The sequence below is a fragment of the Sprattus sprattus genome (assembly GCF_963457725.1).
Source record: "Sprattus sprattus genome assembly, chromosome: 3".
NCBI lineage: Eukaryota > Metazoa > Chordata > Actinopteri > Clupeiformes > Clupeidae > Sprattus > Sprattus sprattus.
Window position 1 is genome coordinate 38,653,001 of NC_137922.1, and position 72,089 is coordinate 38,725,089.

General features: G+C 38.4%; 3 protein-coding genes across 3 annotated transcripts; 1 reads left to right on the forward strand and 2 right to left on the reverse strand.

Annotated features, from left to right (window-relative positions):
* Window positions 1-7,511: 7,511 nt before the first annotated feature.
* LOC308361872 (ferritin, heavy subunit) lies at window positions 7,512-9,771 on the reverse strand. The gene is made up of 5 exons (XM_080834346.1): window positions 9,745-9,771; window positions 9,027-9,130; window positions 8,776-8,922; window positions 8,319-8,444; window positions 7,512-8,156 (listed from the first exon to the last, which is right to left on the reverse strand). Exons 2-5 carry the CDS (start codon window positions 9,126-9,128, stop codon window positions 8,007-8,009), a joined length of 525 nt encoding a protein of 174 aa, XP_080690472.1. The 5' UTR covers window positions 9,129-9,130; window positions 9,745-9,771; the 3' UTR covers window positions 7,512-8,006.
* Window positions 9,772-15,378: 5,607 nt separating this feature from the next.
* Window positions 15,379-49,753, forward strand: LOC308362754 (receptor-type tyrosine-protein phosphatase eta-like; the record flags this gene model as incomplete). The annotated part of the gene is made up of 20 exons (XM_080835481.1): window positions 15,379-15,454; window positions 18,391-18,654; window positions 19,649-19,912; window positions 21,805-22,068; window positions 41,342-41,605; window positions 42,730-42,990; window positions 44,508-44,771; window positions 45,106-45,354; window positions 45,833-46,063; window positions 46,223-46,471; window positions 46,689-46,782; window positions 46,905-46,967; window positions 47,220-47,301; window positions 47,447-47,537; window positions 47,651-47,721; window positions 47,919-48,056; window positions 48,182-48,304; window positions 48,403-48,563; window positions 48,995-49,130; window positions 49,613-49,753. 20 exons carry the CDS (start codon window positions 15,379-15,381, stop codon window positions 49,751-49,753), a joined length of 3,486 nt encoding a protein of 1,161 aa, XP_080691607.1.
* A 1,348-nt stretch (window positions 49,754-51,101) lies between these two features.
* LOC308361942 (putative nuclease HARBI1) lies at window positions 51,102-52,720 on the reverse strand (the record flags this gene model as incomplete). Its single annotated transcript, XM_080834428.1, has 2 exons — window positions 51,102-51,574; window positions 52,018-52,720. 2 exons carry the CDS (start codon window positions 52,718-52,720, stop codon window positions 51,102-51,104), a joined length of 1,176 nt encoding a protein of 391 aa, XP_080690554.1.
* Between the last annotated feature and the right edge of the window lie 19,369 nt (window positions 52,721-72,089).

Sequence of the window (72,089 nt, forward strand, 5' to 3'; positions counted from 1 at the left end):
GTAGTTACTGTTGCTAGGTCGACAAAACTCTCAGGACTCAACCCAAAAGCATGGCGAGGACAGGGGCAAGCGCTACATCTGTCAGTGTGAGTGATTCTAATATCTAATAATAAGTAATATCTCTGTGATGTCCTCCGGATCAAGGCAAAATCGACTGCAATATGCAGTGGAAGGATATATCCAAAAGATTAAGATCAACAACGAAGGTGACACAACAATAATTGAAGCAAAAGCATACAGGTCTCAATCAAAAACTTAGTGGAGCAAGATAGCTGCTACTACTATGTCCCACATGCTGCACCTTTAAGTCAGGTAGTCCTAAAATAGACTAAATTTGGCCTCTGGTTTCCCATTTCCTGTTTCCCTATGTTTATTGGGTGTGTTTGTTTCCTTTACAGAGACATAATTGTGTATGAAAACTGTTTTGTTTTTGGAGTGCACACACTGAACAGACAGCTGGATGACAGTGTGGAACAATTTGCTGAATTTCACAAAAAGTATATTGAATTATAAATACGGACCACTCCATTAAAATCTCTGTTCCTAGAGCCTCAGTCATCAGGATCAGTTGATCAATGTCATAGTGTAGCCAGAGAGCCGTGACAGTACTGACCTCAGTAGGCCTGCTACGTAGGGCTGCGTCACTCGGCTCCTGTGATTCCTGTGAGTGATTGCTCTCGGCTGCTTTATGTGGGCTTGCGCAATCCACTTCTCTGACACACTAGCAGACAAACGGACACAGCTCCGACACCACTCTGCTCAGATACTCAAAGCAGCCCCCGGGGACAGTTACTTCACCTGACCTGAGTGGGTGAGGCTAGAAACACATACACGTATTCAAACAAAACTCAGTGTGCATCTGAGAGGTCCTTGGACAAACACGGCCCTGGATGTTTTGGTGCCTCACACAACCTCATTTCTATGCACCAGATTATTGTAAATATTGTTTCTTTATTCCGCTACTCAAATATTATTCTGCACTTGTACAATATCAACTTACAGTTTTAATATGAGGTCATGGTACAGACTAAACTCCTTTTAGGCAGGTAGGTTGTAGTACATTTGCTTTTAGCGTGTAACTCTATGTCTGCCTACAGATAACATGAACACATACCATTGTGAATTGTTTTTGTGAAATTTTAGGAAACTAGGCAACAATATGTTACAAACCGCCACTGCTGAAACAGATGGACAAAAGGACAAGTTACACAGATTCAACACTGGTCCCTATTGACTGTGAGCCCATAGCACATAAACTGTATGTGCCAAAGGTAGGAATTCTACAATTAACACTTCCTGAGTCATTGTGTATCCTGGATATTTGCCCAAGAGCTGTTTCAAACTGAAGACAATGTTTAAGACTTTGAACAAGTTTAGTGCATTCCCTACATTCCATTAGCGGGTGCCAGAAAACACCTAAGAAAAACACCTGAGAAACACACTTTGACAACAAACTCACAAAACTAGAATGGCCATCTACTGAAGCAAAATAGGCACTGAACGAAAGTCCCAGGATGGTATAAAAGGCATGGGAATCTGTAAAGCAAGAGATGTGGATGACATCAGAATACTGTGGGAATAAAAGCATGACTTTTGTGTCAGTGGGATAAATGTGCTGAGAGAGTCCTGGAGAACCCAACAATCTAGAACACTGTAAACCGTTCACGGATATTTACTCAGTTACTCAGTCTATAAGTATATGTTAACTAAGTTACTCAATAGCACTTTAGGAACATACTGTGGAATTTCATTGAAGCTTGTTCAAGATTGACAGTAAAAGTTGCACCAATGTATTACGATGTTGCACATCAGACTATTGTGTTACGATGTTTCATATCAGTCAAACTGAGTCTTCTGTGGAACTAGTTCACCATTTACGCACACACACACGCACACGCACACACACACACACACACACACACACACACACACACGCACAAGCACAAGCACACACACACACTCTCTATAGAGGGAAACTAAGTAAGTAATATCTAAAGATCACCACACCTTTGGATTTAAAACTGTCATCAAACTAATTGGCTCTTGTGCCCCAGCATTTGGCTAATGTAGGCCAGTCATTAGTGCACTAGAAGAAAATGTTGCTGGGTAAGCTGATCAAAGCTGGAGCTGCACTAAGCTCTCCTATTCCTTCAGACATACCCTGGCTTCTGGGTGACTAGGACATATCAGAGGTTACTCTGAGGGTGCATGATGTCTCCAAATAAGAAATTAAAGAAAGGTGCTTCCAATTAATTACAAGCAGTAGAATTAGTTTATGAACTGATACATGAAAATCACAAAATGACATATCTGAGGTAGAGTGACTGTAAAGTGAGTGCTTTGTCATTTATGTCAAGTGTGGTTCTTATACACTAGGCTCCACTAAATATAGATTTTTTTTTTTTAAATCAAAATCACAAAAATACATCCAGTTCCACTTGTGGTAATTAGTCATTTGATTTGTAGATTCTTGAATGATTTTCCAAAGCATTTAACTTTGCTTAAAAATACAATTTATAATAAAAATGTATATTTTATAAAAATTGAATCAGCATTTGTGAAAAGATTATTTTTTATTTAGATATTTGCTTGTGGATACAGGCTGGGAGAGCTGACTTGAGGACTGAAGAACTGACATTTGGTCAGTAGTTTCACACACAAGGTCCACCTGGACTTTCTGTTTCTTGCAAAGTAAAGAATTGGTGAATGATGAATGTCAGATGAGATGTAAGAAGATGGCTTGGTAGTATCACCAGGCTCTGGACAGTGATTGTTAAGAGTGCTTTAACAAGGAATAAACTGTTGCGCTTCTTCTACTGTTCAAAACACTGACATTTGTGGGGAAAAACTTGTAGCTTGTCAGACCTGTTATATTGACTGTTATTTTCTATGTGATTTTGAACCTGTAAAAAATAAGCTGTTTTGCTCATTTAGATTTCAATGGCAGGGTAATGTTATTTTTGTCAAGATCAATATAGCCCATCTCGCGTCAATTTTTCTGTCCAAATATGCGTTACGTGATACATTTACCAATCTAAATATGTCTAATAGAAAATATTTGCAACTTTGGAGCTAGGTACTAAAAGGAAAAATGTATAGGTCAGCCTACATCTTTGCTGAAATGGTAAATGTTTTCAGTAGACATTCTGGCTGCAGTCTGGAGTAGAAATGTTTTCAGATGGAACCATGGGTTTTCTCAGTAGGCTTCTTTCACTCTTTCACTCCCCAATAAGATGGCCTAGGCTTTTACTTGAACATCATACCAGGCATCTCAGGTCATTATGGTATTTGACATTAATTAGATTAAATTCTATCTTTCACATGGCTTTTTAAAAACTAGACTTATTCTGGGAGCAAATTGTAGGCCATTTAGTGCAGTCGACGAGTGAAAGCCCGTAAAACTGACCATTTGATCAATGGGAGAGAGTAGGATATGTCTAGCATAGGATACTAAGAATTCAGAGATGTACATGCGTATGCAGTTAGTGGAGACTTTTCCCAGACATATTAAGGTGTCCAGTAACTGTCAGCTACTGGTCATTTTAACATATTCACACAAATAATTCGGAATGATTTGAAAATGACAGAAACAAATTTACCAGTGACAGATGAAAACTCATACCCTCTGCTCTACAGTCCACCAGACACGGTGAAGAGAGTGAGTGTGTATTTAGTCCAAGGGGAGAGAGATGAGACAGTACTGCATCACTGTGGTCCTTCCATCTGAATTAGTGTTGTCTGTTCCATTGATGTACCTCAGTATAAGCATAACTTGTGTTGTTCACTTTGGTTCACTCCCGCTCAAGATGGAATCTGCATGGTCTTATTGTTAATATAAAGACACAGTGTCTTCTGCCTTGGCATTCACAGATGGCCAGGGTACGGCATCAGGGACAGAATATGGCCTTAAAGGGATAGTTGACATGAATCTATATGGCATCCCCCATCACCAGTGTCATGCAATCACGCTGATTTACCGACCGCAGCGTCCTTTGAGCAGAGTTCTCGTCCAGTTTTGGTCAAACCGAAAGTAGTCCGGCAGGTTTGCTAGACCCAGCAAAATAAAACCTTTCTCTTCCCAAAACATTATGTGTTCAAAAGAGTGATATATTTGCATCCCAAAAACATGGTAGTGGAAAAAGTCACACCTCGTTATCACTTGGCCCTATTTTCAGTACGCTCGATACTGCAACCACACAGCTAGAGTCTACCTGTTTGATTCGCGAAAGTTGATTCGCTAAAGTTTGATTCACCAAAGTTGCCTGAGAGAAACGTCCGTCACAGGAAAACGATGAAAACTGAGACAACATTTGATAAAATTGACATAAAGCATAGTTTTCCTGTGACGGACGTTTCTCGAATCAACTTTCGAGAATCAAACAGGTAGACTCTAGCTGTTTAAGTAACTTATCCTTAGCCGCTTTTGATACAGTGGACCATAATATCCTGTTTCGGCGCCTCCAGGAGGTGGGAATTACAGGCACTGCCCTGGACTTCTTTTATTCCTATCTCACAGGACGGCAGGAATATGTTGCCCTTGGCAATATCACCTCCAGCATTAGGTGCGTTACCTCCGGTGTCCCCCAGGGGTCAGTCCTGGGGCCCCTGCTTTTCTTAATTTACATGCTACACTGGGAAACATACTTCGAGGTCATAACATCCCATTTCACTCCTATGCAGATGACACACAAATCTACATCCGAACTTCACCCGACAAACAACAGGCACTATCACAGACTACCAAATGCCTGGATGACCTCCAGCACTGGATGAGCAACAACTCACTACAGCTAAATGGTGGCAAGTCTGAAGCCATTCTTATTGGCACGCCCCACCAAATTAAAAAGGCCGGTATCACCCAAATCACCATAAATGGCCACCCCACCCCTCTCTCCTCACTCGTCACAAACCTTGGTGTCAAGCTGGACTCTTCATTGTCCTTTGATGCACATATCAAATCCATCTGCCAAACTTCATTCTACCACCTAAGAAACATCTCAAGGCTGAGACCCTCTCTTCCCAAACATGCTGCATAAAAGCTGGTGCACGCATTCATCAGCTCCCGTCTTGACTACTGCAACTCTCTGCTGGCAGGTCTTCCAGTAAAAACCATCCAGAGGCTGCAGTATGTTCAAAACAGTGCTGCCCGGGTTCTCACCAAGATAAGGAGATCCGAACACATCACCCAGTCCTCCACTCCCTCCACTGGCTTCCAATCAACCAGAGAATACACTTCAAAGTCCTACTTCTAGTTCACAAGGCCATAAATACCACCGGTCCGGCCTATCTCCAGGATCTCCTCACCCCTCATCTCACACCAAGGACTCTTAGGTCTGGACAAGCAAACCTTCTTGCAGTTCCCCGGACAAATATGTCCAGAATGGGAGATGGGGCCTTCTCCTCGCTGGGGCCACAACTCTGGAACAAGCTCCCGGAAAACATTAGGGCTTTGGACTCCATCACTACTTTTAAATCCCACCTCAAAACGCATCTTTTTATATCTGCCTTCTCCTAAAGTACTGGTTTCTGTTTTTCTTTTATTTCTTTTCTGTATTGTTTTGAATGCACTGTTTTAAATTGCTATTGTGACCCTGTTAAGCACCTTGAGACATCTTTGAATGTGAAAGTGTGCTATACAAATAAAATGCATTATTATTATTATTTATCCTCATATCCGGGTGTTCCCAGCCCTCGGCTACTCTGCCAGCCCCCCGCATTGCATGGCAAACTGTTCATGAGATGCAGCAGCTGGCAGAGAGCAAGGACATAGGCACACAGACAATTCAATGCACACACAACATGAACACATTAAACACATACAGGCCATTACACTAATGTGCATGTCTTAAATTAAAGCTCTAAAATATAACTAAATAAACAGCAGAGGGCAACAGTGAGTTGAGGTATGGGGCTTCAAGAAGTTGTCTGAGGCTGCTGAAAAAGCGAGCCTGTGGTTATGGGTGAGATGCTCACAGTACAGTGCATGCATGTGACTGCAAGATAGTTGGCTACTGAGAGAAGTCCCCAACCAATAACATGAGGAATTAAACATCTTTTTCTGTGTATAACTAAAATAAAGCAGTGATCAGTTCATGACTGTCTTAAAGCAGTTTGAGAGGCCACTTGCATGGTCAGTACTTGAATTCTTTCAGCCCTGATTTGAAAGCCGTTTTCTTATTTGTTATGTTATGCAGTTATGTAGATGATTAATGTGTACATGAAGATGTTACTGGTTAGTTCATACATAGTCAAAGATTATTATAAAACCCTGGGTTGACTCAAGGTGTAGTATGCAGCAAAGCAAGGTGTATGCAGCAAACAGCATGACAAAAACATCAGGACAGAGGGCAAAGAGGGCCTTTATACAGTAAATTGAAACAGTCTGAACTCTTATTTACTATATTCCAAAACGCATAAACAAAAACTACCTCAACAGCACACCTGTGGTGAGATCAGTAGTTGGGGACATCTACACACCATGGAAAATGCCAAGTGGTCTAGCCTCTGTGTGGGTATGTGCTAATTTGAGGGGTAAAGCATACCAAATTACAGTTAGCTTAGTCAATATGAGGTAACCATGCGTCTAACACTAGTATGCATCTAGCATGAGTCTTGGCAAAAACAAAATAGGACAGCACCACTGCATTACCACAGATGAACTAATTCACTGGATTTTTTTTTTGCTGACCCAGGCATACAATTTCCACCCAGAATCTAAATTCTGCATGAATGACAACTTTGGCACCAACCACTTCATGTCACATGCGTGTCTTTATGTCAGATTGTATAGTCCAGGCAGGCAACTAAGCAATGAGTCAGCACAGTGTGGTTTAAGAGTCCCATCCTTATCTGTTGGGTGCCAGACATGCAATTATAAAAACAGTCTGTACATTGCAGGGAGTGAACGTATAGAGTAGAACAGAGTTGAGACAGCATCCTATGTATGGTGCTGAAAATGAAATTTAAACTCCATTAAACTCTTATCCCATTCAGCTATACTGTAAATGCACACACTGTGCAAAGACTGTAGTTTGGAAAAAGTCCACTTTACACTTTTACTAATTCATTCACAATAATTAAAATATACTGTAAATTACATTATATTATGTTGAGTTGTATATAAACCATAACAGTTCTAAAACCAAAATAAGAGAAACAAGGCCGACTACATGGTCATGACTTATCAGATGAATACAGAGTTGTCAGCAAAAAATAGAAGCATATACTACGTATTGCCATTCGAATCTCCTCTAAACAGTAGTATGCTAAGATTTTCTTTTTTTTTCAGAGCAGGCGTCTTTGTAAAAAAAAAAAAAAAAAAAGCAATTAAAAACAATCTACCTTAATACAAAAGTCAATTCTACCTAAAGTATTTAATCCTCACATTCAGTTATTAATCCTCACAAGCACAGGGCATAACATCACTAGTATTAAAATGATTCAAGCACAGCAGATTTTCTCTGCCAATCATAAAGAAATGCAAATAGACATTTTGTTTCACTGTACTTTATTCTTGTAAATCATTGTCATGTTCCAAAGGGCAATAGAAATAGGATGTACAGAGTTGTGTAAATTAGGGAATGTGTAACCAGGTAACGGAGAGCTTACGGTCAAGGAGAAAAGTAGGAATTACAAATAAACACCCTGCTAAAATTCTTGATCTATCTTTAACAAACGCTGTAACTAGCACCAAAAACTATGAGGAACTATCTGTGTTTGAGCTTGAGGTATTGCACTGGAAAAGATTCAGGTTTGTGCCAAGGTTTGTACTGAGGTATGGCGGCCATTATTCTATGGCAAGAGAACTAACTTCACTGCAGAGGAGATAGTATGCATACATGCGGTTTTACATCATATTAAAACAATAAGCATTAGAGCCAAGACCTCCACCCCTCAGGTAAGCCCAAATGCCTGAGACGTAAAGCAGCACACATACAGAAAAGGTTGTTGTGTACCACTGTATTTCTGGAGGTAAACGGCTCAAGTGGCACTTTAGATGATGTTGTTCACAAAGTGTGCTTATCGAACAGGTATTCCCCCATATTGCCGTGTGGCTCGCTGGATGTGAGGCGGGTCAGGCTGCCAATGTAGTCACCCAGCTTCTTGATGGTGTCGTGGCTGTCTGTCAGGAAGTGGCTCTCCAGGTAGTCACACAGCTGGAACACAATGGAAAGGGAAGTCTAGCATGCTAATCCCTCGCAAAATGACGATAAACACACAGGGGTGTAGACACCACAAGCCATGTTATCTCAATCAAACATGAACGTGCATAGGCTTGTTGTGACTGCGGTTATTTTTGAAAATGGTCTCTCACTTACATGGGGATCACCATGAGTGCTGGCAATGCGATGGACGTCGAGGAGGGAGTTGTTTAAGGCCTTCTGATATTCCAAAGAAAAAGTGATTGCATCCAAACCACCACGCCAATCCTCACGAGTAGGCTTCTGCAAAATTAAAAAAAGACCCATTACAAAACTCTTGTTGCAGCAAGGATGATTACTGAATACCAGAACACATACAACAGCTAAACTATTTGTCAGCTGATGGGTATTCACCATCTTAAATGGCATGCATCCTTGTGAAAGAACATGCTGCCCCTTGATACACCACCTCAAACAAACAAAAGTAACCTGCTCCCAAAGAATACAGTAAAGACTGGGCAATGGTGTGCTGGGCCACTTTACTGTCTTCACAACTGTTCCTTTTCTGTCTGTCCCAAGTATCACACGTCCGCATACACACACAACTAAACAACCAAGTAAGTAAAAGTCATACAGCAATAGTCTGCAGTAAGATTCTGCCTCCCCTGCTGTTCTGGAACTCAAGCAGACTCTCTGCCTGTTCCCTCTCCTTCACAGAGCGATCAAGGAAGAAACTAGAGAAGTTGGGAAGAGCCACATCATCCCTGTCAAAGAACATACCCTGAAAAAAACAGAAGATAGCTTGTAATACCAGCATAACAGCAAGTCTAGCTACAAATTTAACAGAATATAAAGTGTTTATATACATGAAAAAAGGAAGTTTACCAGTGCAAGATATGTGTAAGATGCGGTCAGCTTAGTGTTGACGAGTTTGTTGATGTTCAACTCACTCTCCTGGTGAAAATTCTGTTTCACGGCGGACTGCATTTCTGACAAAAAAAAATGGAGACAATACAGGAAACTTAGCAGGCACAGCTGATACTACAATCGCCTAGATCACAATGTGTTGAGCCGTAGCCTACATAATGTGCAACAATCTCTTTAAGAACGCCCCCTTTGGCCTTATATACTTGTCCTACCTTTCAGAATGACACAACAGAATAGCAGTTGATATGTACTCTGACCTGTGCTTATTGCCTCAACTTATACAAAATCAGCAAGGTCGTTTTGCTACTATAACACTCAATCAAAAGCTTGTGATCATATAAAACCAGGAACTCATGTGACAATCAACCGTCCGACCTCGGGATTTTCGAATTAAATATGCCTTTTATTCCTGAACGGAACGAAAGAAAATCCTACAGTCTATTCGTAACCAATCTATTCATCAGGGGTAGACCTTCTGAGGGTTTAAAATAAATTGGTTTGATAACAAAGTTCTCTGTAGGCTGCAACGCAGCCTCCTGATAACTTACAAACAAAGCTTGATATATCACGCAAGTTAAATTATGCCATGAATACATAGGTCAACACAATGCATTAGGCTAAATATTTGCAAGCATCGATTAGGGAAGCCATGCGATAACAAAATACAGTAGCCTACCTGACAGTTGCTTTTTCGTGTCTTTTCTTTTTCCTGTCTGTGGTCTTCTCGCAATAAATAGCAAAGTTTCCAATATGGCCGCCAACTAGGCTTCTATCGAAATAAAAGACCGATGACTGAAAACGTTTTTGTCCACATAAAGTGTAGGCCTACATCGCTATAGTCTCCATATAGGCTGAATAATTCTGAACAAAGGCTTTTTGATCACTTTTAGCAAACAAACATCACCCAAGCCATCTCAGATCAATTGACGGGAGCTGAGCTGTCTAAGCTTTTTAAATTAATTGGATTACGTTATCGCTTGAGACAAAAAATACTAATGCTGAGGTATTTTATGCAGGGTCTGCATGACATTCAGTCATTTGGGTAAAATTGTAAATTTCAGGTTTCATTGGGTAGCGCGAAGTTCACTTGTCAAACCAGGTGGCAGGGCCTATCGCTGTAGCCTACAGTTAATTGTTTGCCATAGGTCTTGCGCCCGTGAGTCATTGAACCATTTCTGTTAATTATTATTGTACATTAGCCATAGTAAATGACACATTTCTATTTTTTTGTGATTCACGTATGGTTGAAACGTGAAATATGTAGGTATATCTTATGAAGTGAATGCCTCTGCTACAGTGCTACAGTTTACAGTCTCCTTTAGTGCTGTTGTTACAAGGGTTTCAGCGTTTCAGAGAGGCACAAGTATTCAGCAGCATAATCTGCACTGCTTGGGGCTTTCCCCATAAGCTTTCAGAGGGCATATTCTTCAGCTCTGAGCTTGGGAACTTGTTCTACTTTATTGAATTGCTGAACTGCTTTTAAGATATGACAGAGCAAGCAATTTATGGCTTTTGATACTCAGAAATGTGTGATTTGACTCAATTTCATCAAATGACACAAATAACATCCTTAAAGAAGAAATTCTGAACTTGAATGTAATTTTATACAAGCCTATACACTATTCAATATATTGGAAACTTGTATTGAAGTATTTTACCTTTGTAAATGCTTCATCCTTTATGCCACTTTATTTTTTTATTATGTGCTTTTAAGTTGACGTTTGTTTGCAATCGGGCTGCTGATCCATTTCATTTCCTGTGTATACATTCGTTTTACAATTAGGTATAATACTGCCATCTGTTGGGTGGGAATGTTCATTCCACGACACGCACGTTGCATCTATCTTCATACTCTTTTCCAAATCGTCCACTGTGTCTATCCATATCTTCCCCAAATACTTTAAGCTTAAAAAAAAACATTTAACTAAAACCATTTTATATTGTTGTGGTACTTATAATAGCTGTGGTAGGCCAACTTGTTCTTTGGAGTAACCTCTCACTACATGGAAGAAGAATAATGCTCTTCAAATTCAAAGACTACGAGAAATGATTAATGAAAGCATGGCAAAAGCTAGAGCCAACAACGTTGACTTCCCTCTTAAATTCAACTCTAAACGAGACAAAAGCATCACTGACCTCTGCTGAATCTGCACTAATGAAGCTACTTTGAGCTCAGCCTTGAGACACAGCAGATAGGCGAGTGTTCTCTACACGGGTAGTATCAAATAATTCTGTAACAACCTCATTGCTCATTACTCATATTATTATTTTAGCTTTCAAAAGAGTGAATAAAAAGAGATAAAAGAAGCAGCAAAACAAGACCTGGCCTTAACCATGAACATTTGTGTGTGGTTGCTCTGGCTGTGTACAAGTCATGTGTGTATAAGTAGCCTTTAATTATCTTATTATTTTTTTCTGGGGCTTACAAATTAATGTTAAAATATTACCATTAATTATGAGTTCAGTCATTTATATTTTGCCATATTTTTTTTCTTCTTATTTTTACTGTTTCATTTGGTGGAATTTAAACTGGAGGTTTTGGCAATTTGAAGTTGAATTTTGAGATTTAAAATAAATCTTTCAACTTTCAAAATACACTATATATCTTCCTCTTTTGTCCTGTTCTGACCCAATCATACTGTTGCACTGTAACATTAGTTTAACTGTAATTTTGAATTTCAGGTTTCTAACCAAATCTACTATGTCAAATCAGAATCAATGCATTCATATTTGGGTCTGGGTAAGGAAACATGTCACAGAACACTCATAACTTAATCCGGTTGGATCCACTTAATCTGTTGGGACGGAATATTCATTACATGGCACGTACATTGGATCAGTCACTATGTCTGTTTATATTTTCTCCACATATTAGAAAAAAAAACACATTTTACATTTCTTGTATTTGTTCTTAAGACTGGGCTCTCATAACATTGGATGATTATGACTAATTATCATGGCAAGCATGAACAGCATCACCGAAATGTTCTGATTATTCTCAGATAGGCTCAGCCTTTTACCACAAACTAATTGTGTGATTTTTCACGTCAGCGCTGAACCCGGCTCCTGCCACGCCCCCATCGACTTCAATCACACACCTCCGCTACATTCAAAATCACCTGAGTACTGATCACACTCACCTATCACAATCCCAATCCCCTGATTGCAGGATCACCTGCAACTGTCACTCACACAATATGAACTCCTCACTCATGGTCTGGCCTCGTTGCACCAAGCTTAACAATTATTTCTATTCAGAAGCTTTTTATCATCCATTTCGCCATATCGCGCGATACGGCGAAATGGATGATAAAAAGCTTCTGAATAGAAACTTTACCTTTAAAAGTTGTGTTGTGCAAAAGAAGCGAGCTTCACTGTTGTCTGAAAATGTCAACAGGCAGCTGGCTGAAAGCACAGAAGAAGTAGGCTTACCTTTTATTGGTAACCTAACTGTTAAGGTTCATTAAAATAAAAATAAGAGGCCTGACTTCTATGTTCACAGCAAACTTGAAAAAAAGAAAATTAAGCCATGATTTAACTGCACTAAAGGCTGAGTCCTTCTTTATCTGATATTGGAACTTTATAATTTTATTTTGTATCGCCCTGTTTGGCAATGCTGTTTTTCAATAAAATAAAACATTGCATAAAGCAAGCCAATCCACTTTTCCATGTTGATAAGAGCATTAAAATAAAATAAAAATTATGGAAAAAAAATTATTGAAGGGTCATTTAGAATAGATAAAATGTTGTGATTAATCACGATTCATTTTGAGTTAACTATGACAAAAATGTGATTAATCGCGATTAAATATTTTAATCGTTTGACAGCACTAGCACAAACATATTCACAGTTTCTTGCAGAAATGCATCTCTGGTTCTGTATTGATGTCTAATTCCTCACCGTTTCCTCATTGCTGCCAATCAAGTCAAAATACCTAGGGTCAGAGGTTAATGACTTTGATATTTTCCCATAACACATACTAACACATTTCCCATAGCTGGTTGTAAAGTCATTTATTTATTGAGGAATTAGATTAGAGAAATTGAGAATCAGTGATACACATCAGATTCTCTACAGCTCAACAGCTATTTGTAATCAATGTCAGAAATCACTTTGTAATAGGGAGTTATGTTACCTGCAATTTATCTGTAAGTTATTTTCGTAATTAGTTCATTACTATAAGGTCACTTGTCGAACAACACACACACACACACACACACACAGAGAGAGAGATTCATAGAGAGGTAATAAGGAAGTAAAAGGATGTCAATGGCCAGGCCAAAGGTTGAAAAAAAAGAGAAGTAGCAATCCCCGTGCTTATTATTCACCATGTCCTGAAGGCAGGGCGTGAGAGAGAGACAGAGACAGACGGACAAGTGAGAACACACAGGAGACCCTGTTTAGTGTTAAATAATTGTAGAATCATTATTTTAGTGTTGAAATTACATCTGAGAAATACACGAAAGAGGGTTAGCTGAACCAGAGCTGGAGCGGCCTTAACCATGAGAATTACTCTGTGGTTGCTCTTTCTGTGTACAGCTCATGTGTGGGTAAGAAGTCTTTCCTTAACATTATTTTTGGGTGGTTGACAAATTGTTGTCTTGTTTTGCCCTTTGATAATGAGGGAAACTATTATGATCATGAGAGTACACGTAATTTACGTAAACATACTTAAATGAATTGCAAGTCTGTCGTTTGATTTTTTTCTCAGCCAGCTTTTATACAGTCATACTTTTTCAAACTATTTGCTGCTGTACCCTTTAAAGCATTCATTCAAATCCGTTCTTTAGGAAACTGACATTAGACATTAGCCTATTCACTGGTTAAACTTAGTAGGCTTGAAGTTATTTCATGATTTACACCCTTATCATTTACAGTTATAGTATACTCCCAACATGGGTATTAATTTATTCAAGGCTATTTATTGTATTTATTTTTTTCAATTTATGGATTTTAATTGATAAGATTATGATTTATTAGATGACTGGCACTGATACTTTCCGTGAGTGAGATATGAGGTATTTGTAATAGCTCAACTTTAAACATACAGTAACATGAACTTGCCAGGTCAAGAAAGGTCTGCCAGATTGAAAATGACATGTTTTCCTCCATTGGCAACTGTGATTGTTACTGTTGTTATTTTGTTACTGACAAGTTCCACTTCTGTTCCATTATCACTACGTTATGTTTTTTTTTTTTTTTAAATGATAAAGCCACACTTCTACAAATGATGAATGACAGAGTTAAATGGATAATGATTGAATTATCAGGAAGCCATAGTATGTATACAGTATATACTGTATATACATTTAAGGAGCTGATACTGTATGGTAGACCTGCTGGTACTGTATTGTACCACCAGAACAGCTTCTACACTAGGAATTGCACAGTAACATGTCGTCATATTTTTTCACAGGGAAAAGCACTACACATATTTTCCACATGCAAAGTTTGTTTTCAAAAGTTCCTTTATTTCAATCATTGCTCATTTCCATTGTATTCCCTATTTTCTCTATTATCCTTTTATTCATTTAGTATAGTATTATTACAAACTCATATACTGGTTTGTACTAGCATACCTATACTTACAGAGCAGAACATGAATGAAATGATTCAAGATGTATGTACCAACTGAAGAGGGCACACGTCACCCCGCTACTCATTGAGCTCCACTGGCTGCCTTTAGCTGCTCGCAATAAGTTCAAGTCCCTTCTGCTCATGCTCCTAGCTTGATTGTTCTCTCGCTTGTACGTCGCTTTAGATAAAAGTGTCTGCTAAATGACTAAATGTAAATGTATGGAAATCATAAGTTGCAATGAGCAGCAGTGAAAAGCAAACAGTTGGTCTTGAGGTCATGTTTTGACTGAAGGATTTCCATTCATGAACATATTTTTACATGTTTCTTTTTTAACTTATTTATATCAGCCTCTTATAATTATAAACACTTACACCAAATAATAATTATCTCTTTCAGTGTCAATCCACCATCAGCCCTACACCAACTACTGCTGCACGTGAGTTTTTCATTTGCCTTCTAGCTCTCTCACTGGTTCCCTGATGTTAGACAACTGTTTGTCCACAGGACTTTTCTCTCAGACAATCCAAAGGCCCACACAACACTCTGAAAATGCTGGTAATTTTCAGTATCTGAAATTAAGCGCAGAGATTATGAATGACAACATACATTACATACATTTTGCTTTATGTAATGTACACCAGCTGAGATTGATAGTATTTAGTTTATACCATATATTGGAAACTCAGTCTTGGAATTGTCAGTCATGATCGAGGTTTTAATCTTGTACAATGATGGCCACCATTGTGAGACAGAGCTTGAAGTACAACTCGCCCAGAGCTTCACCTCAAGATAATCTGCCTATCCCTTGTGAGATAGTGAGTTTATACACTAATATTAAGGGGTGTTACCATCTATTCAAATAGGCCATTGGGACAAGGCCCCTTTGTCTCGACCTGGAGGGGGAAGGTGAGAGCAATATCACACTTCTCTCCCAGGTCAAGACCAAGTATAATGATGCCAGGAAATGCTGACATGCTAATAAATTACAAAGAAGAGTGACATTTATATTAGGTATAAATAAAAATTGAATTATTGACTATGGCATATCCTTATTAACTATGAATCTCAAATGACCGGTCCATTTAAGCTGTACTTTGTTGTCTATTTATTTTATCTTTTTATTTTATTTCTTTTTCAAATTTGTATTAATTTATTTTCTATGTTTATTTATATACTTGAATCCTATTCCTACTACCTTGCTGCTTTGACAATTGAATTTCCCTCACGGGATTAATACAAGTTTATCTATCTATCTATCTATCTATCTATCTATCTATCTATCTATCTATCTATCTATCTATCTATCTATCTATCTATCTATCTATCTATCTCTCTCTCTCTCTCTATCTATCTATCTATCTATCTATCTATATATATATATATACCCAAGGGTTAACATTCTTTTAAGAAAGTGTACAGAACACAATATTTAGACTTGATCTATGCTTGATATTTGGAATTGTAGACCTTACATTTAATTGAATAGTTCTGTCTTTCAGGATCATACTTAGAACCACAATGCCATAAAATGAGAAACTGTACCTCAAGAACAAAAAACATACATTAAATGTATTATTAAACAGGATAAATAACTTTAGGGAAGTGAGGACAAAAAGGTTCCTACTCCACACAATCTCATTCCAACTACCAGTCTCCATTTATATAGTTAGCGTCATCTATAGAAAATGTTCTGGCTCTCTTTGAGATGGTATAAGGGAAAATCCCACTTATGAATGAATGAATACATTTTGTAGACATGTTTGACATACAAAGGCAAGATGTATTAGTATTTACAATCCATCTAGCCCTTCTACTCAGGATTTTAGTTTGACATTGTGGGCCACCTAAAAATCTTCTCTGTCAAGAACTGGGCCTCCTAAATCTATGTACACTATGATTTGCATTATTACAGTTTTTATCCATTGCTTTGGGCAACTTCACAAAACAGAAATTACATTCTCAAAACAACACGTGCAAGCCTCCAAACCACTGGGCACTGGTTCACGACAGATTGGCATTTCTCATTCCTTTAATCAAATTGCAATTGTTTTAGAAACTCCTTGCAAATGACAAGTACAATTGCCTACAGTTTGCACACATTTCAAATGATTTAGCACATCTGTGCAAATGGTTAGGTACAATTGCCTTCAGTTAGCCCAATTACCAATTGAATACATCTTGCTGGTCTAAACTGACTGTTGCTTCTCAGTCAAGTGGTTGTTCTCTGCAAAACATGTTGGCATAATTTCATTGAGTACATCATCACCTGCAAAATAGTTCACTCTACTGTCAAAATCTTTCAGGCACATAATACCATGAAAAACATCATGGTATATCCTGTAATATGGATCTCTTGGATCATCAGCTTAATTTTCAGGTGCAACTAGAACTTTAGGGGGAGATTCACACATCCGATCACCAATCACACAGTAAGTTTAGTAAGCTGACAGGTCCTATCCAGGAGTATAAATGCTTCCATCAAATATCTAGAGCTTGACCAAGTTCAGTACAATTTATGAACATGGAAGCACCTGGCCAGGGAAACAACCAAGAGCAACTGCCTGTTAGAGGAAGAGGAGGAAGAAAAAGAGGAGCAACGGCGGATGTCCCAGGCCAGCGCGGGGGCAACATCACCATGTGTGATGCCATTTTAGAGAATAGTGTAGTCACCCACATTCCCAGTCTTGGCCCATACAATACCCATAAGCTCCAGGTTGTGTTGTTAGTGTAGGCTATACATCATTTTAGTTTTGATGTGCTTATTGTATGACAGTATATTGTGCTGTACGCATTTTCTGTTACTGTAACCACGATGTATGGCAATAACTGTAACAGTTTCCATGGTAGTTTGAGTGCAGTATGAGTGCTACCTTGTAGGCTACGCTTGAATTTTTCTTTTTTCTGTTTGATACACAAAGTATTCTGGAAAGAAAACAGTAAACATTCAGTGTCAAAGGACTGAGCCAAGATTGAAATGTGCACTTGAGGGATATTTCTATGGTCCAAAACATCTAAACGTTTTGACCTGCAGTGCTTAAACAATGCCAAAGGGACTTTTCATTTTGGGGGCACTGACTATTAGTATGAGAAAAGGAATTAGTTTTAATTGATGAGTTGTCTGTTTTGAGAGAGATATGACCTTTTGCTGGTGTGCCATAGTGTTTTGATAAACCATCTAGGTTATTTTGGCAAATATATTTAAAGCTTGGAGAATGTCCTTTTCTTTTCGGGAAGGAACTTTTCATTTTGGGGGCATTGACTATTTTTATGAGAAAATGATTTGGTTTTGAAGCTTGACTTAACTGTTTTGGGTGAGATATGACCTTTTGAAGGTGATCTATGTAGTTGTGCTGAACCATATAGGCTATTTTGCCAAATGCACTAAGAGCTTTGAGAATGTAATTTCAGTTTCGTGAAATTGCCCAAAGCAATGGATAAAAACTGTAATGAATTAATCTACAGTCCAAATTAGCATCAATGCCTCCCTCTCAAAAAATTGTATTCCAATGATTGAAGGCATATAATATTTGGAGATTTTGTGAAGACCAATTTCTGTTGCTGTGATAATCTCTGAATCTGATTTATCTCTCCTTTTTGTTATTGGTCAATTTAAATTAAGATATCAATTTATTTTATTTGTATTCTAGATTCCCTCTTGCAGTCTCCATTCTAAATGTATATCTCTCTTTTCATATGACCTTCCATCTGTCTGTGTTTCTGTCTTGTCCTCCCCTCCCCTTCAGCTCCCCCTCCTGTTACCCAGGTGAATGTGAGGAACCGCTCTGAGACTCACATAGAGCTAGAGTGGACCAAAGTCATCGGCATCAACACTTATACTTACATACTGAAAGATAGAAATGGAACAGAGACCAGAATCCCTGAATCAGCTGGGGACAAAGTGACACACACAGTGTCATCTCTCTCTGCTGGAACAAACTACTCGTTCACTCTCTTCACTGTGTTTGGGGAAGTGAGAAGCATAGGATTTGAGTTCTCAGCAGTTACAGGTAAGTTCCCTCTGATTCCACACGTATTGACTGGGCAATCTTTGTAGCTGGTTTTCTGCATATATGTGAACAGGCAAAAACCAGCCTGTAACTAATACCATGTCTTAATTTCAAAGACTGAAGAGGCTTTTACCACTTAAAGCTCCATTATGTAGGATCTGCTGATTCTTTTTCAATGTGAGGACCCCAAGAGGTGCGGGGTGAAATAAATGGACAGTTGTTTACAGCAGCTAATAATAATAATAATAATAATATTAATAATAATAATAAACTTTATTTGTATAGCACCTTTCATACAAAACACAGCAGTTCAAAGTGCTTTACAGCAAATAAATTACGTGGAGAGAAATTACAATAATGTGCTGATGAATACTCATAGCATTGACATGGGCGCCATGGTAACTAGCTAGCTGGCCACTTATACCATTTCCAGTGAGGTTAATGCGTTAACACTTCCTGCATTTTGGCAGGCACACCTAGGGCTTTTGTGAAACATTATTTAAAACAAATCTATAGAATGAGAGGAAATAGCTATTAATAATAACTATTCTTAGCTTAAAAGTTTCAATACTTCTGCAGATGTAAGTTAGAAGTCAGCTACAGGGTAACATACATTTCTTGTACAAGGATAGGAAAAGAAAAAGAGCGAGAAACCGAGCAAGAGACCCTACACGGAACCGAGCAAGTCAGATGTCGAGCTGGCCTTCTTTCTATTGGTCTAGTCAGTAATAAGTTACGAGATAATTACGGGATAATCATCCATAGAGCATCTTCTGTTGAGAGTTTAGAGCCTTTTGATAAAGGCTGTGCTGTGATAATCTCTGAATCTGATTTATCTCTCCTTTTTGTTATTGGTCAATTTAAATTAAGATATCAATTTATTTTATTTGTATTCTAGATTCCCTCTTGCAGTCTCCATTCTAAATGTATATCTCTCTTTTCATATGACCTTCCATCTGTCTGTGTTTCTGTCTTGTCCTCCCCTCCCCTTCAGCTCCCCCTCCTGTTACCCAGGTGAATGTGACAACCCGCTCTGAGACTCACATAGAGCTAGAGTGGACCAAAGTCATCGGCATCAACACTTATACTTACATACTGAAAGATAGAAATGGAACAGAGACCAGAATCCCTGAATCAGCTGGGGACAAAGTGACACACAAAGTGTCATCTCTCTCTGCTGGAACAAACTACTCGTTCACTCTCTTCACTGTGTTTGGGGAAGTGAGAAGCATAGGATTTGAGTTCTCAGCAGTTACAGGTAAGTTCCCTCAGATTCCACACGTATTGACTGGGCAATCTTTGTAGCTGGTTTTCTGCATATATGTGAACAGGCAAAAACCAGCCTGTAACTAATACCATGTCTTAATTTCAAAGACTGAAGAGGCTTTTACCACTTAAAGCTCCATTATGTAGGATCTGCTGATTCTTTTTCAATGTGAGGACCCCAAGAGGTGCGGGGTGAAATAAATGGACAGTTGTTTACAGCAGCTAATAATAACTAGAAAATGCATTTCCTGAAGGAAATACCAGTGCATGAAATGCAAAAGTTAGGAAAGGAAGAAGAAAAGAAAGAAGAGTGAAAGAAGGAAAGAAGAAAGGAAAGAAGTGTGGAAGAAGGAAAGAAGAAAGGATAGAAGAGTGAAGAAAGGAGAGAAGAGAGGATGAAGGAAAGAAGAGTGAAAGAAGGAAAGAAGAAAAGAAAGAAGAGTGAAGAAAGGAAAGAAGAGTGAAAGAAGGAAATAATAGTTGAAGAAGGAAAGAAGAAAAGGAAAGAAGAGTGAAAGAAGGAAAGAAGAAAGGAGAGTGAAGAAAGGAAAGAAAAGTGAAAGAAGGAAAGAAGAGTGGAAGGAGGAAAGATGAGTGGAAGAAGGAAAGAAGAGTGAAAGAGAAAAAGAGAGTGAAAATATTGAAAAAAGGAGATAAAAATGGAGTGAAGGAGAGATTGAGTGTGAGAGAAAGTAGACTGAGAGGGATAGAGAGAAAGATGGAGAGATGGAGAGAAAAAAAGTAGAGAATGGAAGGTGTCTTAATGTTCCTAGTTACAGTTAAATTGAGAGGGACAGAGAAGGGGTTCCTTTGATTTGGCTCAGCTGTCAGTGACGCACAGGTGCAAGCCAGTTTAAAGACCCTATTATGATGTCATAATGGCCCAATGTAAGTCAATGGGAAAATTTCGATTCGTTTTTATTTAATATCTTAAAAAGTATAAAGTTTAGAAAAGTGAAAAATACATAGCATAAGTGTCCTTTACAAGACCTACGCGACAAAGTTTGAATGAAGTTTCTACGTTAAGCGGTTCGGGCTGAATTAATCGCAGAAAAAGGTAACAAGAATAAGAAGAAGAAGAAGAAGAAGCCTAGGAATAACAATACAGGGCATTTCATGCAATGTAATAATAATAATAATAATATTAATAATAATAATAAACTTTATTTGTATAGCACCTTTCATACAAAACACAGCAGTTTAAAGTGCTTTACAGCAAATAAATTACGTGGAGAGAAATTACAATAATGTGCTGATGAATACTCATAGCATTGACATGGGCGCCATGGTAACTAGCTAGCTGGCCACTTATACCATTTCCAGTGAGGTTAATGCGTTAACTCTTCCTGCATTTTGGCAGGCACACCTAGGGCTTTTGTGAAGCATTATTTAAAACAAATCTATAGAATGAGAGGAAATAGCTATTAATAATAACTATTCTTAGCTTAAAAGTTTCAATACTTCTGCAGATGTAAGTTAGAAGTCAGTTACAGGGCAACATACGTTTCTTGTACAAGGATAGGAAGAGAAAAAGAGAGAGAAACCGAGCAAGAGACCCTACACGGAACCGAGCAAGTCAGATGTCGAGCTGGCCTTCTTTCTATTGGTCTAGTCAGTAATAAGTTACGAGATAATTACGGGATAATCATCCATAGAGCATCTTCTGTTGAGAGTTTAGAGCCTTTTGATAAAGGCTGTGCTGTGATAATCTCTGAATCTGATTTATCTCTCCTTTTTGTTATTGGTCAATTTAAATTAAGATATCAATTTATTTTATTTGTATTCTAGATTCCCTCTTGCAGTCTCCATTCTAAATGTATATCTCTCTTTTCATATGACCTTCCATCTGTCTGTGTTTCTGTCTTGTCCTCCCCTCCCCTTCAGCTCCCCCTGATGTTACCCAGGTGAATGTGAGGAACCGCTCTGAGACTCACATAGAGCTAGAGTGGACCAAAGTCATCGGCATCAACACTTATACTTACATACTGAAAGATAGCAATGGAACAGAGACCAGCATCCCTGAATCAGCTGGGGACAAAGTGACACACACAGTGTCATCACTCTCTGCTGGAACAAACTACTCGTTCACTCTCTTCACTGTGTTTGGGGAAGTGAGAAGCATAGGATTTGAGTTCTCAGCAGTTACAGGTATGTTCCCTCAGATTCACTGAACCCTTTAATGATCTCGCTAAGGGAAAAAGAACAGGAAGGGGAAAAAAGATAAGAATCATTTTGTGTTATGGTCCTGACATTAGTTAGCCTGACGATGTCATACTCATAATTCTAGTCAGAATATGAGTCTGAGACTGGACCACTGGGCTGTGATTATGGGGCGTGTTTCAACGAACCAGGAAAGAAAATTCCTCTTCGCTGAATTGGATACCTAGAACCAATCAGAGCAACGTAGTATTATTACCATCTGATAGATTAAACTTTTACCTGATCCCGTAGGAAGGACGGCAAAAACATATTTTCAATCGACAAATGCCTTGATCGCGTTTCTCTGTTCCTCTTTCAAAATGAATGCGCTGTCAATATCTGTTGAGATATGCCTGCTCACGTTACTTAATTAGCACTCAAGGCTAGAAGCTACCATTAGTTTCAATGTTTTTTTTGTCTACGCTGTTAGCATAACCTTTCAATAATGGTCTAGAGTGCATAAGTTAAGACCTACAATCCTAGGCAACATTGGTGTTGCGTATACACAACTAACCGAGTCAATGTAGACATAAAAAAAGTCGTGTAGATACCTTAAATCATATCAAATATGTCCCACTAAGCTCCCGAAACGGCGCCATCTTTGTTCGATGTATACCGGTATTCTATCTATGTCTGTCCATCAACGTATAAAGCCCGCCCTTACAATTTGAATGGTCAGATCCCTTTTCGGGGCCGTTTAAACCCTCCCAACTAGCTCGACTCCAGACTGAATCTCCCAGACCAAAAATTTTGTGGGCGGAGTTCAGGCTGGTATCCAGGCTAGACATTAGTATGCCATAGTTAGAAATAGCCAAACGTATTGACTGGGCAATCTTTGTAGCTGGTTTTCTGCATATATGTGAACAGGCAAAAACCAGCCTGTAACTAATACCATGTCTTAATTTCAAAGACTGAAGAGGCTGTTACCACTTAAAGCTCCATTATGTAGGATCTGCTGATTCTTTTTCAATGTGAGGACCCCAAGAGGTGCGGGGTGAAATAAATGGACAGTTGTTTACAGCAGCTAATAATAATAAAGCTTTATTTGTATAGCACCTTTCATACAAAAAATGCAGCTCAAAGTGCTTTACATACAGTAGAGACAGAATCAGGAGCATTCACAAAATATTTAAAACATCTAAAACAATCAGGGGCACATCACACAATAAAAGATATAAAACATAAAAATAATAAAAGAGAAAAAAATAAATAAAAAAAAATTAATAATAATAATAATAATAATAAACTTTATTTGTATAGCACCTTTCATACAAAACACAGCAGTTCAAAGTGCTTTACAGCAAATAAATTACGTGGAGAGAAATTACAATAATGTGCTGATGAATACTCATAGCATTGACATGGGCGCCATGGTAACTAGCTAGCTGGCCACTTATACCATTTCCAGTGAGGTTAATGCGTTAACTCTTCCTGCATTTTGGCAGGCACACCTAGGGCTTTTGTGAAACATTATTTAAAACAAATCTATAGAATGAGAGGAAATAGCTATTAATAACTAGAAAATGCATTTCCTGAAGGAAATACCAGTGCATGAAATGCAAAAGTTAAGAAAGAATGAATAAAAGAAAAGTGAAAGAAGGAAGGAAGAAAGGAAAGAACAGTAAAAGAAGGAAAGAAGAGTTGAAGAAGGAAAGAAGAAAGGAAAGAAGAGTGAAGAAAGGAAAGAAGAGTGGAAGAAAGAAAGAAGAAGGGGAGAAGAAAGGAAAGAAGAGTGAAGAAAGGAAATTAGAGTGGAAGAAGGAAAGAAGAGTGGAAGAAGGAAAGAAGAGTGGAAGAAGGAAAGAAAAGTGGAAGAAAGGAAGAAGAGCTGAAGAAGATAAGAAGAAAAGAAAGAAGAGTGAAAGAAGGAAAGAAGAAAAGAAGAAAAGAAAAAGGTAAGAAGAGTGGAAGAAGGGAAGAAGAAAGGAAAGAAGAGTGGAAGAAGGAAAGAAGAAAGGAAAGAAGAGTGTAAGAAGGAAAGAAGAAAGGAAAGAAGAGTGTAAGAAGGAAAGAAGAGTGAAGAAAGGAAAGAAAAGTGGAAGAAGGAAAGAAGAGTGGATGAAGGAAAAAAGAAAGGCAAGAAGAGTGGAAGAAGGAAAGACAAAAGGAAAGAAGAGTGAAGAAAGGAGAGAAGAGTGGAAGAGGGAAAGAAGAAAGGAAAGAAGAGTGAAAGAAGGAAAGAAGAAAAGAAAGAAGAGAGAAGAAAGGAAAGAAGAGTGGAAGAAGGAAAGAAGAAAAGAAAGAAGAGTGAAATAATGAAAGAAGAGTGAAATAATGAAAGAAGAAAGGAAAGAAGAGTGAAGGAAGGAAAGAAGAGTGGAAGAAGGAAATAAGGAAAGAAAGAAGAGTGAAAGAAGGAAAGAAGAAAGGAAAGAAGAGTGTAAGAAGGAAAGAAGAGTGAAGAAAGGAAAGAAAAGTGGAAGAAGGAAAGAAGAGTGGATGAAGGAAAAAAGAAAGGCAAGAAGAGTGGAAGAAGGAAAGAAAAATGGAAGAAGAAAATAAGAAAGGAAAGAAGAGTGGAAGAAGGAAAGAAGAGTGAACAAGAGTGGCTCTGGATGAAGAGATAAAGAGAGAGTGAAAATATTGAAAAAAGGAGATAAAAATGGAGTGAAGAAGAGAGATTGAGTGTGAGAGAAAGTTGACAGAGAGAAAGATGGAGAGAAAAAAAAATAGAGAATGGATGGTGTCTTAATGTTCCTAGTTACAGTTAAATTGAGAGGGACAGAGAGAGAAGTGGTTCTTTGGATTTGGCACAGGTGTCAGTGAAGCATACTAAGGCAGAAGGCAGTAACTTCTATGTTAAAGCTCAGTGGTATGATAACAATGGAATAATGACCCTATTAATTAATCAGTAGTAATACTATTTCATTTATCACAATTACCAATACAATGATTATCACACACACACACACACACACACACACACACACACACACACACACCATTGAATTATCACATTAAGCACATAAAACAATGAACTTGAATTGTCACATGAAACACATAAAACATCTATGTCAGTCCATTGGGGTGTGTGTGTGTGTGTGTGTGTGTGAGAGAGAGAGAGAGAGAGAGAGAGAGAGAGAACGATAGAGAATGAGGCCCATTTTCCCCCTCCACATGCCCCCGCTCGCCAAGCGAAGTTACCCGATTTAGATGCACCTTTTTCGGACTAGCCACAGGCACTGGGTGGGGGAATAGCCCGATAGCTTAGCATATCTGCCATGCAATTCTAATGGTAATGCTACCTAGCTTGGTATGCTAACTGTCGGTAGCCTATACATCGTGAAATCAACCAAAATACTGATGTCACTGGCTTTAATTACAGTGCATGAAATGCCCTGTATTGTTATTCCTAGGCTTCTTCTTCTTCTTATTCTTGTTACCTTTTTCTGCGATTAATTCAGCCCGAACCGCTTAACGTAGAAACTTCATTCAAACTTTGTCGCGTAGGTCTTGTAAACGACACTTATGCTATGTATTTTTCACTTTTCTAAACTTTATACTTTTTAAGATATTAAAGAAAAACGAATATACATTTCTCCCATTGACTTACATTGGGCCATTATGACATCATAATAGGGTCTTTAAACTGGCTTGCACCTGTGCTTCACTGACAGCTGCACCAAATCAAAGGAACCTCTTCTCTCTCTGTCCCTCTCAATTTAACTGTAACTAGGAACATTAAGACACCTTCCATTCTCTACTTTTTTTTCTCTCCATCTCTCCATCTTTCTCTCTATCCCTCTCAGTCTACTTTCTCTCACACTCAATCTCTCTTCTTCACTCCATTTTTATCTCCTTTTTTCAATATTTTCACTCTCTTTTTCTCTTTATCCAGAGCCACTCTTGTTCACTCTTCTTTCCTTCTTCCACTCTTCTTTCCTTTCTTGTTCAACTCTTCTTTCCTTCTTTCACTTTTCTTTCTTTACTCTCCTTTCTTCTGTCCTTCTTTCACGCTTCTTTCTTTTCTTCTTTCCTTCTTCAACTATTCTTTCCTTCTTTCACTCTTTTTTCCTTTCTTCACTCTTCTTCCCTTCTTCCACTCTTCTTTCCATCTTCCACTCTTCTTTCCTTCTTTCACTCTTCTTTCCTTTCTTCTTTCCTTCTTTCACTCTTCTTTCTTTTCTTCTTCCTTTCTTAACTTTTGCATTTCATGCACTGGTATTTCCTTCAGGAAATGCATTTTCTAGTTTGATAATGGCATGTTAGTAGTACATTTAATATCAGTACATTTGTTTAATTACTGCTGATATTTTACAAATACGTCAAAAACTCATTTTTGACCAAACTTGAAGTTACGGTCTTTTGCCTTAGCACGGCAGAGTAAAGCACAGGTGCAAGCCAGTTTAAAGACCCTATTATGATGTCATAATGGCCCAATGTAAGTCAATGGGAGAAATTTATATTAGTTTTTCTTTAATATCTTAAAAAGTATAAAGTTTAGAAAAGTGAAAAATACATAGCATAAGTGTCGTTTACAAGACCTACGCGACAAAGTTTGAATGAAGTTTCTACGTTAAGCGGTTTGGGCTGAATTAATCGCAGAAAAAGGTAACAAGAACTAGAAAATGCATTTCCTGAAGGAAATACCAGTGCATGAAATGCAAAAGTTAGGAAAGGAAGAAGAAAAGAAAGAAGAGTGAAAGAAGGAAAGAAGAAAGGAAAGAACAGTGGAAGAAGGAAAGAAGAAAGGATAGAGGAGTGAAGAAAGGAGAGAAGAGAGGATGAAGGAAAGAAGAGTGAAAGAAGAAAAGAAAGAAGAGTGAAGAAAGGAAAGAAGAGTGGAAGAAGAAAAGAAAGAAGAGTGAAAGAAGGAAATAATAGTTGAAGAAGGAAAGAAGAAAAGGAAAGAAGAGTGAAAGAAGGAAAGAAGAAAGGAGAGTGAAGAAAGGAAAGAAAAGTGAAAGAAGGAAAGAAGAGTGAAAGAGAAAAAGAGAGTGAAAATATTGAAAAAAGGAGATAAAAATGGAGTGAAGAAGAGAGATTGAGTGTGAGAGAAAGTAGACTGAGAGAGAAAGATGGAGATATGGAGAGAAAAAAAAATTGAGAATGGATGGTGTCTTAATGTTCCTAGTTACAGTTAAATTGAGAGGGACAGAGAGAGAAGAGGTTCCTTTGATTTGGCGCAGCTGTCAGTAAAGCACAGGTGCAAGCCAGTTTAAAGACCCTATTATGATGTCATAATGGCCCAATGTAAGTCAATGGGAGAAATTTATATTCGTTTTTCTTTAATATCTTAAAAAGTATAAAGTTTAGAAAAGTGAAAAATACATAGCATAAGTGTCGTTTACAAGACCTACGTGACAAAGTTTGAATGAAGTTTCTACATTAAGCGGTTCGGGCTGAATTAATCGCAGAAAAAGGTAACAAGAATAAGAAGAAGAAGAAGAAGAAGCCTAGGAATAACAATACAGGGCATTTCATGCACTGTAATAAGAAGAAGAAGAAGAAGCCTAGGAATAACAATACAGGGCATTTCATGCACTGTAATAACTATTCTTAGCTTAAAAGTTTCAATACTTCTGCAGATGTAAGTTAGAAGTCAGCTACAGGGTAACATACGTTTCTTGTACAAGGATAGGAAAAGAAAAAGAGAGAGAAACCGAGCAAGAGACCCTACACGGAACCGAGCAAGTCAGATGTCGAGCTGGCCTTCTTTCTATTGGTCTAGTCAGTAATAAGTTACGAGATAATTACGGGATAATCATCCATAGAGCATCTTCTGTTGAGAGTTTAGAGCCTTTTGATAAAGAATCCACAGATAAGTGCATTTAGCCTCTCGTCTTCTGAGCTCACTAGAAAAAAATTCCAATTTTTCTGGAATTGGTTTAAAGCACTTGCATTCTCCATTCTAATGGAGTTAATTCTAAAATCCCACTTATGAACGAATGAATACATTTTGTAGACATGTTTGACATACAAAGGCAAGATGTATTAGTATTTACAATCCATCTAGCCCTTCTACTCAGGGTTTTAGTTTGACATTGTGGGCCACCTAAAAATCTTCTATGGGCCTGGAACTGGGCCTCCTAAATCTATCTACACTACACTATGATTTACATTATTAATGGATTAATATACAAACTAGAAAATGCATTTCCTGAAGGAAATACCAGTGCATGAAATGCAAAAGTTAAGAAAGAACGAATAAAAGAAAAGAAAAGTGAAAGAAGGAAGGAAGAAAGGAAAGAACAGTAAAAGAAGGAAAGAAGAGTGGAAGAAGGAAAGAAGAAAGGAAAGAATAGTGAAGAAAGGAAAGAAGAGTGGAAGAAGGGAAGAAAAAAGGAAAGAAGAGTGAAGAAAGGAAATTAGAGTGGAAGAAGGAAAGAAGAAAGGAAAGAAGAGTGGAAGAAGGAAAGAAGAGTGAAGAAAGAGAAGAAGAGTGGAAGAAGGGAAGAAGATAAGAAGAAAAGAAAGAAGTGTGAAAGAAGGAAAGAAGAAAAAGAAAAAGGTAAGAAGAGTGGAAGAAGGGAAGAAGAAAGGAAAGAAGAGTGGAAGAAGGAAAGAAGAAAGTAAAGAAGAGTAGAAAGAAGGAAAGAAGAGAGGAAGAAACAAAGTAAGGAAAGAAGAGTGAACAAGAGTGGCTCTGAATAAAGACAGTAAAGAGAGAGTGAAAATATTGAAAGAAGGAGAAAAAAAGAGTGAAGCAGAGAGATGGAGTGTGAGAGAAAGTAGAGTGAGAGTGATAGAGAGAAAGAAGGAGAGAGAAAAAACTAGAAAATGCATTTCCTGAAGGAAATACCAGTGCATGAAATGCAAAAGTTAGGAAAGGAAGAAGAAAAGAAAGAAGAGTGAAAGAAGGAAAGAAGAAAGGATAGAAGAGTGAAGAAAGGAGAGAAGAGAGGATGAAGGAAAGAAGAGTGAAAGAAGGAAAGAAGAAAAGAAAGAAGAGTGAAGAAAGGAAAGAGGAGTGGAAGAAAAGAAAGAAGAGTGAAGAAAGGAAAGAAGAGTGAAAGAAGGAAAGAAGAAAGGAGAGTGAAGAAAGGAAAGAAAAGTGAAAGAAGGAAAGAAGAGTGAAAGAGAAAAAGAGTGAAAATATTGAAAAAAGGAGATAAAAATGGAGTGAAGAAGAGAGATTGAGTGTGAGAGAAAATAGACTGAGAGGGATAGAGAGAAAGATGGAGAGATGGAGAGAAAAAAAGTAGAGAATGGAAGGTGTCTTAATGTTCCTACACTGTAAAAAAAAAAAAAGTTGGGTGAACTCAAAATTTTAAGGCAACAAACTTCAGTAAAATTTTAAGTTGGGCAATTAAACTCAATATTTTAAGTTTTGCTTTTGAGTTTGCTCAACTCTGAATTCTGATTTTGGTCAACTCAAGAGTAAGTTCTACTAACTCATAATTTTACATTGTAATAACATTTAATCCTTACTTGTGCCAACTCTCCCCTAAGTTGTACTTACTTATTATTTAACATTGTAATAACATTTAATCCTTACTTGTGCTAACTCTCCCCTAAGTTGTACTTACTTATTATTTAACATTGTAATAACTTTTAATCCTTACTTGTGCTAACTCTCCCCTAAGTTGTACTTACTTATTATTTAACATTGTCATAACTTTTAATCCTTACTTCTGCTAACTCTCCCCTAAATTGTACTAACTTATTATTTAACGTTGTAATAACTTTAAATCCTCACTTCAGCTAACTGTCCTGTAAATTGTAGTAATTTATAATTTTACATTGTAATCTTATACAGAATTCACTTTAAATGGGTTTAGCAGAATAATTTAAGAGGAATTTAAAATCGCACACTGCAATAGTTTATAATGTAACTCAACTTTATAATTTATAACCAGGAACTTCTAATCAAATGTATAGATAATTACAGACGCAACATATACATTCAAAACATTTGTTTTATTTATACTGTATCAAATCCCTTCCAAAAGGGGCAAGTAAATGCAAACTATCGAGACCATGTAACATGTTTCAGAAAAACCAACCAAAAAAAAAATGTTTACAAGGGAAGGCCCTTTAAAGCTGCAGTTTGTCTATGTGCAGAGATGTCAGATGTCTGAAACAAGAGTTGCATGAAACATTACAAGATGTAATTGACATATAAGAAGTAGAGTAAACATGCAGGCAGCTGTCCTTTTCAATATCCAAAATGATTGCTACGATTACGATTGCTCACTGTGAAGGTATATCCACTGGAGGTGCTTTTTGTGTCACTGACAGGCTCATATCATTATCAGTGTCTGACAACATTATGAAAAGGCTCCCCACAGAGCAATGTCTTTTTGTTTTTAAGATTAAAATACCCTTTGTTTAACAAGAAAAAGCCGCTATATCACCTCGATTTGAAAACTGAATCAAAAACGTCTAAAAATGACCTATATATTCCACAATTCACACTACATGGACAAAGATGTAAACAGTGTTGTTGGACTGCTCATTAACTTCACTGGAGCAATTCCAAGAACGCGATTGGATAACAACGTCAAAACGTCACGATTATCGGACCCAAAGTGTAGCTGCCCTCTCCATTTGCCTCGGGAATAAAGTTATCGATAACAACTTAATAAGCAATAACTGCAAGTGGCAACAATTTTTGTCTAAACGTGAATACAAAAGTAGAACATATTTACAAAAACATGGCTTCTCCATATCCAGGGAACGTTAAAATGCAAGAAATCGCACCTCGGCCCACCACCTATTAGGGGAAGCCAAGCTTTAAAGAAATCGCCACTGGTCGTAAGTGTGAACTAGCCAGGTAACAAACTACACACGATGGCAGACAATGCTAATATTTGTATGATGTACCCAAAAAATGAGCTCCCCCTCTTTGAAAGATCAGCAGCCGCCACTGGTGGGGCAGGCAGCACACTAACTGCAGAACCGAGCAGCAACCTGTCGCTGGCCCCGCGCTCTCTCTGTCCCTACTAAACCAGCCTGCTCACCTGCTACCTGGAGCAGAGACGGAGCATGACTACCACTGTGTAGTAACACTACACTTCTGAAAGATGGCATAAAATGTCAGCTAATGTTGCAACCACAATTTTGAGTTAGCATTAATACCCTAATGTCTTTTTTGTATCTGTAACAAGCTGGCAAACACGAATTAAAGCAGCACAACGGATCAATAGCTATACGCTAGCTATATGCTATCAGCTAAAACTGACGAAATCTCTTGAAATGTGCTGACTTTGACATTATTACAAACTAGTTACTCAACAACTGTCCTTACACAGTCAAGCAAGTGCAACACAAGACAAAGCAAGATGGCAAATAAGCTTACTAGTTCAGCAGACAGTGGAAAGTTGGGCGGCAAAACTACAGAACGAAGTTATGTGCCTATAGACCCTGCATAGCAATGGCGCGGATGCAATTCTCTATATTAAAAGTCATTGTAGCGCCCCAATTTTTTTCAAGCTGTTATTTTTAGGTTAAACTGATTATCCTAACCATAATCCTGAAGTATAATTGTTGCATTGTGTTACTTTAACACAATACCAACAGTCAGAAGATAACATGCCTGTCCTGTTTGAATAGGTTGCCTGACTGATGCTAGCTTTCTCTAATGACTGATGCTAGCTTTCTCTAATGACTGAAAAGCTTTGTGTAAATGTCTTGGTCGCTTTCTCCATTAAACGACGTACAACATAGGCCTACTGCACAACACAACTCAGAATAAAATTCGCGCATCATTTTAATTTAATTAAAGGTTGATTTAAAACGTACCTGTTTGGACTCCAGCAAGAGACAGCAGCACAGCCAGAATGAGACTTCAATTGTAAAGTGCCAACGGACAGTTGGCTTTTTCCCGCATGTCACAACAAAGAGGGCTATATATTTTCAAGTTTTACCAACATAAAGTACTGTTTTAGGCCAACAAATACAAGTTGCTTTTTTTACAGTGTAGTTACAGTTAAATTGAGAGGGACAAAGAGGTTCCTTTGATTTGGCGCAGCTGTCAGTAAAGCACAGGTGCAAGCCAGTTTAAAGACCCTATCATGACGTCATAATGGCCCAATGTAAGTCAATGGGAAAATTTCGATTCGTTTTTATTTAATATCTTAAAAAGTATAAAGTTTTGAAAAGTGAAAAATACATAGCATAAGTGTCGTTTACAAGACCTACGCGACAAAGTTTGAATGAAGTTTCTACGTTAAGCGGTTCGGGCTGAATTAATCGCAGAAAAAGGTAACAAGAAGAAGAAGAAGAAGAAGAAGAAGAAGAAGAAGAAGAAGAAGCCTAGGAATAACAATACAGGGCATTTCATGCACTGTAAAAAGTAGAGTATGGAAGGTGTCTATTAATATTCCTAGTTATACAGTTGAATGGAGAGGTACAAAGAGAAGAGGACCCTTGGAGGCTTGCCGCAGCTGTCAGTGAAGCACAGGTGCAAGCCAGTTTAATTACCCTATTATGATGTCATAATGGCCCAATGTAAGTCAATGGGAACATTTAGATTCGTTTTTCTTTAATAACTTAAAAAGTATAAAGTTTAGAAAAGTGAAAAATACATAGCATAAGTGTCCTTTACAAGACCTACGCGACAAAGTTTGAATTAAGTTTCTACGTTAAGCGGTTCGAGCTGAATTAATCGCAGAAAAAGGTAAGAAGAATAACTAGAAAATGCATTTCCTGAAGGAAATACCAGTGCATGAAATGCAAAGGTTAAGAAAGGAAGAAGAGTGAAAGAAGGAAAGAAGAAAGGAAAGAAGAGTGTAAGAAGGAAAGAAGAGTGAAGAAAGGAAAGAAAAGTGGAAGAAGGAAAGAAGAGTGGATGAAGGAAAAAAGAAAGGCAAGAAGAGTGGAAGAAGGAAAGACAAAAGGAAAGAAGAGTGAAGAAAGGAGAGAAGAGTGGAAGAGGGAAAGAAGAAAGGAAAGAAGAGTGAAAGAAGGAAAGAAGAAAAGAAAGAAGAGTGAAGAAAGGAAAGAAGAGTGGAAGAAGGAAAGAAGAAAAGAAAGAAGAGTGAAATAATGAAAGAAGAAAGGAAAGAAGAGTGAAGGAAGGAAAGAAGAGTGGAAGAAGGAAATAAGGAAAGAAAGAAGAGTGAAAGAAGGAAAGAAGAAAGGAAAGAAGAGTGTAAGAAGGAAAGAAGAGTGAAGAAAGGAAAGAAAAGTGGAAGAAGGAAAGAAGAGTGGATGAAGGAAAAAAGAAAGGCAAGAAGAGTGGAAGAAGGAAAGAAAAATGGAAGAAGAAAATAAGAAAGGAAAGAAGAGTGGAAGAAGGAAAGAAGAGTGAACAAGAGTGGCTCTGGATGAAGAGATAAAGAGAGAGTGAAAATATTGAAAAAAGGAGATAAAAATGGAGTGAAGAAGAGAGATTGAGTGTGAGAGAAAGTTGACAGAGAGAAAGATGGAGAGATGGAGAGAAAAAAAAATAGAGAATGGATGGTGTCTTAATGTTCCTAGTTACAGTTAAATTGAGAGGGACAGAGAGAGAAGAGGTTCTTTGGATTTGGCACAGGTGTCAGTGAAGCATACTAAGGCAGAAGGCAGTAACTTCTATGTTAAAGCTCAGTGGTATGATAACAATGGAATAATGACCCTATTAATTAATCAGTAGTAATACTATTTCATTTATCACAATTACCAATACAATGATTATCACACACACACACACACACACACACACACACCATTGAATTATCACATTAAGCACATAAAACAATGAACTTGAATTGTCACATGAAACACATAAAACATCTATGTCAGTCCATTGGGTGTGTGTGTGTGTGTGTGTGTGTGTGTGTGTGTGTGTGTGTGTGTGTGTGTGTGTGTGTGTGTGTGTGAGAGAGAGAGAGAGAGAGAGAACGATAGAGAATGAGGCCCATTTTCCCCCTCCACATGCCCCCGCTCGCCAAGCGAAGTTACCCGATTTAGATGCACCTTTTTCGAACTAGCCACAGGCACTGGGTGGGGGAATAGCCCGATAGCTTAGCATATCTGCCATGCAATTCTAATGGTAATGCTACCTAGCTTGGTATGCTAACTGTCGGTAGCCTATACATCGTGAAATCAACCAAAATACTGATGTCACTGGCTTTAATTTGATAATGGCATGTTAGTAGTACATTTAATATCAGTACATTTGTTTAATTACTGCTGATATTTTACAAATACGTCAAAAACTCATTTTTGACCAAACTTGAAGTTACGGTCTTTTGCCTTAGCACGGCAGAGTAAAGCGCACAGGTGCAAGCCAGTTTAAAGACCCTATTATGATGTCATAATGGCCCAATGTAAGTCAATGGGAGAAATTTATATTCGTTTTTCTTTAATATCTTAAAAAGTATAAAGTTTAGAAAAGTGAAAAATACATAGCATAAGTGTCGTTTACAAGACCTACGCGACAAAGTTTGAATGAAGTTTCTACGTTAAGCGGTTCGGGCTGAATTAATCGCAGAAAAAGGTAACAAGAATAAGAAGAAGAAGAAGCCTAGGAATAACAATACAGGGCATTTCATGCACTGTAACTAGAAAATGCATTTCCTGAAGGAAATACCAGTGCATGAAATGCAAAGGTTAAGAAAGGAAGAAGAAAAGAAAGAAGAGTGAAAGAAGGAAAGAAGAAAGGAAAGAAGAGTGTAAGAAGGAAAGAAGAGTGAAGAAAGGAAAGAAAAGTGGAAGAAGGAAAGAAGAGTGGATGAAGGAAAAAAGAAAGGCAAGAAGAGTGGAAGAAGGAAAGACAAAAGGAAAGAAGAGTGAAGAAAGGAGAGAAGAGTGGAAGAGGGAAAGAAGAAAGGAAAGAAGAGTGAAAGAAGGAAAGAAGAAAAGAAAGAAGAGTGAAGAAAGGAAAGAAGAGTGGAAGAAGGAAAGAAGAAAAGAAAGAAGAGTGAAATAATGAAAGAAGAAAGGAAAGAAGAGTGTAAGAAGGAAAGAAGAGTGGAAGAAGGAAATAAGGAAAGAAAGAAGAGTGAAAGAAGGAAAGAAGAAAGGAAAGAAGAGTGTAAGAAGGAAAGAAGAGTGAAGAAAGGAAAGAAAAGTGGAAGAAGGAAAGAAGAGTGGATGAAGGAAAAAAGAAAGGCAAGAAGAGTGGAAGAAGGAAAGAAAAATGGAAGAAGAAAATAAGAAAGGAAAGAAGAGTGGAAGAAGGAAAGAAGAGTGAACAAGAGTGGCTCTGGATGAAGAGATAAAGAGAGAGTGAAAATATTGAAAAAAGGAGATAAAAATGGAGTGAAGAAGAGAGATTGAGTGTGAGAGAAAGTTGACAGAGAGAAAGATGGAGAGATGGAGAGAAAAAAAATAGAGAATGGATGGTGTCTTAATGTTCCTAGTTACAGTTAAATTGAGAGGGACAGAGAGAGAAGAGGTTCTTTGGATTTGGCACAGGTGTCAGTGAAGCATACTAAAACAGAAGGCAGTAACTTCTATGTTAAAGCTCAGTGGTATGATAACAATGGAATAATGACCCTATTAATTAATCAGTAGTAATACTATTTCATTTATCACAATTACCAATACAATGATTATCACACACACACACACACACACACACACACACACCATTGAATTATCACATTAAGCACATAAAACAATGAACTTGAATTGTCACATGAAACACATAAAACATCTATGTCAGTCCATTGGGGTGTGTGTGTGTGTGTGTGTGTGTGTGTGTGTGTGTGTGTGTGTGTGTGTGAGAGAGAGAGAGAGAGAGAGAGAGAGAACGATAGAGAATGAGGCCCATTTTCCCCCTCCACATGCCCCCGCTCGCCAAGCGAAGTTACCCGATTTAGATGCACCTTTTTCGGACTAGCCACAGGCACTGGGTGGGGGAATAGCCCGATAGCTTAGCATATCTGCCATGCAATTCTAATGGTAATGCTACCTAGCTTGGTATGCTAACTGTCGGTAGCCTATACATCGTGAAATCAACCAAAATACTGATGTCACTGGCTTTAATTTGATAATGGCATGTTAGTAGTACATTTAATATCAGTACATTTGTTTAATTACTGCTGATATTTTACAAATACGTCAAAAACTCATTTTTGACCAAACTTGAAGTTACGGTCTTTTGCCTTAGCACGGCAGAGTAAAGCACAGGTGCAAGCCAGTTTAAAGACCCTATTATGATGTCATAATGGCCCAATGTAAGTCAATGGGAGAAATTTATATTCGTTTTTCTTTAATATCTTAAAAAGTATAAAGTTTAGAAAAGTGAAAAATACATAGCATAAGTGTCGTTTACAAGACCTACGCGACAAAGTTTGAATGAAGTTTCTACGTTAAGTGGTTCGGGCTGAATTAATCGCAGAAAAAGGTAACAAGAATAAGAAGAAGAAGAAGAAGAAGAAGCCTAGGAATAACAATACAGGGCATTTCATGCACTGTAATAAGAAGAAGAAAATGCCTAGGGATAACAATACAGGGCATTTCATGCACTGTAATTAGCATCAATGCCTCCCTTTCAAAAGATTGTATTCCAATAATTGAAGGCATATAATATTTGGAGATTTTGTGAGGACCAATTTCTGTTGCTGTGATAATCTCTGAATCTGATTTATCTCTCCTTTTTGTTATTGGTCAATTTAAATTAAGATATAAATTTATTACAGTGCATGAAATGCCCTGTATTGTTATTCCTAGGCATTTTCTTCTTATTACAGTGCATGAAATGCCCTGTATTGTTATTCCTAGGCATTTTCTTCTTCTTCTTCTTATTCTTCTTACCTTTTTCTGCGATTAATTCAGCTCGAACCGCTTAACGTAGAAACTTCATTCAAACTTTGTCGCGTAGGTCTTGTAAAGGACACTTATGCTATGTTTCTAAACTTTATACTTTTTAAGTTATTAAAGAAAAACGAATCTAAATTTTCCCATTGACTTACATTGGGCCATTATGACATCATAATAGGGTAATTAAACTGGCTTGCACCTGTGCTTCACTGACACCTGCGGCAAGCCTCCAAGGGTCCTCTTCTCTCTGTACCTCTCCATTCAACTGTATAACTAGGAATATTAATAGACACCTTCCATACTCTACTTTTTTTTCTCTCTATCACTCTCACTCTACTTTCTCTCGCACTCCATCTCTCTGCTTCACTCTTTTTTTCTCCTTCTTTCAATATTTTCACTCTCTCTTTACTGTCTTTATCCAGAGCCACTCTTCTTTCCTTACTTTGTTTCTTCCTCTCTTCTTTCCTTTCTTCTTTCCTTCTTTCTACTCTTCTTTACTTTCTTCTTTCCTTCTTCCACTCTTCTTTCCTTTCTTCTTCCCTTCTTCCACTCTTCTTACCTTTTTCTTTTCTTCTTTCCTTCTTTCACTCTTCTTTCTTTTCTTCTTATCTTCTTCGGCTCTTCTTCCCTTCTTCCACTTTTCTTTCCTTCTTCCACTCTTCTTTCCTTCTTCCACTCTAATTTCCTTTCTTCACTCTTCTTTCCTTTCTTCTTCCCTTCTTCCACGCTTCTTTCTTTCTTCCACTCTTCTTTCCTTCTTCAACTCTTCTTTCCTTCTTTTACTGTTCTTTCCTTTCTTCCTTCCTTCTTTCACTTTTCTTTTATTCGTTCTTTCTTAACTTTTGCATTTCATGCACTGGTATTTCCTTCAGGAAATGCATTTTCTAGTTAGTGTGCTTGCCCGAAGGGAAGCACACTATTGTTCTTCGTTTTTTACTATTTTTTTATTCTAGTAGTTTTTCTTGCAGCTAACTACTCCTCGCCCGATTGAGATAGAGACGCCGTTCAAACACCAAAACGTCCGGCCCGATCCGGTGCAAGCTGCTATGACTTTTCGTGGCGGTACACCTTGCCACTCCTTTTTTATTCCTCTTTTTCCATCACCTTTTCTCCATAGACTTGCATGGCAGAACTTTGAGGCATTATGACATCATAATAGGCTCATTAAACTGGCTTGCACCTGTGATTCACTGACAACTCTCACTGACACCTGCGCACGGTTCCTCTTCTCTCTCTGTCCCTCTCCATTCAACTGTATAACTAGGAATATTAAGAGACACCTTCCATACCAGGGCTCTACTCACTCATGCATACTCACTCATGTTTACTCACTCGTGCATACTCACTCATGCATACTCACTTGTGCATACTCACTCATGCATACTTACTCATGCATACTCACTCATGTTTACTCACTCATGTTTACTCACTCATGCGTACTCACTCATGCGTACTCACTCATGCATACTCACTCATGCATACTCATTTGTGCATACTCATTTGTGCATGCTCATCCAGTAGGGAGAGCTGGAGAGCTGACACCTGCCCCAATTCCAAGGCACTTGTTCTCTCGGTCATGGCCGCAACAGAGCAAGCACACTCTCGCAGTTCGTTCACGAAACGCATTCTAGTTACAGTGCATGAAATGCCCTGTATTGTTATTCCTAGGCTTCTTCTTCTTCTTCTCTTTTTCTTTTCCTATCCTTGTACAAGAAATGTATGTTACCCTGTAGCTGACTTCTAACTTACATCTGCAGAAGTATTGAAACTTTTAAGCTAAGAATAGTTATTACAGTGCATGAAATGCCCTGTATTGTTATTCCTAGGCTTCTTCTTCTTCTTCTTATTCTTGTTACCTTTTTCTGCGATTAATTCAGCCCAAACCGCTTAACGTAGAAACTTCATTCAAACTTTGTCGCGTAGGTCTTGTAAACGACACTTATGCTATGTATTTTTCACTTTTCTAAACTTTATACTTTTTAAGATATTAAAGAAAAACGAATATAAATTTCTCCCATTGACTTACATTGGGCCATTATGACATCATAATAGGGTCTTTAAACTGGCTTGCACCTGTGCTTTACTGACAGCTGCGCCAAATCAAAGGAACCGCTTCTCTCTCTGTCCCTCTCAATTTAACTGTAACTAGGAACATTAAGACACCATCCATTCTCAATTTTTTTTTCTCTCCATCTCTCCATCTTTCTCTCTCAGTCTACTTTCTCTCACACTCAATATCTCTTCTTCACTCCATTTTTATCTCCTTTTTTCAATATTTTCACTCTCTTTTTCTCTTTCACTCTTCTTTCCTTCTTCCACTCATCTTTCCTTCTTCCACTCTTCTTTCCTTCTTTCACTTTTCTTTCCTTTCTTCACTCTCCTTTCTTCTTTCCTTCTTTCACTCTTCTTTCCTTTTCTTCTTTCCTTCTTCAACTATTATTTCCTTCTTTCACTCTTCTTTCCTTTCTTCACTCTTCTTTCTTTTCTTCTTTCCTTCTTTCACTCTTCTTTCCTTCATCCTCTCTTCTCTCCTTTCTTCACTCTTCTATCCTTTCTTCTTTCCTTCTTCCACTCTTCTTTCCTTCTTTCACTCTTCTTTCTTTTCTTATTCCTTTCCTAACTTTTGCATTTCATGCACTGGTATTTCCTTCAGGAAATGCATTTTCTAGTTACAGTGCATGAAATGCCCTGTATTGTTATTCCTAGGCTTCTTCTTCTTCTTATTCTTGTTACCTTTTTCTGCGATTAATTCAGCCCGAACCGCTTAACGTAGAAACTTCATTCAAACTTTGTCGCGTAGGTCTTGTAAAGGACACTTATGCTATGTATTTTTCACTTTTCTAAACTTTATACTTTTTAAGATATTAAATAAAAACGAATCAAAATGTTCCCATTGACTTACATTGGGCTATTATGACATCATAATAGGGTCTTTAAACTGGCTTGCACCTGTGCTTCACTGACACCTGCGCCAAATCAAAGGAACCTCTTCTCTGTCCCTCTCAATTTAACTGTAACTAGGAACATTAAGACACCTTCCATTCTCTACTTTTTTTTCTCTCCATCTCTACATCTTTCTCTCTATCCCTCTCAGTCTACTTTCTCTCACACTCAATCTCTCTTCTTCACTCCATTTTTATCTCCTTTTTTCAATATTTTCACTCTCTTTTTCTCTTTATCCAGAACCACTCTTGTTCACTCTTCTTTCCTTCTTCCACTCTTCTTTCCTTTCTTTTTACACTCTTCTTTCCTTCTTTCACTTTTCTTTCCTTTCTTCACTCTCCTTTCTTCTTTCCTTCTTTCACTCTTCTTTCCTTTCTTCTTTCCTTCTTTCACGCTTCTTTCTTTTCTTCTTTCCTTCTTCAACTATTCTTTCCTTCTTTCCTTTCTTCACTCTTCTTCCCTTTCTTCACTCTTCTTTCTTTTCTTCTTTCCTTCTTCCAATCTTCTTTCCATCTTCCACTCTTCTTTCCTTCTTTCACTCTTCTTTCCTTCTTTCACTCTTCTTTCTTTTCTTCTTCCTTTCTTAACTTTTGCATTTCATGCACTGGTATTTCCTTCAGGAAATGCATTTTCAGTCTTTTAGGTCTTGTAAAGGACACTTATGCTATGTATTTTTCACTTTTCTAAACTTTATACTTTTTAAGTTATTAAAGAAAAATTTAAATTTTCCCATTGACTTACATTGGGCCATTATGACATCATAATATGGTAATTAAACTGGCTTGCACCTGTGCTTCACTGACACCTGCGGCAAGCATCCAAGGGTCCTCTTCTCTCTGTAACTCTCCATTCAACTGTATAACTAGGAATATTAATAGACACCTTCCATACTCTACTTTTTTTCTCTCTCTCCTTCTTTCTCTCTTTCACTCTCACTCTACTTTCTCTCACACTCCATCTCTCTGCTTCACTCTTTTTTTCTCCTTCTTTCAATATTTTCACTCTCTCTTTACTGTCTTTATTCAGAGCCACTCTTGTTCACTCTTCTTTCCTTACTTTGTTTCTTCCTCTCTTCTTTCCTTCTTTCTACTCTTCTTTACTTTCTTCTTTCCTTCTTCCACTCTTCTTTCCTTTATTCTTCCCTTCTTCCACTCATCTTACCTTTTTCTTTTTTCTTCTTTCCTTCTTTCACACTTCTTTCTTTTCTTCTTATCTTCTTCTGCTCTTCTTCCCTTCTTCCACTCTTCTTCTCTTTCTTCACTCTTCTTTCCTTCTTCCACTTTTCTTTCCTTCTTCCACTCTTCTTTCCTTTCTTCTTCCCTTCTTCCACTCTTCTTTCTTTCTTCCACTCTTCTTTCCTTTCTTCACTCTCCTTTCCTTTCTTCTTTGCTTCTTCCACTCTTCTTTCCTTCTTTTACTGTTCTTTCCTTTCTTCCTTCCTTCCTTCTTTCACTTTTCTTTTCTTTTATTCATTCTTTCTTAACTTTTGCATTTCATGCACTGGTATTTCCTTCAGGAAATGCATTTTCTAGTTTTATTTGTATTCTAGATTCCCTCTTGTAGTCTCCATTCTAAATGTATATCTCTCTTTTCATATGACCTTCCATCTGTCTGTGTTTCTGTCTTGTCCTCCCCTCCCCTTCAGCTCCCCCTGATGTTACCCAGGTGAATGTGACAACCCGCTCTGAGACTCACATAGAGCTAGAGTGGACCAAAGTCATCGGCATCAACACTTATACTTACATACTGAAAGATAGCAATGGAACAGAGACCAGCATCCCTGAATCAGCTGGGGACAAAGTGACACACACAGTGTCATCTCTCTCTGCTGGAACAAACTACTCGTTCACTCTCTTCACTGTGTTTGGGGAAGTGAGAAGCATAGGATTTGAGTTCTCAGCAGTTACAGGTATGTTCCCTCAGATTCACTGAACCCTTTAATGATCTCGCTAAGGGAAAAAGAACAGGAAGGGAAGAGAAGATAAGAATCATTTTGTGTTATGGTCCTGACATTAGTATGTCATAGTTAGAAATAGCCACACGTATTGACTGGGCAATCTTTGTAGCTGGTTTTCTGCATATATGTGAACAGGCAAAAACCAGCCTGTAACTAATACCATGTCTTAATTTCAAAGACTGAAGAGGCTGTTACCACTTAAAGCTCCATTATGTAGGATCTGCTGATTCTTTTTCAATGTGAGGACCCCAAGAGGTGCGGGGTGAAATAAATGGACAGTTGTTTACAGCAGCTAATAATAATAATAATAATAATAAGAATCATAATAATAATCATACTAATAATCATAATAATAATAATAATAATAATAATAATAATAATAAACTTTATTTGTATAGCACCTTTCATACAAAACACAGCAGCTCAAAGTGCTTAACAGCAAAGAAATTGCGTGGAGAGAAATGACAATAATGTGCTGCTGAATACTCATAGCATTGACATGGGCGCCATGGTAACAAGCTAGCTGGCCACTTATACCATTTCCAGTGAGGTTAATGCTTTAACTCTTCCTGCATTTTGGCAGGCTAACCTAGGGCTTTTGTGAAACATTATTTAAAACAAATCTATAGAATGAGAGGAAATAGCTATTAATAATAACTATTCTTAGCTTAAAAGTTTCAATACTTCTGCAGATGTAAGTTAGAAGTCAGTTACAGGGCAACATACGTTTCTTGTACAAGGATAGGAAGAGAAAAAGAGAGAGAAACCGAGCAAGAGACCCTACACGGAACCGAGCAAGTCAGATGTCTTTCTATTGGTCTAGTCAGTAATAAGTTACGAGATAATTACGGGATAATCATCCATAGAGCATCTTCTGTTGAGAGTTTAGAGCCTTTTGATAAAGAATCCACAGATAAGCGCATTTGGCCCCTCGTCTTCTGAGCTCACTAGAGAAAATACCAATTTTACTGGAATTGGTTTAAAGCACTTGCATTATCCATTCTAAATGTAAAGCTCGGTTTCCCTTTGACCTTCCATCTGTCTGTGTTTCTGTCTTGTCCTCCCCTCCCCTTTAGCTCCCCCTGATGTTACCCAGGTGAATGTGACAACCCGCTCTGAGACTCACATAGAGCTAGAGTGGACCAAAGTCAACAGCGCTTATACTTACATACTGAGAGATAGCAATGGAACAGAGACCAACAGCACCATTGGATCAGATGGGAACAAATGGACACACAATGTGTCATATCTCTCTGCTGGAACAAAATACTCGTTCACTCTCTTCACAGTGTTTGAGGAAGTGAGAAGCACAGGATCTAACTTTTCAGAAGTAACAGGTATTTTCCCTCATGTTCAATGAGTAACACTTCACGGACAGCTTTCCACATGCATTTATTGATGAGCTAAGGGATTTGGAGTGGCTGTCATCTTCTTTGCCTTCAGCTCATCAACAAATATACTTGTTCCAAATCAGTGTGCTCAAGCATTCCACAGAACTCAGAATGGTAGAGAGCTAATATCTTTGCTAACAACACCAAACAGCAAGCTGATCTAGTCAGAGACATTCTTGAACTTTGGTGTAGTGTGAAAACACAAGACACTTCTTTTGAATTGAGTGTGAAGAAATGACTGCTTTGATGTAAGGTCAAGAACACTCATGTTATGTGCTGCCCAGATAGTATCTACTACAATTAGTTAGCGCCAGTCCAGCCTCTCATAATACCACTTTGTATCTCAAGAAGTGATAGTGAGTCACTGTAGCGAAGGCAGCAAGCATTTCAGAGGCTAAAATAATGCTTGTTGAGAAACATTTGTGTTTGTGAAGAAATGGAAAGCTTGTTTTTTCTTAAATTCATTTCCAGAGTGCAAGATTGAATTCATGAATGCACCCCAAGAAATCAAGGTTATTTGTAGTTACTAGCAACGAGTACCTCAGTAGCAAGTCCATCGGTTAGTATTAATATCAGCCAGCTCAAAGCGTACTTAAATAAAGAACTCAAGGGGTCTATTTGCTGTGACAATAAAAAAACAGTCAGTGTTGATGGAGAACTAAATGATAGCCTAGATATCTTTCAGTTGGATATTTTCATACAACATGTAGACTTTAGCCTCTGCCATCATGGCCAAACTTTTTGTTTACTAGGGGTAACAGAGGTAGGGGTGGACTAATGTAGTACACTAATGTTATGGAGTACACTAACATAATACATCTTCTTGGATTGGGGAGTACGAAAACACTTATCATGCTAGCTGATAGCTAGCCAGACTTAGGTCCGTTAAGGTACAATTGTTACATATTGTTGCTTTAATACCTAATTTGATTATTTATGTGGATGGGTTATACTGGAAGAATACTGGATATACTGGATTAGAAACAGAACAGAACAGAAAAGAAAAAAGTATTCTTGCTCATTAAGTGCACATGCATATCTTTGAATGATTCCTATGATAGACATTCATTTAAATATCCTTCAGAAATCTTAGAACTGGTTTCAGATTACTCCAGTGGTTCCCAAACCTTTAATGATAACAGGCAAAAAATATTTTTAAAAATTGTATTCCTCACTTGGTGATGAATCCATACAGTGTTCATGTTAGGCACATGTCCATTGTATTACCAATTAGGCTAGCTATCCCTTCCAAAAACAGTAGGCCCTGACCATATTATATAAATACAAAGTTGTTTATAAACTCATTCCATTTTTTTTACCCTTACCCCCTTGCTGTAACTTGCACACTTTGGGAACCACTGGGTACTCAAAATGGTCTTCAAGAATGTCCTCTGACATGGAATTTGCCTTCCACGGTTTCTAACCTTATTGAATTCTTCCATCTCTGTCCACCTGTCTCTCAGTGCCCTTTGCTGTTGATGCTGTCACTGCAGAGAGCTCTATGACTGACTTAGTGCTTCAGTGGACCAAAGTGAACGACGACACCACTTATAATTACACACTGAAATATAGCAATGGAACAGAGACGAGCATCCCTGGATCAAATGGAGGGAACACAGTGACACACACAGTCCCATCTCTCTCCCCTGGGACTAAGTACTCATTCACTCTTTTCACTGTGTTTGAAGGAGTACAGAGCAAGGGACTTGTGTTTTCAGAGGCTACAGGTAAATTCCACTAAACCGTGTTTGTTAAGATTCAGTGCATTTGAATCCAGTGCAGGACAGCGCAGGTCACACAACGATAGTTTTATTAATGTATGCACATCTCTGGCTGGAATTTCTGAATTTTCTCCTCTCAATGCATTATGGTAGAAAAAGTTTGACAACTTAAAGCTGCTGACACAGCACAATTCACTGTAGGGTCTTACACATTAACTGATTACCTGACAAAAATACCAAAATACCACCATCATCAAGATGTATAGTAAACTTTAAATAATTCACCCTTGTTTTGCTTGTCACTGGACCTGTGAATAACACTTATCTTTCCATCTCTCAGTTCCCTTAGCAGCCAAAGCGACGGTGACAAAGCGGGCTGAGACAGAGTTAACACTGCAGTGGAACACAGTGAGCAGCACTGACTACATGCTTTTGGACAGCTCTGGCGGAAATATCACATTATCCGGTCAACTACAAGAATCAATAACACAAACAGTATCATCTCTCTCTCCTGGGACAGAATACAAGTTTACTCTCCGCACCATCTTTGAAACTAAGACTAACGAATATCATTTCTCTTCTGTTACAAGTAATGACATTTTTCTTTTATTGGAATATATATTATTCTTATCATTACACATGAACTCTGTTCACTAATATTGTTTTTTCTAACACGTATTTCCACATTACTGTTGATAAAAAAAATGCTGTCAGTCACAACACTGGCTATGTAGCTAAAGCACAGTCACAACCCACTATGGGTTCCATCCAACTATTTAATGCAAATTTAAAACAAACACTTAAACTTAATCTGAAGGGATTAGGGAGTGTTGTAATTTGATTGGTTGCTGAGTTTAAATATCAACAACCTTCCACAAAACCAAAAGTGAAATTTCAGAAATCTTTTTCAGTGCTAATTTGATCCATCTATGTCATTCACTGTCACACACTTAGCATCCTTTGATGACCTCCACATCACTTTGACCTTTTATGTTCAAAGGCAAATTAGGTGTCTATCATATAATGTTTTAATATGATGGTAACAACACTCTTTGTTTGCCTCAAAGCAATTAACTGTACTGCCTCAAAGTGGACCATCAGCAACTTCACCATTGAGGCAGAGGTTGTGGGGCTGTTCACCATGGCAACAGCTAAGAATGGGACTGATGTACCTGGCGAAGTGGTGGAAGACAAAGTGTCCTTCAATAATCTTTACCCTGGGGATACTTACACTGTGTCACTCTATTATCAGTTAAATCAACAAGATCTTTTACAGTGTTCTCACAGTTTAACTTTAGGTGAGTTTCTTACTTTCCCTCATATTTCATTATACAATATTCACATTGTATTCACACTTTTTTATCTGATATTGCAGGTATTCCCAGGTATTTATTTTCATTACTCTAGCCATTATCCATAAAATAACCTCCCTCTGTGATTTCTGTTGCTTGTTGCAGTTCCTGCGGTAGTGACCAGTTTGTACTGTGAGCGTGGAGACTACTCTGTGAGTCTAAAGTGGGAGGAACCATTTGGTGTGTGGACTGAAGTGGAGGTGAATGTGAGTGGGAGAGGTTCTGAGTCAGTAACAGGAACAGAACTTATAGTATCTGGACTTCAGCCTGCTCAGACCTACAGCGTCAATGTCGCATCACTCTCTGGAGCTATGAGGAGTTCACCTGAAGGGATCAGCTGTCATACTCATTCAAGTAACAACCTGCAAACTACATGAACTATATGCAAACTAAACTACTTGTGCATTTCTATCATGCAATTTAGTCAGTTTTGGAATATTTGGAATATATTTAGTAAATGATCAATTTTGTTCAAAATAGTTTTCCACCATATAAATGATTTGACATGCTGTAAGAGTTCACCTGAGGTGTAATGAGATCTCCTGTGTTCCTGTCTTCTCTGCTCCCCCAGCGGTGATCTGGCTACCAGTGCTGCTCATCATCCTGCTGGGCCTCATGGCGGCGCTGGGAGTGTTTGTGTTACGAAGAAAGCCCCAATTACTCAGGTAACTGTTGGACAAAATTATTTGAAAAGAAAACTGAAATAACTAAGGAATATCATAAATTGGACTTTTTACATTCAAAACAATAATTCTTAACTTCTTAACAAAATGTCTTTTCTGGACAGCAAAGTACACATGCCAATGTCCAAAAGACCCACCGAGATGGAGTCCTCTCAAGGCAAATTTGAGTAGGTTGTATTTATTAATGATGGTTTATTCAACAATAAATTAAGAAAAATGTTGCCTCATGATCATTTCATTTTTTATTGCGTGAAACAGAAGCAACAGGTTTGAGCTAAACTGTTGAAAAACAAACAGAAAATGCTGGATTATTTCTCATGTCATGTCAATGCATACATAGAATTATTTGTGTTTATCAAGGTAGCAAATGTCTGCTAATATCTCTAATTCACAATACCAATGGCCTTCTTTTAATCCAGGGCAATTCCAGTGAAGACATTTTCAGAACATTTCCACCACATGACCCGTGATGAGAGCCGAGAGCTCACACTAGAATATATGGTGAGATTAGCCAGAATTGACAGAAACTTCTGAGGATTTTGTTTTAGTGTGGATATGAAAGCATGGCAGTGTTTTGTGTATTGCAATCATTTGAGAAACAGTATTTCACCAGACACCAGCGTGTTCATTTGCCTGTGTTTAACAGGGATTCAACACTGTAGGAGCAGACCAAACACAGCGTGAAGCCACTCTTTCAGGGAACATGAGCAAAAATAGATTCACCGATATACTACCATGTGAGCAAATTGCGCCCTCACCCTCAAACCTAATCCAACACACATCCTTCTCCTGACCAAATGATACTCCTAAATCTTCATCTCCACATTTTCTTTTCACTTTCTCTCTCCAGATGACTCTTCACGTGTGAGGCTCAATACACGTGGCCATGACTCAGACTACATCAACGCCAACTACATACCTGTAAGTCTACACAACCTCACAAGGATTGCTTATCCACAGTAGCTACTGACAGTTCAGAACACCGCATTGCTACTGCTGTGGTTTATTAATGTGCCCATGGCTCTGAGGTTGTGGTTCTGTACTGCAAACTGATTATATAAGCCATGTTCTAAATCAGTGACAACTAGGTAAAGACAGTCTGTATTCTCATCTATAAGGGCTATGGGGGCAAGAACAAGGAGTACATTGCGACTCAAGGTCCACTCCCCTCCACTGTCAGTGACTTCTGGAGAATGATCTGGGAGCAAAAGTCAGGACAGATTGTCATGGTAACCAACTGTATAGAGAATGGAAAGGTGAGTGTGTGTATGTATGCATTGCGATGAAAGGTATATAGCAAGTTTAAATATGTCTAATCAGGTATGCTATTTTTCTTGTTACCATTTCCTGTACCATTTTGTTTTCATCCTCTGTCTCTCAGACTAAGTGTGAGAAGTACTGGCCCCAAGATCAAACTCCATGTCGCTATGGCGACCTGCTCATTACCATGAAGTCAGAGCATAAAGAGACCTACTGGACCACGCGTGTATTCATTGTGAAAAATGTAAGAACTACGAGACGGTTATGTAATGCAAAAACTACTTAGAACCTAACAGCATTTAGCATTAAACACGTGTGTATTTTGTATGTGTGTGTTGTCAGGAGGCCAGCTCAGAGGAAAGAGTGATAAAGCAGTTCCACTTCACGGCCTGGCCAGACCATGGCGTTCCTTATGGGACTGAGACACTGATCCAGTTCCGTGGACTCATCCGGCAGCACATAGACAATTCTCAAAACCCAGGGCCCACAGTGACACACTGCAGGTATAAAAGCCAGCTACCAGTTTATCATAGCAGTTCCTCAACATGCAGTTTAAAAATGTAAAAACATTTAAATAATAATAATCTAAAATAGAATTGTACACTATGTGGGTGGCTGTCCATAGCGACTCACTGCTTTTACTGGTACCAAACTAGCTGCTGTTGTATGTTTTGTGTCGTATGTTTGGTGTTTATAATCTCTCTCACTTCCCTCCTATCTCAATTTAGGCACCGTATTTTCAAGTTCATACCGAAAGCATGGTATAGATTGTGTGTGTAAACCCTGCAAACTCTTTTGTGTGTGTGTGTGTGTGTGTGTGTGTGTGTGTGTGTGTGTGTGTGTGTGTGTGTGTGTGTGTGTGTGTGTGTGTGTGTGTGTGTGTGTGTGTGTGTGTGTGTGTGTGTGTGTGTGTGTGTGTGTGTGTGTTTGTCAGTGCCGGAGTTGGCAGAACAGGCACTCTGATAGCTCTGGATGTGCTCCTGCAGCAGCTGGAGAGAGATAATGCCGTGGACATTGCAGGGTTTGTTCATAGCATGAGATGCCGTAGGCCCCGCATGGTGCAGACTGAGGTAATAGCCCACTCGCCAACACTTCCTCACAGATGCTAGAATGATAAGAGAAATAAGCATTTCCATATCCAACACCAGGAAGAACAAGAATAAACATTTAGCTTGTGTGAGAAGTGTGTGTGTGAATTGAGTGCTCTTCAGCCTTTACTGATATGACTATGGTTTATGGTTACATGTGATGCGATATTCTTCCTGTATTGCATGGCTTACAGGAAGGTCACTGTACGCTACTGGTTAAAGAGTAACTGCAATAAAACTCTTGATAACATACAAAAACAGAACAACACTCACACACCCACAGACAGTCATTGTAAAGGGTCTCTAGCTGGGAAAATGATCCAGGGTAGTGCAGTGAGTTAATATTTGTGGGCACCAATAAGAAATACATTACCACACTAGTTTACAATATATTTATTTTCAGAGAATGACACTGCTTTTTTTTCTCTCTCTATTTGTTTGTCTCTTTTCCTATACTTTTCCAGAGCCAGTATATATTTCTGCATCAGTGCATAAAGGACCATCTGACCGAGAAACCAGTGGAGCCGTTATATGCCAATGCTGTGATTTATGAAAATGAAGAAGCCCTGAAGCAGTACCGTTCTGACCAGATAGCAGGTCGATGATATTCATCAGTTGTTTCACAAGCTTACAGATAAAGAAGACATTTGAACAGATAAAGACCTTTGAACTCAAACTGCCCACCAGAACCACATGTACTAATGCCACTAGATTATCACTTTGTGTAAATAGTCTTTGTTCACTAATGTGCTCAGGTTTGATTTGTGTGTTACATCTTCCGGTCAGTTTTGGCATTATCTCAGGTCATGAACTCACTAAGGCAAACAAAAAAACAAACTTATTATACAAAACAGTGTGAAATATAGTACAATATGGACATTAAGTAGACTACTTTTCAGCGCAATACCTTTAGGTCTATGTGACAAATTGTTAGATAAAGTTTTTGTAATGTAAATGTAATGCTTTACCACTTGCCAGAAATAATGCCTGAAACTGTGTTTTGTGTGGCCTAACTTGAAATGGTGTGTGTTTTATGAAAAAGCCAATTCTTAACAGCTAAGCATATTCACAGCTTACTACTGCTACTCACAAACTATGCTTGTGGAGGGCAAAATGCACTGTAATTAATTTCACTTCAACTTGAAGGCAACAATCACCCACAGAAGTTTCATTTTGTTTTCCACACTAGAAAAGGTACTTTGAAAAGGTACTCTCATTCCTGGGGAGATAATGTTTGCTCTTTGTGCTGCAGACAGAAGTACCCAGGCATAGACCACTGATATCATTTAGGGCATGACAACTTCCCTTTGGCAGGTGTAGTCTGAAAGTCTTCTGTTGTAATCATCTGGGAAATCTGTAACGTGGGAGTTCATGTTTCAGTTGTGGACATTTTAAGCTTGGTTTTCATTTTCCAACCTAAAACCAATATTAGGAACATCTTGGATTATGGAATGCAATGATTAATAGTTGATTAATAGTTTTAAAATGTAAATAAAACAATTTTCTGATCTTTTTATTTTCTAATTATTACATCTGTATTAGTCTAGGTCGTAAACCCTTCTATTTTTGCTGATGTGTATACAATTATTTGCAGTGCAATAATAGCTCCATAAAAGCTCATAAAATACTATCAAAAGCTACATTTAATTCTAGGATTGCATTGGGTTGGTTTGTGTAGGTGTTTGGTCTGTAATATAAATGAGCACAAGTCAAGATTTGATTACTTGTTTGCAAAAGCATGTTTATTCTCAGGTGTGGTTACTCACATTCAATGGTAGCGTTAAAAATAAAAAATAAAAATAAAAAAGCTTGACCACTGGCGGGGGTTTAATGTTTAAGGCTATTCAATCTCAAAAGTAAAAAAAAAAAAAAAAAAGGGAATGATAGGTCAAAAAATTTATCTTTTCAAGTTTAAGCGTCTCGTTCTTGTGCATGAAGTCACAAGTTTTTCTCTCATAGTGACGGCTGCCTGCCCTCCTCTTCCTCCAAACTCCCCTCCTGCAGACCCACGTCAGCAGCCTGTGAGGGCTCCTCAGAAAGGTTGTGGAAGCACGTTAGGATCATGTCGTCTTGTATTACCTTTGCTTCACTGATGGTGGCACCATCAGACCTCTCTGCTGCATATGGCACTGGGTGCGCCGGCTCCGGCACCAGCTCCCGAGGCAGTGGAACCGAGAACTTCTTGGCAATGTTGTGGAGGACACAGCAGGCATAAATTACCCGGGCCACATGATCCAAGGAGCCCAAATGCACTGGGCCCAGATCTTCCAGGCAACGGAAGCGGTTCTTTAGGGAGCCAATGGCCCTTAGGCTGCGGGAAAGGGCCTGGTTATGGGCCGCATTGTAGGATGAGCTGTCCGTATCCGTGACGTTGGAAGGATGTTTGGGTGTCAACACGTACGTGCTTAGCTGATATCCATGACCACCTGAACCAACCAGAAGAATACAAAAACAGGGCCATGAGAGGATGACTTGTTTGTATACCCATTGTTCTTTCCCTTCTACCCATGGCTCAGGACTAAGTGGAGCTTTTGTATTGGGATTTTGTGTTTGATATATTGTCACTTAATGCCTTTTTTTAAGGTTGTATAGCCTTTTGTCACTCTGGCAGGGGGACTGCCAAAGGACACTAGCCTATTGGCTATAATTGGGTGCATTTACATTTGAATATTCATGAATGTACACTGTCCCTCTTGATCAAAAACAGGGCAATCCTGATTTCAGAAGCAAAGCACTTAAAGTCATGAGCATTGAACACAAATATTTACAAGCGAAGGATTCTTCATGAAGTTACACAGAGAGTGATGGAAACATTCATCAGATAATGGGTATATCGGTACATTATAACTTAGAAATTGTGATGCCTTACCAATGACCCAAGTGGGTCCGTTGTATCCTTGTTTGAAATACTGGAAGATTACTGAGCTCTCCCAGACCTGCTGCTCAGGGGTGCTTCCTGGACAACATTTTTCCACTGCCAGAAGATTACCATCAACATCGCAGATGGTCTGAATCATGACAGAATGAAAATCCAGGGAGTTCTTATACAAAGAAACCTTTTCGGCAGGTGGTGCCACCTTGACATGCATACATCCAAGTACACCCACAGCATTTGGAATCCTACTTAAATCCTTGATGCCCTGTGCTACACACACCCGGTCATTGTGACTTCCAGGGAAAGTGATGAATTTCCCTGCCATGCCTGCCAATAACTTCGATACAACATTGACGGCTTCAGTCGCCGCTGCTTTATCAAGTCCCACCAAGTCCATAATTTTCTTAGACAAGATGCCATTTGCGTAGAAGTAAATAGCTACTAGCACCATCGCATCCACCTGCTGGTAGTCCTTACGCTGAAAAGAGACATTATTGTGTAGGCTGACCCTGATTAAATCTGCGATGAAAGTCAGGCACGGTCGGTTGAAGTTAAAGTTATTGAACAGAAAAGCATCATCGAACTGGTCCAAAACTCTTTGAGTGATTTGGCCCTGGTTATATCTCGCAGTATTGTAGTCTGCAGTTCTGAAAAAATGACTTTGCACGGCAAGCCACACAGCTGGTGCATATGCCATAGTTTCGAGGTATAATGTTACTTGTCCAGGTTTATGATATGACGAGGCAACTTTCTTGAATCAACACACAAATACTTACTACTACCGACTCTCTTTTCAAATTAAGCTAAGGAGGGGGTCGCGTTTTTTCTCCTAACAAATGGCTATAGCTAACTACTCAGTGGTTAGTAAACAGCTTGTTAACACATTCCTTGGGTTTCATTACGCCTCTGACTTTCTGTCTTCATAAAAACATTTTGTTTAACTGTAGTCAACCTTAACTATCGCAAATTTCCCCTAGTTGTCCTGAGTTTAGCTACAGTGCAGCAGCGCTTCGTGAGCACCAGCCCGCTCAACTTCCTGCCACAGTAAAAAAAATTATACCAAAGTAAAAGTCATTAGTTTAAGTATTTCATCAGATATATTAATTGCACGATTACAAAAATGAATGGACTAAAAAGGAACTAGCTCATGTCATGTATGATTTTATTGTTTTAAAAAAGGAAACGTCATGATAAACTAAATAGCCACAATGTCTTCCTATTGAACTTAATGTTAAATTATGCTACTATAAAACAATGGATTGTGTCTTAAAGCAAGATTATGTAACAACATTACCCTAAAATAACAGCTTCAAAATCATTTTGATGGTACATTGACTTGTAATACTGGGAATTGCGTCTGTGCCACTGTCAAAGCACGCCTTACTTTGGGGTACTTTGGGGTACTTTGGGGTACTTTGGCTGTGTTAGTAAAGTTGTCGACACACTAGTTATCATAAACAACCCTGCCAATGTTATTTATGAAAACAACTCACATAACTGAAGACAATAAAAAACTGTCATGCCAGATGGGTGTGTGATTCACTGTTTTTCTCAGCATTTCTGCAGACTAGGCACTACTGCAGCACATTGATAGCTTTCCCAGTTCACACTGGTACTGCAAGTTGAAAACTTTAGTGTACAGGCCAGTGGCCTTTGGAAAAGAAGTCACCTCTCTAGCAGTCTTTTGTAATCCACCTTGGAGAGCTGCCGGGGATCATGTCACCCCAAGCTCCACCAACCTTTTGAGCATAATTCCTCTTTCCCCTGTGTACTATCTGCAATACAGAAAAAAACATGGCTAGCTGTTTCAGAAGCTCTGCATTCCTCCCAATTGTCCCTCCGCATTCTGCACCTTCAGGCAAGGCCTTAGTCCCAGTTTAATTCCGCCTTCCCATATTATCCAAGTACCCTTTACAATACAATTCCTTAGAATTATGGTGAAAGAGTAGTATGAGAAAATGAAATCCCCCCCTTCTCACAGTGGCACTAAAATATAAGTTTGACTCATGTTGCCCTACAAGAGCAGGAGAAAGACTTGGACTCCTCCACCACAATGGTTGGGTCCGGGCTTCCCCACGTCAATGGTTGGGTGTACATTGGCTGGCCTAATTAAGCCCAATTAAAGGGTGCCTCATTCCATGAGGAGAGAGGTTTTTTTGGAGAGGCATGAGAGAACCTGCTGAGAGGACTAATTGAAGGATAGTGGTGGAAGAGAACACTTGAATAGGAACAAATAAAATGCAGTCTGTTGCCGAATACAAAAAAAAATCAATACACCAATTCTAAGTATGTAGAATTAATTCTCAAGGTGGCGTCCACATGACTGCTATGCAGATAGGCTGTGCCATAGTATTATCCACAACAGCCAAGAGAGCTTATTCTAAACACACCACACAGGTCATGAAGTTATGCATTAAAAACATAAAATATTTGCCAACACACACACGGATCATCCAACTTGATCAGTTCATATAAAACAATGATCAAAAACCTCACCACAATAAGCATCCAAGCTTGTCTTCAGTTAGTCATATAATTGGAAGTTTCAATCTCTTTAACACTGTAAATAGAGAAACCTTGTGCTGCAATGGGAAGTGCAGATGTTAAAGTGTTTTTTTTTTTTTTTAATCAGTCAGACATGTCTTAGAGATGTCATATATGCTAGTTTATATATTAAACGCAATATCAAGAAATAATGTTGAAATAGTTCAGGCATCCCTGCCTTTCCAGCAAATGCCAAAAATGCACAACAACAAACAAACAGTGGAACTGTCCAAGGTTCTGAATTTTGCAGCTTTGATACACAGTACAGAACTAGACAGATTTAGCATTTCCATATCCTTTTAATCCTTCAGGTTATCTTAATTTCTTTACATTGTTCCATCTCCTTTGTCTTCCTCTCCTTCTTCTTTCAGTCTTTGCTAAGAGCTGTTCCGGCTCTTGTTCTGTCCTCTACTCTTCCTCCCTTTCCTCGTGGTCCTCTTCCATCACCCTTTCATTCTGCCTCCTACCTCATCTTCATCCGTTTTCTCTTCCATATCATCCAAAACTTCCTGACCCTGCTCTCCTCTTTCCTTTTCCTCTATATTCTATGTAACAATCATGAGTAGTCCTTTACTACTGGTTAGAGTTTATTATACTCAGATATTCCGAATGCTGCAAAATCTTTCATATCCTTAAGTAAAGGGAAAGCCTCAGGTGTTTTGCAACTGACTCAAGAATCTGAAACTATTGAGATTTAATTGATTATGACAAGCCTCCATTGGAATTTGTGTCATGATAGGACAACACACATCAAGAGTTCCAGTATGCAGAATTAGGACTCCTGGCCGCACAGACCAGTCAGATAGAGGATCAGGCGAACTGATTTCTTGTGTCTAAGTGTTTCTTAGAATAGTACGTATGGATAAAAAAAAATGAATATTGTCAATGTTACATTTCAATGCCTCCTTCAATCCTCCTTGTTTTCATCCTCATCTTGTTCCTCTCCTTGGTTTCACTAAATGTAAGTATCAGTTGCATATTTTAGTATTTGTTGTCCTGCTTGTATGTTGCAGGAGTTTCGATCCTTATGTGACTGCAAACAATATTCATAGCCACAGGAGAACGTGCCAGGTTATTATGAGAAAGTGACTCTATGGCAGAGGTGGTTAGGTGCCTTGCTCAAGGGCACTTCAGCCGTAGATGTGGGCATGGGAGAGTTGTGGTCTACCACTTTCCACGCCCACATTTTTCCTACTGGTCGGGGATCAGCCCTACGGTTCCAGCCTGAAACCCTAACCAATAGGCCACGGCTGCCCCTGTTATTATCTATAACATTATCTAAAATCTATTATGTAAATATGTACAAACAGTTTTAATACATTTGATTAAAATGTTATTGGTGTTGTGGTCATTATTATTATTTATTTTTTAAAGCCTAAGTTGTCCATAAGCTCCTATAGCAGCACAATATTTCATTATAAGGGGGAAAAGCCAACAGACTAAAGCTTAATTTATGTACTGTACTTTAAAAGAGCGCCTCCTGCTGTACAATTAAAACAATTGCTGTTTTTGACTATTTCATTTTTCACTTGGGTAACTTGCTTCTGCTTTTCAGAAAAACACTATATAAAAACTGCTTTTTTGTCCATAAGCTCTTATAGCAGTATAACATTTGCTCTCAAGGACAAAAGTTAACAAACTTAAGCTAATCTTAACGTATTTATTGTATCCCTGCTGTTTAATTAAAGTAGAATTCCGGATCAATTGCTAATCGCTTACGATATGCTAGCGGCTAAAACTAACGAAATCTCTTGAAATGTGCTGACTTTGACATTATGACAAACTAGTTAGTCAACAACTGTTCTAACACAGTCAAACATCAAGCAAGAGCAACACAAGACAAAGCAAGACGACAAATAAGCTACTTACTTGGGAGACAGTAAAAAGCCGGGCGGCTTCAGGCAATCTTACATTTAGCAGTTATATGCCTATGGACCCTGGTATGGCAATGGCACAGGTGGCGATTCTCCATATTAAAAGTCATTGTAGCGCCCCAATTTTTTTCAAGCTATTTTAAGGTAAAACTGCTTATCCTAACCCTAATCCTGAAGTACAATTGTTGCATAATGCTTCTTTAAAGTACTCAACATACTTTCTCCACAAATCAAAAAACAGTTCGGTCTTAAGATCTTCAAGTTCGACGGATTGTTTGTCAAGGTAAATATTTTATCTGTGTGTGACAGATGTCAATAGCTTGATGTATAATTTATGTCTGGGTGTGGCTACATAGCATATTGCTCACATGCTAATGACGCTAGCATGCTGTCTAGGCTAGTGCATAGCCAGTGTTTACTTATCAGTCTAGTAGCTATAGGAAGAGGGAGATTGGGAGCTTGTATGTTCATGATAACCATATCAAGAGACGTCTGACCATCTAATCTTGAACTGTATTACAAGTTTTGCTGTATCTTCGTAATGTGAATGTCATAATGCCATATCAATTACTGGCATATAATATAGTTTACGGTTAGGATAATATAGTTTACAGTTAGCCAGGCTATGACAGTATGACAGTGTCCATTTGTTAAAAAAACTAAATATCCAATTTATTTATTTTATTTATCAAAGGCATATTATGTAAGTATTCTTAGTTTTATTATTTCATACATTCTACAGTTGGCCAGGTGGACAACATGTCTCAGCAAGATGATGTTCAAGAAGGACCATCAACAAGCACAGATGGAACCACAGATGGAACCAAGCATGTGTCTGCAATCTTGGATGGGAAGTTCTTCAGTATTGTCTCTAAAACACCAGATTGGAAGGTCCAGGCCAAACCCTGCACCAAAAAGAAAACTAATATCTGGAACTCTTTTAGCTGCATCAAATTTTCAAAACTCATCTGACGAGACTTCACCATGACAGTCTTGATGATTTTGAAAAGCACAAGACATAGTGTAGGCCTAATTATAGTGGCAAAAAGACAAACACCCCCTATAGGCAGACCCACCTTTTTGAACACACAGTAACACAGGGTAAACTTGATTCTCTCATTACTTGGTACAAAGTGAAGGGAATGCATCCCTCGTCTACAGTTGAACAAACTGAATTTGTTGAATTGATTCATGGATTAAACCCAAAACTGACAGTGATTTCCAGAAGTACACTGTGAAGGAAAATAGAAGAAGATTTCAATGCCAAAACAAGTGATAAGTAGTCTACCACGCCACTGGCCAATGTAAGAGAGAAATAAGTAGGCTACCATTCCACTGGCCAATGAAAGAGAGAAATAAGTAGGCTACCATGCCACTGGCCAATGTAAGAGAGAAATAAGTAGGCTACCATGCCACTGGCCAAGGTACATTAAAAGAGAAGTATAGGCTACTCACTAGTTAAGTTGCCTGTTCACTTTTGTATTGATTTACTATTTACCTTGTATTTGTATTAATTTTTCTGTGCAGAACTTGATGCAGAACTTGCAGAGGCTTTTTACCTGTGTACAACTGGTTTTAATTCTATATTTTGCTTTTATAGAACACATAGGCTTTATGTTATTCCTATGTGATGACTATTTTCTTGTTGATACAAAGCTTTATGGGCTGTTAAAACCCATTGACAAAAATATATAGATAAACATACTCAAGTTGTAGTCTTTTCATTGCTTAGTTACACTGACATTCTGTGACTGTTCTTCCTTTTTGTGGGGTTCACCAGAGCTTTGTGGACATTATATAGCCCAAACCTGAATGCTCTGCTATACCAAATTGTGATCAAACGGAAAATCCATAAAAGGTATTTCCTATATTTCAAATACAAAATACATGTATTGTATTTTGTTACATTTTCTGGCACCAGTATTTTGTATTTTATTTTTAATACATTTATTTGAGGGATATTTTGTATCAAAATTTTGATGTATTTTTGCCAATCTCTGATCCCATCATATATATTCTGGTAGGAAGACTGAATGTGACTGAGTGTGAATGAAAATGTGTGATCTATCCGATGTTGTCATGTGAAAGTGGGAGAGAGAGACAGACCTATTCATGCTTTATCTGGCAGAGTTGATACTAAATACGAGGCGGGAAAAGATGTATTCCTGTCTGTGACGCACCCGAGTATTAACCACGGGCTGCAGACATTTTGTGAAATCAATGTATAAAACATGGTAAATAGTGAGTAAATTACAGGATACTTATCATGTTGTCAAGTCCCGTCCTGTTCCCTAGATTATGTTTCCCTTGTATCTTCATTATAACTTCAGTTCTGAGTTGTGTTTTGTCTACTCATCTCTCCTCTCCTTTCAGACACCTCATGCCCTGCTCTTGTGTGTGCTCCGCCTTGTTGATTGTCTGCCCTGTCTCTCATCATCTTGTGTTTTGTAGTCTGGTGTGACCCTGTTTTCTTCAGTTCTTCCTTATTTCTTTAAACTCCTATCTACTTATGCACTTGTAAAACTAACTTCGACTAATCAGAAACCAAACTGAAAGACTAAATAAAAATGAAAAGTAATGAAAATACCCAAACTATAATAACTATGGAGTGAATTCACAGAGAATGAGCCATTACTATTTTCACATGAACACATGATGACAGATGAACACATAGCAACCAGGATGTTTGACTTTACTCTTCTTTGTGTCCCTCATCCACTCATCTCCCTTTTGCTCCATTCCTTTTTCTCTTATTGTATGTCCTTCCATCATCATCTCTCTATGTGTGGTCTGTCTCTCCTCTTCTGTCACTTCTGCATGTCTTTATCTCCTCCTCATCCAATTCCTCATTTTCCATCTTCTAGCGTATTTCCCCTCTTTGTCATAATTTTTCTATATCCCCCTCTAAATTTCTTCCTCGTAATAAACCTCTTCTGTTTTTACATTCTGTCCTTATTTATCTTCTGCTTTACATCTATATTTCATCTCATTTCATTCTTCGTTCTCCAACTAAACCCCTTCTTCTCTTCCATATCCTCAATCCTTATACATTTTTATTACAGTGCATGAAATGCCCTGTATTGTTATTCCTAGGCTTCTTCTTCTTCTTCTTCTTATTCTTGTTACCTTTTTCTGCGATTAATTCAGCCCGAACCGCTTAACGTAGAAACTTCATTCAAACTTTGTCGCGTAGGTCTTGTAAACGACACTTATGCTATGTATTTTTCACTTTTCTAAACTTTATACTTTTTAAGATATTAAAGAAAAACGAATATAAATGTCTCCCATTGACTTACATTGGGCCATTATGACATCATAATAGGGTCTTTAAACTGGCTTGCACCTGTGCTTCACTGACAGCTGCACCAAATCAAAGGAACCTCTACTGTCTCTCTCCCTCTCAATTTAACTGTAACTAGGAACATTAAAACACCATCCATTCTCTATTTTTTTTTTCTCCATCTCTCCATCTTTCTCTCTCAGTCAACTTTCTCTCACACTCAATCTCTCTTCTTCAATCCATTTTTATCTCCTTTTTTCAATATTTTCACTCTCTCTTTATCTCTTCATCCAGAGCCACTCTTGTTCACTATTCTTTCCTTCTTCCACTCTTCTTTCCTTTCTTATTTTCTTCTTTCACTCTTCTTTCCTTTTGTTCTTTCCTTCTTTCACTCTTCTTTCTTTTCTTATTTCCTTCTTCCACTCTTCTTTCCTTCCTTCACTCTTCTTTCCTTTCTTCTTTCATTATTTCACTCTTCTTTCTTTTCTTCTTTCCTCCTTCCACTCTTCTTTCCTTTCTTCACTCTTCTTTCTTTTCTTCTTTCCTTCTTTCACTCTTCTTTCCTTTCTTCTTTCCTTCTTCCGCTCTTCTCTCCTTTCTTCACTCTCCTTTCCTTTTGTCTTTCCTTCTTCCACTCTTCTTTCCTTTCTTCTTTCCTTCTTTCACTCTTCTTTCTTTTCTTCTTCCTTTCTTAACCTTTGCATTTCATGCACTGGTATTTCCTTCAGGAAATGCATTTTCTAGTTACAGTGCATGAAATGCCCTGTATTGTTATTCCTAGGCTTCTTCTTCTTCTTATTACAGTGCATAAAATGCCCTGTATTGTTATTCCTAGGCTTCTTCTTCTTCTTCTTCTTCTTCTTATTCTTGTTACCTTTTTCTGCGATTAATTCAGCCCGAACCGCTTAACGTAGAAACTTCATTCAAACTTTGACGCGTAGGTCTTGTAAACGACACTTATGCTATGTATTTTTCACTTTTCTAAACTTTATACTTTTTAAGATATTAAAGAAAAACGAATATAAATGTCTCCCATTGACTTACATTGGGCCGTTATGACATCATAATAGGGTCTTTAAACTGGCTTGCACCTGTGCTTTACTGACACCTGTGCCAAATCCAAGGAACCTCTTCTCTCTCTGTCCCTCTCAATTTAACTAGGAACATTAAGACACCATCCATTCTCTATTTTTTTTCTCTCCATCTCTCCATCTTTCTCTCTCAGTCAACTTTCTCTCACACTCAATCTCTCTTCTTCACTCCATTTGTATCTCCTTTTTTCAATACTTTCACTCTCTCTTTATCTCTTCATCCAGAGCCACTCTTGTACACTCTTCTTTCCTTCTTCCACTCTTCTTTCCTTTCTTATTTTCTTCTTCCATTTTTCTTTCCTTCTTCCACTCTTCTTGCCTTTCTTTTTTCCTTCATCCACTCTTCTTTCCTTCTTCCACTTTTCTTTCCTTTCTTCACTCTTCTTTCCTTCTTACACTCTTCTTTCCTTTCTTCTTTCCTTCTTTAACTCTTCTTTCTTTTCTTATTTCCTTCTTCCACTCTTCTTTCCTTCCTTCACTCTTCTTTCCTTTCTTCTTTCATTATTTCACTCTTCTTTCTTTCCTTCTTCCACTCTTCTTTCCTTTCTTCACTCTTCTTTCTTTTCTTCTTTCCTTCTTTCACACTTCTTTCCTTTCTTCTTTCCTTCTTCCACTCTTCTCTCCTTTCTTCACTCTTCTTTCCTTTTGTCTTTCCTTCTTCCACTCTTCTTTCCTTTCTTCTTTCCTTCTTTCACTCTTCTTTCTTTTCTTCTTCCTTTCTTAACCTTTGCATTTCATGCACTGGTATTTCCTTCAGGAAATGCATTTTCTAGTTACAGTGCATGAAATGCCCTGTATTGTTATTCCTAGGCTTCTTCTTCTTCTTATTCTTGTTACCTTTTTCTGCGATTAATTCAGCCCGAACCGCTTAACGTAGAAACTTCATTCAAACTTTGACGCGTAGGTCTTGTAAACGACACTTATGCTATGTATTTTTCACTTTTCTAAACTTTATACTAGTTAAGATATTAAAGAAAAACAAATATAAATTCCTCCCATTGACTTACATTGGGCCATTATGACATCATAATAGGCTCTTTAAACTGGCTTGCACCTGTGCTTCACTGACAGCTGCACCAAATCAAAGGAACCTCTACTCTCTCTGTCCCTCTCAATTTAACTGTAACTAGGAACATTAAGACACCATCCATTCTCTACTTTTTTTTCTCTCCATCTCTCCATCTTTCTCTCTCAGTCAACTTTCTCTCACACTCAATCTCTCTTCTTCACTCCATTTTTATCTCCTTTTTTCAATATTTTCACTCTCTTTATCTCTTCATCCAGAGCCACTCTTGTTCACTCTTCTTTCCTTCTTCCACTCTTCTTTCCTTTCTTATTTTCTTCTTTCACTCTTCTTTCCTTTGTTCTTTCCTTCTTTCACTCTTCTTTCTTTTCTTATTTCCTTCTTCCACTCTTCTTTCCTTCCTTCACTCTTCTTTCCTTTCTTCTTTCATTATTTCACTCTTCTTTCTTTCCTTCTTCCACTCTTCTTTCCTTTCTTCACTCTTCTTTCTTTTCTTCTTTCCTTCTTTCACACTTCTTTCCTTTCTTCTTTCCTTCTTCCGCTCTTCTCTCCTTTCTTCACTCTTCTTTCCTTTTGTCTTTCCTTCTTCCACTCTTCTTTCCTTTCTTCTTTCCTTCTTTCACTCTTCTTTCTTTTCTTCTTCCTTTCTTAACCTTTGCATTTCATGCACTGGTATTTCCTTCAGGAAATGCATTTTCTAGTTACAGTGCATGAAATGCCCTGTATTGTTATTCCTAGGCTTCTTCTTCTTCTTCTTCTTCTTCTTCTTCTTCTTCTTCTTATTCTTGTTACCTTTTTCTGCGATTAATTCAGCCCGAACCACTTAACGTAGAAACTTCATTCAAACTTTGTCGCGTAGGTCTTGTAAACGACACTTATGCTATGTATTTTTCACTTTTCTAAACTTTATACTTTTTAAGATATTAAAGAAAAACGAATATAAATTTCTCCCATTGACTTACATTGGGCCATTATGACATCATAATAGGGTCTTTAAACTGGCTTGCACCTGTGCTTTACTCTGCCGTGCTAAGGCAAAAGACCGTAACTTCAAGTTTGGTCAAAAATGAGTTTTTGACGTATTTGTAAAATATCAGCAGTAATTAAACAAATGTACTGATATTAAATGTACTACTAACATGCCATTATCAAATTAAAGCCAGTGACATCAGTATTTTGGTTGATTTCACGATGTATAGGCTACCGACAGTTAGCATACCAAGCTAGGTAGCATTACCATTAGAATTGCATGGCAGATATGCTAAGCTATCGGGCTATTCCCCCACCCAGTGCCTGTGGCTAGTCCGAAAAAGGTGCATCTAAATCGGGTAACTTCGCTTGGCGAGCGGGGGCATGTGGAGGGGGAAAATGGGCCTCATTCTCTATCGTTCTCTCTCTCTCTCTCTCACACACACACACACACACACACACCCCAATGGACTGACATAGATGTTTTATGTGTTTCATGTGACAATTCAAGTTCATTGTTTTATGTGCTTAATGTGATAATTCAATGGTGTGTGTGTGTGTGTGTGTGTGTGTGTGTGTGTGATAATCATTGTATTGGTAATTGTGATAAATGAAATAGTATTACTACTGATTAATTAATAGGGTCATTATTCCATTGTTATCATACCACTGAGCTTTAACATAGAAGTTACTGCCTTCTGCCTTAGTATGCTTCACTGACACCTGTGCCAAATCCAAAGAACCTCTTCTCTCTCTGTCCCTCTCAATTTTACTGTAACTAGGAACATTAAGACACCATCCATTCTCTATTTTTTTTTCTCTCCATCTCTCCATCTTTCTCTCTGTCAACTTTCTCTCACACTCAATCTCTCTTCTTCACTCCATTTTTATCTCCTTTTTTCAATATTTTCACTCTCTCTTTATCTCTTCATCCAGAGCCACTCTTGTTCACTCTTCTTTCCTTCTTCCACTCTTCTTTCCTTTCTTATTTTCTTCTTCCATTTTTCTTTCCTTCTTCCACTCTTCTTGCCTTTCTTTTTTCCTTCATCCACTCTTCTTTCATTCTTCCACTTTTCTTTCCTTTCTTCACTCTTCTTTCCTTCTTACACTCTTCTTTCCTTTCTTCTTTCCTTCTTTCACTCTTCTTTCTTTCCTTATTTCCTTCTTCCACTCTTCTTTCCTTCCTTCACTCTTCTTTCCTTTCTTCTTTCATTATTTCACTCTTCTTTCTTTTCTTCTTTCCTTCTTCCACTCTTCTTTCCTTTCTTCACTCTTCTTTCTTTTCTTCTTTCCTTCTTTCACTCTTCTTTCCCTCTTCCACTCTTCTCTCCTTTCTTCACTCTTCTTTCCTTTTGTCTTTCCTTCTTCCACTCTTCTTTCCTTTCTTTTTTCCTTCATCCACTCTTCTTTCCTTCTTCCACTTTTCTTTCCTTTCTTCACTCTTCTTTCCTTCTTACACTCTTCTTTCCTTTCTTCTTTCCTTCTTTCACTCTTCTTTCTTTTCTTCTTCCTTTCTTAACCTTTGCATTTCATGCACTGGTATTTCCTTCAGGAAATGCATTTTCTAGTTATTCTTGTTACCTTTTTCTGCGATTAATTCAGCCCGAACCGCTTAACGTAGAAACTTCATTCAAACGTTGTCGCGTAGGTCTTGTAAACGACACTTATGCTATGTATTTTTCACTTTTCTAAACTTTATACTTTTTAAGATATTAAAGAAAAATGAATATAAATTTCTCCCATTGACTTACATTGGGCCATTATGACATCATAATAGGGTCTTTAAACTGGCTTGCACCTGTGCTTTACTGACACCTGCACCAAATCCAAGGAACCTTAACTGTAAGGAACTGAAATTTAACTGTAACTAGGAACATTAAGACACCATCCATTCTCAATTTTTTTCTCTTTTTTTCTTTCCTTCTTTCACTCTTCTTTCTTTTCTTCTTCCTTTCTTAACCTTTGCATTTCATGCACTGGTATTTCCTTCAGGAAATGCATTTTCTAGTTATTCTTCTTACCTTTTTCTGCGATTAATTCAGCTCGAACCGCTTAGCGTAGAAACTTCATTCAAACTTTGTCGCGTAGGTCTTGTAAAGGACACTTATGCTATGTATTTTTCACTTTTCTAAACTTTATACTTTTTAAGATATTAAAGAAAAACGAATCTAAATTTTCCCATTGACTTACATTGGGCCATTATGACATCATAATAGGGTAATTAAACTGGCTTGCACCTGTGCTTCACTGACACCTGCGGCAAGCTTCCAAGGGTCCTCTTCTCTCTGTACCTCTCCATTCAACTGTATAACTAGGAATATTAATAGACACCTTCCATACTCTACTTTTTTCTCTCTCTCCTTCTTTCTCTCTATCACTCTCACTCTACTTTCTCTCACACTCCATCTCTCTGCTTCACTCTTTTTTTCTCCTTTCAATATTTTCACTCTCTCTTTACTGTCTTTATTCAGAGCCACTCTTGTTCACTCTTCTTTCCTTACTTTGTTTCTTCCTCTCTTCTTTCCTTCTTTCTACTCTTCTTTACTTTCTTCTTTCCTTCTTCCACTCTTCTTTCCTTTCTTCTTCCCTTCTTCCACTCTTCTTACCTTTTTCTTTTTTCTTCTTTCCTTCTTTCACTCTTCTTTCTTTTCTTCTTATCTTCTTCGGCTCTTCTTCCCTTCTTCCACTCTTCTTCTCTTTCTTCACTCTTCTTTCCTTCTTCCACTTTTCTTTCCTTCTTCCACTCTTCTTTCCTTTCTTCTTTCCTTCTTCCACTCTAATTTCCTTTCTTCACTCTTCTTTCCTTTCTTCTTCCCTTCTTCCACTCTTCTTTCTTTCTTCCACTCTTCTTTCCTTTCTTCACTCTTCTTTCCTTTCTTCTTTCCTTCTTCCACTCTTCTTTCCATCTTCCACTCTTCTTCCTTTCTTAACTTTTGCATTTCATGCACTGGTATTTCCTTCAGGAAATGCATTTTCTAGTTATTATTTCTTTCTTTTATTTCCATATCTCTCTGTCATGCCCTGCCAAGGGACAACGGATGAAAACTAGCTAACCTAGCTAATTCCGGTGCATTTACATTTTCTGGGAAATGTTTATCAATATACACTGTCCCTTTTCAAATAAACGCATAAATAAATAAATCCCTTCGTAATCGGTCTGAGCCGGATCTCCTCACACTCTATTTCCTGTTTACTTTCCTACTCTTCAGTAAATTAGCTCATCTTCTTTCAACCTCTCCCTCTCTCCATCTTTTTTCTCTCTGCTACTTCCTTTCCCATCACCTCCCTCTGCCCCTTCATCATCACCTCCCTCTGCCCCTTCATCATCACCTCCTCCATCACCTCCCTCTGCCCCTTCATGTCCTCCTCCTCCATCACCATCCTCTGCCCCTTCATCATCACCTCCTCCATCACCTCCCTCTGCCCCTTCATGTCCTCCTCCTCCATCACCATCCTCTGCCCCTTCATCATCACCTCCCTCTGGCCCTTCACCATCACCTCCTCCATCACCTCCCTCTTCCCCTTCATGTCCTCCTCTTCCATCACCATCTTCTGCCCCTTCACCATCACCTCCCTCTGCCCCTTCACCATCACCTCCCTCTGCCCCTTCATCATCACCTCCCTCTGCCCCTTCATCATCACCTCCCTCTGCCCCTTCATCATCACCTCCCTCTGCCCCTTCATCATCACCTCCCTCTGCCCCTTCATCATCACCTCCCTCTGCCCCTTCACCATCACCTCCCTCTGCCCCTTCATCATCACCTCCCTCTGCCCCTTCATGTCCTCCTCCATCACCTCCCTCTGCCCCTTCATCATCACCTCCCTCTGCCCCTTCACCATCACCTCCCTCTGCCCCTTCATCATCACCTCCCTCTGCCCCTTCATCATCACCTCCCTCTGCCCCTTCATGTCCTCTTCCATCACCTCCCTCTGCCCCTTCATGTCCTCCTCCTCCATAACCATCCTCTGCTCCTTCACATCACCTCCCTCTGCTCCCTTTTGCTTCCATTTCTTAATCCCTCTCCTCTGTCACTACCCTCTTATTTTGACATATCTTTTTTCCCTTCCACATCCTCTGTTTTCAAGTAATTTTCTCTCCTTAGCTGTTTTTCCTCATCCTTTCACCTTTATTACCCGTCTTATATTTGTCCTCTATACATTCCTTCCCTTTCTCATTCCTTTAATCTCCTCATATACTACATCCTTCAGTCTCCAGCTCAATAACTCATCTTCTTCCATAACATTGTTCTTGTTTTTATCTCTTTCTCTCCGCAGCCTTTTCCATCTGCCCATAACTCAACTCCTTCTTTCACCACTGTTCTATTTTTCTCCTCTTCGCAGGCATCTCCTCATCCCCATTTTCCCCTTCTCTATAACACATGTCCAGGGTGGGGTGGCCCATTCAAATAAATGGAACTTTTAACAACATTCCGAGGAGCCGTATAACAAGCTTATATTCTGTTTGTTACTGAATGAATATATTATGCAGCAGCATTGTTCATTGACTAAGAAGCAACCTATCTCTATCACTCAAGATCGCTTTGTACAATTTTATATTGATGGAAAAAAAAAATGTTAAACAATGTCTTTGACAGGTCATGTTAAAGCTGCTTCCTTATTTGTGTTAGTAATTTAAATTTCAGAGGTAAAATATTTTTGACCAACATCTGCTACTATGTTTGGCAATCAGAACTTCACCATATACTACTTTAATGACATTAGGAATGAGTTATACAGTATATTATAGCAAGAAACATTTCTGTGTATGTATTTATTATTATCAGATGAATTTAATTTAAAAAATCTAATTCAGCATTAAATTCAGAGCTGACTTTAAAATTCATTGCTATAAAATCTCTTCAAGCTGTCATATTCATTGACATGGGTACTTGTCACATCAAGTTGACAGTATTGTGAGTTTGTATTTTGTTTGCCGTTGTTTGTGAATGGTATTACGTATGTGAAGTGACCCTGGGTGTTAAAAAAGTATTACTTTTTATTGTTAAATAGATTATCGTAGTGATTGTAGATACACACTGAATAAAAAATAGATTGAAAGAGGTGTAGATGTGCAGAGTTACACAAACACAAACCAGGAGGATGACGCTATGAGCAGTCTAGTCTGATTAGTTTATTCAACATGCTTCATGGCGTCTTGAGGTTTTTAAAACTCAAGATTTGTGATTTTATTTGTCACCCCATGGCCTTCAATCCTGGAATAGAGAGAAGAAAGGGAGTGAGAAAAGAGAGAGAGAGGATAATGGATGAGTAAATGCAAAGAGATGAGAGAAGAAGAGGAAGAAATAGAGACGAGGCACAACACAGGAAATGATGAGTGACAGAGAAGTAGAAACTCCTCACTCCCAGTCACGGAGTGAACTCTGTTTAGTCACACTCATGGCTTAGTGCACTTCCCACTAAATGGTTTGGGATGGCCCTTAATGTGGGGGACCCTCCACATGAACACACACACAAAGTGGATGTGGGTAGGGAGAGGGTGTAGGGGCAAGTTTGGAAAAGGCCCATAGTCTCAGGAATGGGAGCAAAAACTTACACTTTTTAGCATAGCTTCTGAATTGAATTCCATATGTGAATGTACAAAATGATATGCAATCACTGTTTAAAAATAAAAAAAACACACACAAAAAACATATACATTTTTTTTTAAATATTTACCTCTGGGCAGGGACCTTCACCGGCACATACTTTGTATCCATTATCACACACACAGAACGTACATGGGTCTGGCTCCCATCCCTCATTGTCATGGTATATTTTACCATCAACCTCACAAATGGTTTTGGAGATCACTGAGAAAAATGTAAAAACAAGAATTGAAGGTCAAATGATTTGATTCTGTTGTCTTCCGGTCATTGAGCTTTGGGCAGGGCGATTAAGCAGTATTTATAGGATGAGACAATACCATTTATAAAATATATTTATATCGTTTTTCCACACAACACATTATAACAGAGCAAGCAAGCTAAATCCAGACCTTTCTAAACACACAAAGTTGATAGCCAGGTTTACTGGCATTAAACCTCGCACAGATTTTGCGGAGGTTCACCATAGCATCCCATTAAATACAGTTTGGTAGAAATACAGGGCAGCCCTTACGTCATCATAATGGAAAACTGATTGCAAGTGAGAATGAAAATGTGTGATCTATCCAATGTTATCTTTTGTCTGTGAAAGAGGGAGAGACCTCGACAGACCAATTCACTGCCGGAACGCTAAGGGTTGTGGGAATTATTTGACCGTCTCCATTGGTCTCAGTCGCCTCGACTGATAACATTTTTTGGAGGCACACGTCGGGCTACCATAAGCGGAGCTTTACTTTTACTCTAGGATTCTCGAACCGGCCAAAACTGTGCTAGGGCCAGTCTGATCTACAAAGCGACATAAATTGCTTGCAGATTCGGATTAAAATTGAATAACTGAGCCAATAATGTAATAATATATAAATATGACTGCAGCCTCCTCATTCAATAATATCATATCATATTGCTTTCATTACCAATATTTAAAAGCTAAATGTTTGTCTGATGCATATGATCTAGATGCTGCTCCTAAACTGATTTAATGCACTCATTCATCCACATATGCACAACCATGCACTGTAAAAAAAAAAATCTGTAAAAAAACAGTAAATTACTGGCAGCTACGGCTGCCAAACAAAAACCGCAAAATGAAAGTAAAACATCCTAATTCAAATAAAGTGCAAAAACCCTATATTTACAGATATTTCCATTTAAGGATTTGCAGAGAAAAACTGTTTTTTTTTTATAGATTTTTCCTCAATTAATACAATCAAACACCATTAATAAAGTTACAGCCCTAACAGTTTAGCAGAGAAAAACTGTTATTGTACAGATTCTTCCTAATTTATTACGAGCAAACACCTTTTATTAAGTTAGGGTACTAAAAGTATAGCAGAGAAACACTGTTATTTTACAATGTTTTCCTCGATATTTAAGATTAAAAACCTTCAATAAAGTGGCAGCCCTAACAGTTCAGCAGAGAAAAACTGTTATTTTACAGATTTTTGTATCTATTATTAATATCGAACACTTTCAATAAGGTGACAGTACTACAAGTTTAGCAAAAAATGCTGTTATTTTACAGATTCTTCCTAATTTATTACGAACAAACACCATTCATTAAGTCAGGCTTCTTTAATTAAGATTAAAAATTAAACACCTTCAATAAAGTGGCAGCCCTAACAGTTTTGCAGAGAAACACTGGTATTTTACAGATTTTCCCTCATTTATTACAATGAAACACCTTCAATTAAGTGACGGCAATTCACATTTAGCAGAGAAACTGTCATTTTCCAGATTGCTCCTACATTTTTATGATCAAACACATTCAATAAAGTGCTGACACATGCTCAAGATTGTAAAATGATGGTTTTATTTTGGAAGACAATTATTTCAAACATTGACTTGCAGGGTTTGTGATTGAAGAGTTTCAGGTGATGCAGAGTTTATTGATGGAGTACAGACGGGGAACAGGACACAAACAGAGTATACAAATCAACGAAAGGGTTAACAGACAGAGTTCTAACACAAAGATCTAGGAACATGAACTAAAGATCGCACAGAGTCTCACTCTGGCTACTGTGCGCAAGGGCAAAGAACAGAGGTACACGGCTACAGGCCGGACAAGTCAGTCACATTACTCCCGGTGCCGTATGCACGGCACTCTGGATAGTGCAGTCCTAAAAGTCTGCCGGCACCGAAATGGCTGACTCGGAAGCCAGCAGACAGGGAGCTTGCGGGGCTGGACGCCCACGGACAGAGAGCTTGCTGGGCTGGAAGCCAGCTGACAATGGGGTTGTAGTTGCCGGTGGACGGAAGGCGGAATCCCAGGGACGTAGAGTGGGCCACAGAGCTAGAAGACTTGGGCAAAGGTTTCACCCTTGTAGCGACGAGACCAAACACGGAGTGAGGGGAGTGCAGGTTATATATAGGAGTGAATCAGGTGTGTGTGATCATGTGATTTGGGACCTGAATGCAGTGCAGCTGGGATGGTGAATGATACTGATGACATGCAGCTGAGAGCATGAGTGAGAGTGAAACAGGTGTATGTGCTTGTGTGATTGAAGGGGGCGTGGCCGGAGCGGAGCTCAGCAGGAACATCACAATAGCCTCTACCCACAAAAGTTAAAACATTTGACTTCAGACTCATATTAAACTACATGGAGTGAGTCAGTCCATTGCAAAGTAATTTCCCCCTTGTCTCGTCTTTATTGTTCTGCATTGCTCTGGGCCAGCCAGATCCAAGGTTAGGTCAGGTCAAAAGTATTGGGACACCTGATCATCACACATATATGAGTTTCACGCACATCTCATTCCAAAACTACTCTATAACAGTTGCCTCTCTTATAGGAAGTCTTTCCACAAGATTTTGGAGTGGGTCTGTTGGAATTAGTGCCCATTCAGCATTAGGCAATTTGGACAATGCTCTTGTGTGACTAGACCAGGCTTGCAGATGCCGTTAGAATGGGTCCCAAATATGTATAGTGGTGTTTAGTTCAGGGGTGGCTTGATTTTAACCGAATGAACAAAGTGAGTCTGTGACGGGGCACCTGTGTGACCCACCACTGCAGCCTGTAGGCTGCTGCTTTTGTGGACTGGGTGAAGGTGTTTTGGTGTGTGTGTGTGTTACATGTTTGATGTTCATGTCTTTGTTCAGTTAAAATCAGCACACATTCAATGTCTTGTCTCTGAAATTTTCTGTTTATTTAGTTTAACAATAATCATATTGTCATATTTCATACCGTTTGTCAACCGGTGTTTAGTGTCTAAGTTTGTGTTGTGAAGATGGCGCGATATATGGAGTTTATGTTTAATGAGATTTGGCTGCTTTATTATGTGTCGGCTATGCTGGCACCAAGCCTAATTGCTACCATGTGTAGTCTGTGTTTCCTAGTTGATTGGGAGTTTGATTGTTTAGGTATGGCTGCTGTGAGCCACAGGTGTTGGTGCCTTGCTGATTGACACACCTGAAATCAATGATTGGTATGAGCCAATTCAAGGTGCTTGTCAAGGCTACTTAAACATACCTTTGTTCTTTGTTCAGGAAAGTTGCCAGTTTAATAGGACATAAGTCCTTGGAGCTCTCACGATGGGCTAGTTACCTTGGTCCTTTTATTTGCTTTTGTTTTGTTTCGTAGTGAGAGTGATCGTGTTTAATAAGGACTCTCACTGACCAGTTAATGGTCCTTTTTATACATGTGGTCTTATGTGAATTGCTTATTTGTTGGTGGCTTCATGCATTTG

Excerpts from the sequence above, each read along its gene's own strand:
- LOC308361872 (XM_080834346.1), bottom strand. The coding sequence starts at position 9,128 with ATGCAGTCCGCCGTGAAACAGAATTTTCACCAGGAGAGTGAGTTGAAC. Across the intron at positions 8,923-9,026 it reads CTTACACATATCTTGCACTG|GGTATGTTCTTTGACAGGGA; the intron begins GTAAACTTCCTT and ends TGTTTTTTTCAG. Across the intron at positions 8,445-8,775 it reads TCTTACTGCAGACTATTGCT|AAGCCTACTCGTGAGGATTG; the intron begins GTATGACTTTTA and ends TTAATTTTGCAG.